We start from the raw sequence: 60,948 nt of genomic DNA, 5'->3' as shown, positions 1-60,948 counted from the left end.
TGATCTGATAATCCACATTTTTTCCGGCCTCGTTGTATTTACTGATACATTTCACCATGTTTTGGCCACTCAGGGGGGCGTACCCTCTAGACATCCCAATGTTTTCAATAGTTTTCACTAAGAAACATCAAATCATAGCTGTGGATGTGGTTCAATCCAGAAGTGAAGTAGTAAAAATGAAATATTAGAAAATGTCAAAGGATCACCACTTTGGGAATTGTAAAAAAAACTATTAAGAAGATCGAATTTCAAGCTGATCTATTTAAAAAGCTAAAGGTATTTCACTCTGAAACTCAAGTGCCAACCTCAAATGATCACCAAAATCGAGATTTAATCCTCTGAGATCCATGGATGTTCATAAGAAACTGTATAGCAATCCAGCTACAGGTGTCGCATAAGTAAATTAGTAGAAAAAAAAAGGAAAAAAAAAAAGAGCCATTGGTACCATGAATACCTGAATATAATTTCACACGAATTCACTGAGTTGATGAAGTTAAAGTCAGAGGATCGTTGAAGTCACATGAATTAATCCTCTGGGTACCCACTAATATCTAAATCAAATTTCACGTGAACCCATCTAAGAGATGCTGAGGTGTTTCAGCACTTTTTGAACCAAAGGTGGCAAACCCACCCACAGAAGACGCGTACGACGACAAAAATAAATAAATAAATAAGAAAACATTTCAGTTCGATAAACAAGATCCAGTAAAACTTTTTTTTTTTATTGTCAAAGAAAAGTGGAAAATAAAATGAAAACAGGGAAGTTAAAGTCTGCATAGTCCTACAGTGTCTCTCACGTCAGCATTTGCTTACAGAACCAATCATGAGGTAAAATGCCATTAACATGGTTTTAAATGTTATTATTATTATATAGAGAAGAGCTAATATACAACCGCGGTTGCTTTTTTCCCTCAAAATACACAAACTAAACTTTCTAAAGTAAACTGCATGAATGGACTCCTACAACTGAATGTACAATATAACAAGACGCACTGTACACTGATTGCACTTTCACACACTTCAGAGGAAAATTACTCAAGAGTAAAGGGTGTCTTCATACGGAGTGATTTGGTTTGATTAGTCCGTATCCAGCGAGATATTTCTTATTGTTCATGCACCAACAACTCCTTTCTCATGTGCCAATACAGAAAAAGATGTTTCCTCTTTGTAATATGTGTGTATACATACATATATATGTATAAACCCCACAACCTCTTAACACTGTCACCCTGTTGAGTCCCAAGTGTTGTTCTTGGCACATAGAAGGTCAGGTATTCATTTACAAGGCACCACGGCCTTTATAAAGTGAGCACTTTAAGCTCCTAATAGTTCTTTGTTGGAAGATTTTGCCCCCGAGCCGTTTCGTGTCCATTTTAACTTTCACTCCATGGAACTGAGATTTGTCCTCGTAAAAAGGAAAGAAAGAATGAAAGACAGAAAGAAAGGATGACAGCAATCTCTCAGTACTACAAGAAGTTTTTCAGTCTGATTTATCTTGACGGAGAACAGTTAGTACCAAAAATCCCACACAGCGAAAAAACTATTTCCGTAAATCACTCCTACACTAAACATAATTTGGCAAATATCTCAGTATTTATTATCATAGTGCTCCTGTCACAGTCTTTACACGTGTATTAAAACAACAAAGGAGTCCATTTCTACCGATCATAGGCCTTACACCTACTTATTTCACTTTAAAAAAACAAAAAGGATCAGTTTGTCCACTGGAAATCTCACTGAGAGCCATGTGTTTTTCAAATAAAATACACACAATGTAAACAGAGACCGTGTAGTGTGGTCTCAGCAGTATTTAAAACTGTGAAGTTTTACTGTGATTCTTCCCTATGGAACTTATGGTCTTGCGGTGGGGAATAAAAATGTATCCGACATGGCACTAGAAAGTGCCATAAGAGAGCACACATGGAAGTCTCAGGTGAGTTTAAGTTTGTAGTTAAAAGCAAAACACTGAATTTTAATATGATCAGCTTCTTCACAAACTACATTTGCTTCCTATATAGCTTAAGTAGTAGTTATAGTATTAATATTAGTATTTATTCATCTGGAATCCCTTCTAGAGATTGTTCAGCCTGAGTGTTCAGAAATTATTGAGTCATTGCCATCTTAACCTCCTGTCCCATGACATGAACTTAAAATAGCGAAGTAGATTTGTACAACTGAGTAGTAGAAACACATCTCAGCAGAGCTGACGTTTGTAAGAACGGAAAGCGGGAGAATCCAAAATGGAGAAAGCTACTGCCTATTTTTAGCTAAACATTCAGTTAAACATCTAGTTTAGCTGAATTGCCATATATGATACTTAGCTACCAGTTAACATGCTAGTTAGCTTAGCTTCCCCACCTCCTCATAGCCGTTTGCTAACTTAATATGATGCAAAATGGGTATGAGATTACGGTACAGTGCCATTCACTTGAACAAATGTTTATCATTATTTATTATTTGTTGTTAAAATTGCAAATGTGCATTAGCCCAAAAAAGTTTTGCAAATATTAGTTGTTATATAGAGTTATCATTCCCCTCGTTTAAGGTTGTTTTTTTATTTTCAATAGTGGTTCCTGTAGTACCACAAGTGGCCACTGGGAGAAATTGGCAGCGGGACTGAGTAGTGGCTGTGGATCCACGTAGCTAACTGACAGGAAGCTAACTTGTTGGATACGAGTTCATTTTTACTCTATTCAGTAGAATTCTTGGGTGGACAAAATACCAAAAGGAAGAGCAGAGAAAACGGAAGCTAATGTTACTAGCATTAGTAGCCTGTACCTGTTCTTGTTCATGTGTTAGCAGTAATCTCGCTAGCTGCTGTATTTCACCAACTAGCCCTGCATACGCCAACACTCGCCTCCAACAGGCTATTTTACGATGTGTGCTGAGGCCCTTGTTCTCAAAATTTGCTTTTATTTGTCAAGTCATTTCATGTTTTATGTAGATTTGACGTAGATTCTCGATGGGAACTGCTGCTGCTGCACGTTGTGGCATCTTTGTTCATCTTTGTTAAAAATACTTCGGACATTTTGGAAAAGGACAATAAATGTTTCATGCGTGTAAAAAAAAATAAAGTTATTCCCTAATAAGTTGAGAAAGCAATTATTCCTCAAAGAAGGGTGTCAATCCGGGTGCTGGGGTCTCCTCCTAATGAGTCTTCGAGGTTAAACAGCTGGTCGAGGTTGACGGTGGAGGTACAGAGGAAATCGCTGGGGCCTTGTTCCTCCTCTTCTGGCCAGGGGCTCTCCAGGAAGGCTGTGGCGAGGAAGGTTTCCTCATCAAAGTCAGACACGTCATTACTCCTCCGGTTAGCCCCTGTGGGGGCTTCAATGGGGGAGATGTGGGTCCCCCTCACCGTCAGGTCCTCCTCTTTCATGATGGGGCTCAGAGGCTCTCCCTCCTCCAAACTGAGCTCCCCGCTGAGGGCCGAGTCCAGCAAGGCATCCCAGTCAAAGTCCCCCTTCAGCGGTCCGATCTCCTTCTGTTCGTCCACGGGAAGCAGCGGGGAGCTGGAGCGTCGAGGGACTTTGGCGCCACCATTTCTGGAACCCAACTGTTTCCTCTTGTGCCCGCCTCTTCCCCTGACCACCGGCCAGGACCCCAGCATGGTCCCCTCAGCCAGATGGGGGTCCCACTTCTGGTCAGCACCGGTCGCCTCTTCAAACTCCCGGAGAAGCCGTTGGGACTCTGGGTTGATGCACAGGCCGATCTGACCTCCTGAAGGGCCGCAGGAGGCTCTGGACTGGGGCTGGACGTTGATCCTGAGCCGGTTCTGCAGGGCCGGGTTGATCTGGACGGGGGGCATCCGTCTCTTCTTGTAGGCACCACTCAGGAGGCGCTCGGCGTACTGAGGGTCGATCTTCCAGAAACCCCCTTTACCTGGCTCATCCTTCTGTCGCGGGACCTTGATGAAGCACTTGTTGAGCGACAGGTTGTGTCGGATAGAGTTCTAAAAAAAATAATACCGATGCAAATTTTAATATAAGATATTAGTTTACATTATTTGAACATTTGCTGATTTTAGATTTTAAATAACTGAGCTCATTCACTCTCTCGCAAAGAGTAGATTGATCCCATGCCTGTGCCATAAATCTGGAGCTACAGCCAGCAGCTTGTTAGCTTAGCTTATCTTAGCTTAGCATAAAGACAGGAGGCAAGGGGAATCATTGACATCGACTCTGCATAAAGATAGCTTAACCCCTAACCCCATCACCATTTATTCAAAATGTGAGGACGTATACACTTGATTAAGATCAATGTATTACCGTTTATACTATACAAATGATGTTCTTATCTTCTGTCTGTCTGAATGTTAAAAACTCATTGTCCAAATATCCATTGAGCAGCAACAATCCCCAAAACTGGAGAGATTAAATAGGGACCCCAACCCCCATATATCTACATTCAACTCGGCCTATAGTGCCATTTATAAATATATTATTATTATTATAATTTTGCATTCAATATTAAGCTAATCAAATAACACTCAGGTCCAAATATTCATGTTTTTATTTGTAACATGTGCAACAGCAGGGTGGGAGGAAAATGAAAAACAATGTACACAAAATGTCTAATCAACTAAAGATAAAGGCGACCAACCCTGCAGTACCTCCACGGACCCCCTAGGGGTCGCATAGCCCCAGTTGAAGACCTATGCTCTAACTCATTGTTACTGGACATGTCATAAGCTAAAATGTCCCTGGTCTAGTATATTATAAGAAATAGAAAAGATACTGGGTGAGAAACTAGAAATGGATTCTGTGTCTCCCAACCAATCATGTCATGTTAACAATATATATTTATATATATATAGATGTTGTGTTTTCTGTTGTTAGTTTTTTACTGTGGTCATTGCTGCTTATTTGCCTTCTTAAAAGGATGTCATGATGGATTCCTTGCGAACTTGTTGCAAAAGTAGGCAACTGAAACAATGTTTGTGCGTGAGGCCGTCAGTACAGGAAGTACACACGGCGGAGCACCATCCATCACATTAATGCGCCATGTACTCCTGCAGTCATCCAGCTCGCTCCCCCCTTCCTTCACTGAAGTCTAAATAGAGCAGTGACCCGGTGACCTTTGTTAAATATTATCTGCCCCATGCGCTGCTTTACAATAACAAAATGCTCTGAAATGTCTGAGCTAGGCGCTGATACGCGGGAGTACAGCTAACGACTCCATCAATCATTTATCCGGCAAAATTAAACTTTTCTGGAAAATTCCTGCAGCATTTTTGGTGGAATCAACTTCCCATCTGTTCACATGGTTGATTAATGCTTAAAAACAAAAGGAATAAAGTGTTTAATGTGTGTTTTCTGTAACTGGTCTGGGAAACATTAATAACTCACAAAGTCACCAGTGTTTCCTCGTTGTGTGGCAGCAGACTTCTCAGTGTATTCTAACTGTTTCTTCAAATAGAAACTAATCCAGCTGTGATCTGACCCCAGAGACCTGAGAGGAACTCATTTTCACACAATGGATGAGTGTTGGAAACAGCACATCCTCCCTAATGGGTGCACTGAATACAGTGTGTGTGTGATGCATTGTGTGCCTGTGTGTGTGTGTGTGTGTGTGTGTGTGGTCCCTCACCTGCCAGGTGGGGTCAGCGTGGCGGTAGTAGCAGAAGTTGTCAGTGATCCACTTGTAGATGCAGGACAGCGTGATCTTGCTCTTCTTGCTGGCCTGCATGGCCATGCAGATGAGAGTGGCGTACGAGTATGGCGGCTTGATGTTCGCGTTGGTCTTGTAGTCCACTTCGTCCGGACAGTGGCCGTGCGCGACGATACCGGGGAGGGACTGCATCCTGCTGTAGGCCGCGGCGGTGGGCTTCCCCGGGGTAAGGGGCATCCCGATGGAGGCGGGGTCCCCGGCCAGAGGGGAGGACGGCGCGTCGGATCCCAGCTGCTGTTGGCCGAGCAGGTGCGGCTGGTGGTGGGCCTGCTGCGGCACGTTGGCACCGAGGATGGAGAACTCCTGCAGCCACTGCAGGCTAGTCAGGCTGTCGTCCAGGTTGACGGAGCCGCAGCAGCTGATAACGCTGCTGTTGCCGCCGACGCCGTCCCGCTCCTCGGCCTGGGCAGCGGCGGTCACCACCTCCTCCTCCAGCCCCACGGAGCCTTCGGGCCAGGGGTCTGCGCAGCTCAGAGACAGCATGGCTCTCTCTCCCTCCAACACACCTCTCTGTCACCCTGCAGCTCCTTGTCCGTCTCCCCCTGCCACCGCCTGACAGGACCGAAAATATACATTTAACTTCAACAAAGGGACAGACAAGGATGGCCTAATTTGAAAACAGGGCCTCTGTGTGCGTAAAACGAACGGCGTTTCATTCCCGTTCTCATTTAAATAATTTAACACGTCTGTCACCTGATTAACGCGAAAGCCAAAGCTGTGACACGTTCCGAAAATCTGAAACCCTTCGTCTTGATGCGCTGAAGAACCTTTTGTGTTTTCAGAACTTTCCGGAATAACTCTGTGGCGCACTTGACGCTCAGCGCCGGGAAGAGCGCGCACCATCACCACCAACGGCGTCCAGCGCTTAAGCTCACCCACAGGTGGTAAAAAAGGTTAAAAACTAATCAAACTGTTGTATCACACAGGATCGTTGATAGAATTTACGCAATCGTGGCGTTTTCACGCATAACATTCGCATTTGTGCTTAAGCGCACCAAAAATATAATTTAAAAATATATAAAAGCAGTTATTTAGGGTCTTGAATATAGTATCTACTACCATTGCAAATATATGGAAATATATATAGTCTATATATTTTTTTCACGATGTTACATTATTTATTTGCGTACCCAGAGCAGGATATTTCAGGCCTCCTAAAGCTGTAGCGTTTTAATAATAAATCAGAGAATAAATAATGAGATCCTCTTCAGACAAACATCCAGACTCACCTTCTCTCGGCTGTTTTGTTGACTAGAGACTTTTAAATCCCAAACGGGCAGCTCTTCTTGAATGCTCAGTCTCAGCCCTTTTTTTTTTTTTTTTTTGTTCTTGCTGTGCACCTGTTGTCTTCTGGCGAGTGAGAGAAAGAAGGAAAAGGGGACAAAAATTCCTGTGGTCTGAGTTTGGCGCTCCGTCGGGCGCTTCTTCTCCTCTGCAGAGGTCTTTATAACGGTTGTCAGCGGGCAGGGAGTTTAATACCTGGTGCAGGAGGTTTGTCCAGCAACCATAGAAACGGTACACCCCCTTGTAAACAGCTTCCCGTTCCTCCATTGGCCTCTTGGTTTCTATAGCGCTTCATTTTTAATCACTCTCAAGTCAACTGAGGCTGCTGCCGTGCTGGTTCTCAAACTGAGGCCCGGGGCCCCTCCAGGGGACATGCTTTGGCACTTTACTGCTCCTTACCTTTTTTTTTATGAAATCTGAACGATTATAATATTTTGATCTTGTCACAAGTTGTGGTGTGCATTTTTTAAACTCAAGCTCTGACTAGACTTAGAACCTAGAACTATAAGCTACAACTGTAGAGTTTAAACATTTGAAAATCAATTTTAATTTTATTTAAAAACACTGTGAAGTCTTTGTAGTGTATAATACAGATTACAGTTTATTATAGCTTTTTTGTAGCATATTTTGTTTTATCTGTATTATATGTGAAAATGAATTAAATCTAAATTAAACAAGACTCAAATAAGGATTTTTTCCCCTCTATCAGTCATTCAAACGATCCAGTTTCTATTAAAAAATCAAATAAATTAAAACTTTTTTTAAAAAATCCAGTAACAGAAAATAGATTTTAATTCTCTCCTCTTCCACGAGTCACCTGCCTGCCTCTCAGACTCACCTGTGGTCCCGACTAAACATCAGGCTTAATGATGTGATCGTGTCAGACAGACGGGAGGCGTTTCAAAGCTTTCTGCAGTGTGGTCGCAACCGCATCATCTCAGATTATGTGTAATGCAAACCACACCAAAGGTTGGACCCGGCGTTTGGATTTACAGGGGGAGGCGCGTGTGAAGGAATTCACTTTTGTTCATAAGGCAGAAAGGGAGCGAAAGACAAAACAAAAAGGTTTGGCCCCTTGAGCGTTGTGTTAGTGTGGCTGACTGGTTTCCTGAGGCCCCTCACAAAGGCAACTGTAAAGCAATAAAAAGGCCTCCTCATCTCTGAGTCCTGACATCTCTTCAAAGAGGCTGTCGCGGTCTCATCTCCACCGCCGCACAGGCGAGAGCAGGGATCGAAAAGTTATTTGTCCTCTGGTGCGTCTGTGTGGGACGTGTCTTAAAAATAAAAACGGAAGAAGTCAATGAACATCTGTATGTGTAACTCAGGTAAACAATTAAAACTCGTTCTTTTCTCAGCCTGGAATTGAACCTGAGCATTTTTCCAAACCAAACAATCAAAGGAAATATTAAAAAGGGACTCATTGTGTTTGCACCCTCCAGGGTCAGCCCACCAGACGCGAACACCTCCTTCATGTCGGAGTCTTGAGACGGCGCTCGGTCCTCCATCGCATCTCCTCCAGCAGAGGTCAAAGGTCAGAGCCAGGAGCAGCCAAGCACGGTAACCTCACAGACGGTCGGGGAGGGCTGGCCTCCACGCAGGACTGCGACGGGGGATTACAAAGAGGGATGCAGCCGGAGGCAGGCTGCTAGTGGACTTGACAGACAGACAGAAACACAGAGGAGTGATTAGTGAAGGGGGCTACACGGCACAGGTCTTCACAAAGAGACACAAGACGATGAAAACAATACACAAACCAGCTACAGGGAGTCACAAAATGGTCACGACGTGAAGCAAAACAAGTCCAGCAAAGGTGCAAGACACCCACAAAGGCACAAAAGGACCACAAAGAGAGACGAAATGATTGCACCAAGCCTCGGTGTCTGCATTAGCACACGAAAGGACCACACAAACTCCACAAAGAGCTACAAGCAGCTACAGACCAGAAACACCTAGAAAGACATTGAACATGACCGCAGGTAGACACGAAACAGCTGTAAAACCAAGGTTACAAAACTGCAAGATGGTTGTTTAAAAAAACAAAAGAAAAAAACCCACAAAACTATCACAAAATGACTATAAGTGACCACAACAATTATCCAACCCCTACAAATACCCAAAGAACAATAGATACACCAAAACTGAGCGTGTCAAGCCCTTAAAGACGCTGAAAATGACCACATAAAGACACAAAGGCGGCTACAAAGACTCAAGATCACTATAAATACACAAATCTATTCTAAAATAGCGACTAAATGACCACAAAGAGACTAAATGAATGAAAATGGCGCACCAGTGTCCACCAACTGATTTAAAGGCTTTATTAAGGGATTTTATTTTCATTATTTCAGTTAATTTATTTGCTGGTTCAATAAAGCACCCGGTCTGGAGGTGGGTTAACTGTGACCGTGACCAGTTTAAAGAACGGTGAACAGAAATGAGAAAAATTGTTCTCAGTTTGATGTAACACCTGCTATTGGACAGAAGGTGGCGCCAAACTCCAATTGTTGAGATACATTTCACATCGAGAGGCAACATTTTGCTCAGTCTCTCAGAGAGAACCCCTCTCGCTATGGTCTTGGTAATGTGAGTTGTTCAACAGGTAAATTAACAGCAGGCTAGGTACAGATTGTCACATTAAACTTTTTTAATGCTTTTTTTTTTCTCTCTCTGCTCAACGCTTGCAGCAATACCACCAGTGACCACTAGATGTTGCCATTTATCATTTCAGCAGCTTTGAAGTGGATTTGTCACAATCATCTGTTTCAGTTTAAAAACAAAATCACATTGTAGGATATTATAAATTAATGTAAATTGTTGAAATCAGACGTGTTCCTGACTCTGGGACCCCCCCAGCACTCACTGGGATTGCATTGCTTTAAACTAATTTGAGGGTCTATGAGAACGATTTGTGTGAACTGCTGCAACATCTATAATAATAATAATAATAATAATAATAATAATAATGATAATAGGGTGGATTTATATAAGGTACCCAAGGTCGCTTCACACGAGGAGAGACTGCAGCGCGCCATAGAAAAGGGCTCGATGCTGATTGGACTATATTATTAGAGACATGAGGACATCATGTCTGGAGGAACCGGCTCAACATACAGAATATAAAACATTAAAAACATGTAGTACATGTTTCTTCAGTTGCTTTTAGTTCATCTCACTTGAAAGCCTGGAATCACAATATATGACATGACTTCTCTGTTTTTGTTCTAAACCAAACAGAGAAGTTGTTGATCTAATAACAGATGACTGCATTAAAACTTCGGGATCATTAGCTGAACTAAACAGAGGCCTTAACTTTAAATGAAAACAATTACCAGCCTCAGAAACATAAAAAGTATTTACATTTAGTTAGAAATGCTGCTTTTACTTCACAGTACTTGTAACTGAGTGTTTGATTAGATTAGACAGATACTTTATTTATCCTTAGGGATTTTTATGATGTCCACATGTTGTGTTTTGGTGCGGGGCACTCCTCATGACAAAGTCCAGTCGGTGAAGACAGACCGGCGTTAATGATTCACTGCAGAGCATCAACTCAAGCTCCGCCTCCTCACTGTATGTTCTTATTTTGGTGGTGGAGAAATGACCCCCACGTGAACCTTTAACAGACTGAACAACAGCTCCGGGAAACAGGAAGCCAACAGAATAACCTTTAAAGGCTTTTAGTCTGACACCTGTAGCTCCCACACAATGACTGAAGGATAGTTTCCATCCGTCTGCTCTCTGCTGGGCCTGTTCACTGTATGCGCTGTACGGTGGTTTGGTTTACTGCTGTTTATGATAATCGCCGTTCTCCTGGTGTCCATATAAACAGAATATCAGAAAACAGAATATAACATAAAAATCAGTGCGACTCCCTCGTTATAAACTGACGCTGCACAGCCAAACGTTGTCCAAAAAGTTTATCTTAGACTGTAGCAGAGCCTCAAAGGTAAATACATCAGGCTCAAGTTTGAATATACTTCTAAAGCTGGAAGAATATTTCCACTGGAACAAATGGTTCAGCTTAAAAGCATTGTGCTATTTGAATATTTAAGTGTAAACATCAGGCATCAGTTTTAGTGAAGCGCTAAATCAAGCTAACACACCGAGAGCTTTTGCATGTCTGTATATACAACATTTCCATGTAATTTGCACATAAATAGCGTAAACTAAAAGCTAAGCATTTGTCACGTTTTGATCCCAGATAAGGAACAAAAACATCTCCCCTGACAAACTTTTAGAAAACATTTAAATATGAGCTTTGAAGCATTTTATAATTCATGTTTAGCTAACCTGAAATAAGACATTAGCAACATTAAATGCGCTCACATGTCACAACACAAGTGTCGTATGAGGTTGAAGTCATGCTGTAATGTTCACATGAGAATTTATTCAGCGTTAAATGGATGAATGTATGGATTCACACCTGAAACTGTCAGGACGTCTTCAGGATCTGCGAGGCCTCCGCCCTCCAAACATACATAATATATGTCCTTGTGTGTCACATGTGCAGCACAGCTGAATTATTCAGCCCCGGTAGCAGAAAGCGAGCCGGACTGAGCTGCACTCTCATGGTAAGAAGATTAGTGGTCCGCTCAGACCTGCAGCAAGGCTCTCCGCAGAGGAGACGCCAGAGTTTCATGTTCTTCCTGCAAATGTGTAAATTGAGACACTCCTCAGACAACACACAAAACGTCATTCAGCTCGAATGGGAACAGAGAACTGAAAGGAATGGTCAGATTTGATTTTGACATGGTATTTATATAGCTTGTGCATTGACTGTAAGCTGCACAATTAGTGGTTGACAGTACACACTGCACATTTATCAATTATTACATGTTAAATACAACATTATTCTTTTATTGTGCAGATACTCAAGATATATGCCACATCTAGAACATGAACCAAGCAGTGGATTACTATGTATTTACTGAAATAAACCCATTAAAATAAATGAGGTATGGGTATAATTTTAATATTTATATCAATATCAAACAGCCGGATGCAGAATTCAAACTACTTTCAGCTAAAGCAGTATTTCAGTGTGCAATTGGTTGGATTTGTATTTGCATATTACATGAATACAATGACATAATGAAATATTTATTATCTACATTACAAGCATGTGAATCATGCACTTAATTCATATTTGTTTTAAATAAATTAGTTTATACCTGCTGTAAAAACAAAGAACTATTCATGTTCAAATATTTTGCAAATTAATAGATAATTGGAAGTCATAGTGTACATGCAGTTTAACGCTAAGTCCTGTTCGTTTCATTTGAAAATATGAAGTTTAATTTAATACGAGTTCATTTTGTGGCATGATTGGTCAATAAAAATAAATACAAGATCTGTGATCTGAGATTTGTGTGTGTGTTTATGTTTGTACTTGGATGATATGTCTGCCGGCGGAAGCAGCCAATCAGCTCTATGAAATCACTTATTACGTCAGTGTAACGGACACGGATGAGAGCGCGTGCGTAACTGCATCGGATAACCACGGTGGGCGGGGCGGGGCTCCTTGACTGCGGCTCCGCTCCACCCCGCTCACAGAGACTGCCCCAGGGCCTGAAAACAAACGCACCCGTGAATTTAAACGCTTCCCTGCGCCAGCCAATCAGCGCCTCTCTACTACAGCCTCGGACCAATCAGCTGCGCGCTGCTCTTTGTTGTTGGTGATGACACGAAAATATTGTTGTTGCTGTTGAGGCTGCGGAGACTCGGCAGCGGTGGGAGACGGACGGACGGGAAGGAAGGAAGGAAGAAAGAGAAAGAAAGAAAGAAAGGACGGAAGGAAGAAAGGAAGGAAAGAGGCTCGATTCAGTTGAAGGCTTTACTTTATTTTTTCATTTAGTTTTTTTTTCCCGCAGCGGGTCGATAGTGTCTCGGGGAGCAGCCATGTCTGTGAATATGGACGAACTCAGGCACCAAGTGATGATCAACCAGTTTGTTTTGACGGCTGGTTGCGCCGCGGATCAGGCGAAGCAGCTTCTACAAGCGGCCCACTGGCAGTTTGAGGTGGGTCGACGACGGACGCATTATTCACACCAATCTTAAACACGTCTCCCCTCTGTAATTAAAAACCCCGGTGTTGTGTGTGTGAGCTGGCTATCTTATCCGTTTAGTTTGTCTACTCTCTGAACCGACCATGCGCTCCCGGGGCTAAAGCTAAGCTCGGCTCCCCGGCCTGAGGACGTGGTGCTCGGCTCGATGGCCGTTTTTTTTGTTTACATTCTTCACATTGAAAGCTCCACCGCTACAAACCGGTTTGTTGTCAGCCCAACTGCTGCCAGGACTATACAACCTTTATGCTAACTGTGGCTAGGTCGGTGTGTGTGTTGTTTTTTTTTTTACGTTGCGATGTTTACGATACAGTCTGCTCTGATAACATGTTACTACGGGGTTGGGCTTGTTTGTTGTCGCAGCACACGGAGCAATAAATCAAACCCTTCCTGTTGAAAAGCGGCGATTAACATTTACTGAGGAGGGGAATAAATAAATAAAGGGTGGTTGCTAGTTGGGTTAATAGATTACTTGCGATTGTGGTCATTTGTACAGGAGCAGATAAAGAGGTCAGACTGTGCGCTGAGAGCTCAGCCCCTGACATTGATCCCGGTCTTGTCCAGTTATATATAGACTGATTAAGATGCATTATCCTTCCAGCTGTTCTCACGCACCCGTCTTCCCGTGCTGCTAATCAGAAAAAAAAATGGTTGTAGCTTCACGTCCCATTGTCTGTGCGTTTTTGGGTCGTCGATCGGGCGAGAGAAAACACTTTGAGCTCAAGGAAATGTGCGATCAGATCAGACATTGTTCTGCGAACTGACTAACGAATGAAAACAAACATTAGCTTCAGCCGCACAAGCTTTTGTTATCAGCTCCACGGTTAGCTTCAAGCTTCAAGTGTGTGTCTCATGTGTGCAGGACTGAACATTGGTTTCTCTCAGCATTTATTAACTTGCAAGTCATTTTGAAACCCTTCTACCTCTCCCCCTATAACCACAGGGCTGAACATATATCACAATCACCAAACGTCTTAAAGTTTTTTTTTAACCTGTTTTCTAAGTTATAGTTCTGTTTTAGAGTCAAAACATAAGAAAACCACATAGTCGGGGTAGTGTTTTACCCCTGTGAGAGTTTCAAACTCCTCCCATCCAGGGCAGAGGCCCGTGGCTCTTAGCCGTGTCCGTCTTGGACAGCTGACCGACACCTGAATGATCTTTGACACGAAGCCTAAAGCCTCCAGATGGTTCCTGTCAGGCTGCACCTCTCAGCGGGTCAGTGCCGGGCTACGGCCAGGTGGCGATCCGCGGCGGAGGGGTGGAGGGGGTTAGGGTTTCTCTCAGCCGCCTCCTAATGCCCAGAGAGTCTTGACTGAATCATCGTCTTAGAACGTCCAGTGAATGAGTCAGGGAAACGGGTTTAAGTTTTACCCAGTAACAACTGTATTTGCCAGAGAGACCGTGAGTGTTTGCTGTTTTTCTGCGTCACACCTGGTGTTATGGAACTGAGGGCGTTTGGATTCGGGTGTTTAGAGAAGTCAGAGGCTTCTGGTCCACAGCCAGACCCTCAGACAGGATGAGGAACTTCTGACTGGGGAAAGTTGGGTGTTTAATGCAGCAGGGTCAGGTGTTGATGTAGTTTATGTTTATTACAATCTGCTGGGTAATTGATCTGCAGTTGTAACTTCCAAAAGGAGAAAAAAAATCATCATATCTTCACATGTTCTTGGTAAATAAGCAGCTTAAATGACGGCCTTTTTAAATTTGTGTGTGATCTGCGAGCACAAGCCGCCAGTGTTGGGGTCTTCTGTCAGCGTCTGAACGCAGTGAACGGACTATTGTTTGTGTGAGCGTTTGACAGCAGTGGCCTGATTTTCCTCGGTGCTGTGACCCGAGTCTGGAGGCATCTCGCGTCCTAAGACTGAAGCCCGAGGCGGCGCGGGGCTATCACAACCGCAGTTACTGCATTCACCCCGTCAGGGGAAACACAGATTGAAGCAAGACTTGCAGCTTTGAAGAGGAAGGATTTAACCGGAGTCAACAGTATACACATTCATTTGATATCACATGACAGGGACGGGCTGTTTTTAGTGTTCGCTGAATAAAGGGGACAAACTGTACACAAACGCTGTTGTTACTGTAACTGCTGATGCATCAAGAGCAGCGTGGCCACGTCTCCCTGCGCATACGACAGATCTTTATGCGATTCTGCCTTTTCAGAATGGCACAATAAACACCTGCACGGTTAAAAATATCTTATTGATCAGTATGAGGATCATTTTCTGGATGAGATGCTTAAAACAGTCGTAACAAAGAAAAGCGTCTTCTTACGTGATCAATTTTCTACCTTTTTTTTATTATATGCTGGTGAGACAGGCTGTGGTTTCGTTTATATCTGTAGTGTTTTGTTCAGTACTGTAAGAGGAACTTCCTTTTCCTCAAAAACAGCCTAGTACAGTTTGTATTCAGTAATATTGCTTTAACTCTTGGGCAATGACGCACAGAGAGAAAGTAGAAATCATCACTGACTGAAGCATGACCCGGTGAGGCAACATATCTGGATCATCCGTTGTCGACTTTCAGGTTCTTCCATCCGAACGGTTTGTTTGCGGCAGCAGGAAGCGACGGCGCGACGTCACCGGCGAGTGACGCTCGGCCAAACCTGAAAAATAAACTGAGACGAGACAAAGAACAGCGTGGACTCGGTGGCTCTTTGCACAATAGCCGAGAAGCACTTTCACGCTTTTGAAATGTGAGTCACGTTGTACGGCAGGCATTCCTGCACTGCCGCTGCTGTTGTCAAACAACCACAGCGTGGGGGAGGGAGACGGGAGGAGGAGGGGAAGGCTGTGAGGAGAGGAGGGGGAGGGAGTTGGGAGGGGGGTGACATTACATTCACTGAAGTGTTGGCAGGAGAGAGGGCTCGAAATGGAGCGACGCCGAGCTGCAAAACAAGCTTACGCTCCCTGTCTTGAGTTTCTGTCTTGATCTAAACTAGACACTGGACGCAGCTATTGCTGACGCAATGCATTGTGGGTCACAAGCGCCATTTTTAGGGTCAAAGATTGTTTGTTTACATTGGTAGTCCATCCACAAATCGGCCACTTCAAGGTGCGACGTTAAATTTAACGCGGCAGCAGAAAGTCTCGGTACGTTCGTCTCACTGTATCACCAACAGCAGCGGGTTTTCGATGTCTTTTTACCGACCGGTCTCCTAAAGTCACCAGCGTAGCTGGGGTGCTGGAGTATAAAAGTGTCATTTGTATCGGTGTTGTTGAACGCAGCTGTTTGTTGCCTGAGCTGAAAGGAAGAGCAGCTCCTTCAGACTCAGCACTAGAAAAAATATCGATATGGCGATATATCGCGATACTTTCTCTTCCGATACAATATCGATTTTAAAAGAAAAAGTCTAGTTTTGGGTCAATTGTTCTTCCAAGCCTCTTCCAAGGAAATTAATCATTTGGATTAATATTGTTTTTAGACTCAATTTATCCGATGAATTATCACTGTCGTCTGATGAACGTATGTACAACGTGTATTTTAAGCTGCATTTAAAATGTCTCAGTGAACTATGTAGATAATTGCAATATATCGCAATATCATAAAATCACAATAATGTATTCTATCATGATCAAGTATCGTGATACATATCGTGAAGTCCCTGCCAATACCCAACCCTACATTGCACCATTTTATATTGCTAGCATTAATGCTAACACGCTAAAAGGACAACAACAAAACACAAGTGTGGCGTCGAGCACTGTAAACTGACCTTCCAGTTGCCCCCTAAGCCCACAATGCATTGCGGTTTTTGTCCTCTGCTATGTTAACTTTTCAAAGACCACAGACACTGGACTTTCCCACAGCAATCACAGACAGTGAAGTACCCTCTCACTGATGAGTTGGTACCTGCAGACGCGGGCCCCCACACTTTCCCATCACTGAAATGAATCAGGCTGCCGTCAGCTCCTCAGGAATGTTTTCTTGTGTGCGGAGGAAGCAGCGTCTCTCTGATACGTCAGCTCTGTTTATCAAACCCCAGTTTCTGTTTCTCAGGCCATTGACTGTGTTTTTGTTCACGCCGGCCTTGGCCTTGTTTACGGCAAAGAGGAACAATACGAAGCAGCCGACTCATTTCCTCGTTTGCGCAGCGAGGCGACGGAGGACAGATCTGATGTTTACATTTTAGAACGTCCCCGCGTTGACTCCCCGGTCGGCCCGGAGAACGCTGCAAAACAAGAGAACGTTTGAGACGAGCGCATGTTTTCTTCTCTGAAAGTCACACACGGCGTCAGTTCACGGCTGCTTAATACAAACAGTGTTTATCGTGTGGTGCTAAACAAACCTGAGATCTTAACAGTTTTGTGTCAAACAGGATAAAGAAAGCTCACATGTCTAAACACACTACGTATTTCCTTGGGGAATGATGGAGACTGTTTTTTTTGTCATGAGCTCATATTTGGGAACCAGTGAGACTCTAGTGTTCCCCAACAAATAATAAATTAAAGCTAAAAATGTGTCTTTTATTTAATGTTGGCTTTTTTAAAAAAAAAAAAAATTTGTAGTAAACAGAACGTCTGCGGTGAATATTTATTTAAATGTCTAGTAGTGTTCAGCTAGACGTATTTTTCCAGACAGTTTACGCAACAATGTATCAAGACTGATAAATTAATTACTGATTTATTACCTGATTGTTGCAAGTCTAAGTACAAAGTCTTAAGAGGATTATTTATTTAAAAAAAAAAATCCTAAATATTTCCCCACCCTGCTTTGTGACTTAATATCATCGTTCCAAAGAAGACATAAGTGTGAATGAACCTGCAAACGTGGTTAATAATTCCCTGCTGGGTTTCACTCTCATTCTGACAGCAGAAACACATATTTAATTTCATCGTGCGTGTCTTTAATAACGTTTACAGTCCACGAGTAGTTTCACTTCTTCAGAAACCCTGTTTTTTTTCTTCTCTCTTTTCTCGAGCCGAAGTCTCACTCAGTCGCCCTGTTTCACATCTCCGGGCCTGGAGATAATAGTTTTACCCCCTGAGATCATGTGACCCGTTGTGTTAACTGACCCGTGGGCTGATGGTGAAGGGGGGAGGGGGAGGGAGGAGGGGAGGGGGGGGCAGCTCCTCCACTCTGGGCTCGGAGGATAAGGAGACAAATGTTTGACTTCTCCCGGGCTGCGTGTTCTTGACTCGTATAAATCCAAAGCTGAAGTGCTGAAAACATAATTCCTCCTCTTCTCTCCCTCCCTCCCTCCCTCTCCCTCTGTCTCTTTCTGCAGACGGCCCTAAGCTCTTTTTTCCAGGAGGCTAACATCCCCGGTCACCCCCACCAGATGGTAAGTGCATTTAACTCCCCTAAAATGAGAAGGAAAAAAAAAAAAAAATGCATTAGACCGAATGTATGCGAGGTTGAGTGACGGCGGTGGGACGGATGCACCCACTGACCTGCAGAGTGGACTGGTCTCCAGCTGCATCTTCAGTCAGGAAGACCCACAAAGCAAAACAAGAAAAGAAAAAAAAAGTTGTGTTGTGTCTCTTTTTCGGCCTCATGAATGAGCTAAAATATCCCCTCCAAGGCCGTTCAGTTCCTGCGCAGGAAATAGCCTTCACACTTCACTCAACTGTTTTGAAACCACATCACATTAACAATCCCTCTGTTGTTAGGAGGAGGCTGTGTGAGGTCTTCGCTCAGCTGTTTAATCTGCGACTGCAGCCGTGTAATAAAATAATTACCGGCCTATCAAGAATAAAAGAAAACGTACGTCACGCACAAACTCATCAGGGGGAGCGTCATGCGCGGACGCCTGAATCCCACCACCGACAGGCCCGACCCGCGCTGCACCCCGGGATCCGTCTGATCCCGGGCGCGCAAGACATCTGCGGCGGGCGTGTCGTTTTTGTTTTGGCTCGTCGGTCTGGGAGGAGCGCGTCGTAGCTTGAGAAGAACGGGTTTGTTATTTTGGGTGACATCATCTCGCCCCGAGGCTCCGTGGAGGAGTGCGAGGCCGCAGCCGTCTCGCGGGCTGAGCATCAGCTGCGAGACAGCTGCTTCCATTTCCTCCTCCTCCTCCTCCAACATGGCCCCCAGGACCCTGGTGGAGCCACGTTTGAGCGAGAACGAGCCTTTAACTTAAGGTTGTCACAGGGTCCGCGTTAGCCTCCCGGCCTCATTGACATAAAGCCGCACCACTGTGAAGGATGGACGGGAGGTTATTAAAGTCATTCAGGCAGGAAGCAGATACTATGAAGCCGCCACAGAAGTTGCTTGAGAATTCGGTCATTTTGCGGTCGTAGTCGTTCGGAGTGAGTTTTTCTCTTTGTCAATGAGTTTATTATAAACGAGAGATGCTGCCAGATTGTTCGGCTATTTTTAACGTCACGGTTTAACAACATGTGAACAAATATAGGCTCGTTTACAACGACTGATCAGCCAAAACATTAAAACCGCTGACAGGAGAAGTAAACAACACTCACCATCTTGGGAAACGTTTGGAGCTGCATTCATGTGGATGTGACTTAGACATGTAGCACCAACCTAGACCAGAGCAGGCACCCCCCCCCCACCCCGTAGCCATGACACCCAGCAGTATGCAGCCTGACATCCTCAAGTTCTGGGAACAACTCAGAAAAACATGAAAAGCAGCACAAGGTGTTGACCAGACCTCCAAACTCACCAGATCCCAAAGTGTTTTGGAGACACAACACAGACCTGCACAGTATTAGGAAGGCGGTCATAATGTTAAGCCTGATCAGTACAGCGGCTGTCCTTTCTGTTAGTCGTGCTTAGACCCCAGGACTGTTTACTGTTGTGAACATCTTTGCGGTTACATCCGGAAGTCAACAGGTTGACTCAGGAGGAGCAGCCAGTCCATCAAGTTTGATTATGAGCAGGGTGGAGGTGACAACACTCAGTCATCAGTGACACTAGTCAAACATTTCATCCAGACCAGATGACATTTTTACAACCTTCCTGAGATATATAAATATATATATATATATGTAGTTCGACATAATGCGACAGATGGAAAAAAGAAATTTCACTCTGCTTGTTTTCACTGCTTGTTACGTGTCCGTTCTGGCCAGATCACAGCGTAATAATGATTTATCAATATTTTGAAAAGCTTGTGCAATTTCATGTTTACCTCCGAGTCTGTTATTCTAAATATACAGCCTCCCTCCCTCCCTCCCTCCCTCCCTCGTCCTCCTGCCGCACAGCTGAGGCATCTCCCCTTCTATTTGCGGCCGCTGCCGGATGCCTGTGTTTGTTTGCGTCTCCGCGCCAAAATTACACTTTAATTCATGTTCTGGAGACACTTGGCACCGAGCGGGTCGCCGGCCGTCACATGACGGTCGGAGGCGCTGGAAGCGTCCGGCTGAAGGATTGTTCTGCTTTTGGTTGGATTAATGATCCCCCCTCATAACTCGCCTCTGCCCCACGCGTGAACTCTCCGCCTCAAATCACTTTTACGAGCTTTACACGCGTCCGATACAGAGGCGGCTAAATTTATAAGCGTCACAATTTGGTAACTTATAAAAAAAAAAATGCTGATTTAATCAGTTAGTGCATGTGCAGGAAGAAAAAAAATAAAAACACGCACAAGGCTCTCAGATGTGAAGCTCGACATGAAAGAAGCTGGTTTTCGTCGCTCCTCTGATCTCAAATCTCCTCCTCTCGTCTTTCCCCCCCCCCCCCGCAGATGTGCACTCCCAGAAACACTCCGGCCACGCCCCCGAACTTCCCCGACGCCATCACCATGTTCTCCAAGCTGCGGGCGTCCGAGTGCAACCCGGGCGCGGGCCCCTCGCAGGTGTCCATGGCCTGCTCCCCGCCGGCCCCCTCCTCCGCGTCCGGCTTCGGCTCCTTCTGGGCGTCCTCGCCGCCCAGCCACCAGCCGGCGTGGCTGCCCCCGTCGTCGCCCACCGGCCACCACATCCACCACCACCACTACCACCACCACCACCACCACATGCAACAGACTCCCATGTGGCCCCCCGTCTCGCAGCCCAGCGGCTCCCAGCAGCCCCCTGTCGTGTCGGCGCTCCACGGCCAGAGATGAGACTGAGCTGGGTTTTTTGGGGGACGGGGAGGGATGGAGGGAGGATGGGTGGCTGTATCAAGTGTAGCCAAACAAATCTGTTTCAGGGGGAGGGAGGGGGGAGAGGATGGGGGGGGGGCTAGATTCTGCTGTTTTTCTTCTTCTTGTTTTTCTGAACTGAAGACGAGCGGTTTGGCTCGTCGGAGCCGAGGAGGAACCTGGAGGGGGCGGGGCGAGGAATGGGGCGGGGCCGGGCGGGGCGGGGTGGGGGGGTCACTGACGAACTGAACACAGCAGGACTCTCAGAGCCCCCCCCCCCCCCCTCCTAAAAAAACAAAAATAAATAAAAACACACACAATGCAGAAACTTTTTTCTTCATCACCGATGCAACCAAGTCCAGGACCCCACGGAGCACTTACTGAGGAGAGCAGCCATGTGATCTGTCGAAGTGCTCTGTGATCAGTTATCATTTTTCTTTCTTTTTCTTTTTTTTGTTTTTTTAAAGACGTAATCCGACAGGAAGTCAGCAATAACCAGCAGACAAACAAAGGAAGAGAGGAGCTCGGATCGACAAAAAAAAAAAAAAAAAACGTTGTGAATGGAAAGGCCTCGGAAAGTGATTGGAGAGTGTGTGTGTGTGTGTGTGTGTGTGTTTGTGTGTGTGCGTGTGCTTGTGTGTGTGCGTGTGCAGGATTGGATCGGATTACTAGAGGCACAGCCGTGGAAGTTCGGTTTCATTTACCGACTGCGAAAAGGCGACAAACGGGGTGAAACTGAACCGCGACTGGGCTTCTGTGTGGAAGAAGACCTCAGGTTGTGCTTTTCATTATGAATCAGAGGGACGATGCAAACAAAGATGGCGGCAGGAAGTGACAAACAGCTGGATTAGAAAACTACATAGATGAGTTCTCCAGTTCCAGACGCCGTTGATCCTAAACTGTGTGTTTCAGTAGATTAGATAAAAGAAGACATTTGGTCAGTCCGTCATTTTAACACGCAATCAACAAATTTCTACACACGTCAAGACGACGCAGTCAATCTTCCAGAATTTCTCAGGGTTTTATCGAATCATTTCACGTGAACGTTTGACTCAAAACACCAGACCGATCAGATTAAGTCCCGGTTTCCTGGATTCGAGGTTTCGGATTCGTTTTTTTTTTTCCTGCAGATAAACATCAGAGACTGTAACGTTCCAGCAACCGTCGATTCTTTTTTTTAACTGTGTGTCACGCTCGTGGCCGCCATCTTTGTTTGGCTCAGGGAACAACGTGGCGCGGCACATGTCATTTATTATTGTTTCACCCGGATGATTCGCTTTGAGGGAATACTTGTTAAAACATCAGCGGGTGTCGGTGAGCGGTGGGAGGTGAGGAGTCCGTGCCGGGGGAAGAAAGACGACGTGTAGAGTTTGCAATAATTTGAGCTGCCACATTTATAAGAGGAGGACGAGGACGTAAGGTTTTTTTTTTGTTTTTTCTGGCACAAATAATAAAGAAAAAAGAACTCCTGTAAATAAAAAGCCAAAAGATTTCTGCTGATGAACTTTAACAGTTTTTTCCTTTTTTTTCTCTTTTCCGTCTTTTTGACCTCCGCCATCTTTCTCTCCGCGAAAGAGGTTCGGAGTCCGACTCAGTGAATTTCCACACGACCTTTCAGACGCTCAACCACTCCTACCTCCGCCGGTCTGAATGGGAGAGGCCGCGTGTGCGTGTGTGTGCGCGCGCGCGCGCGTCTGTGTTTTTTGTTTGTGTTTCGTGTGCGCTCTGAATGTATTCTGCTGCAGACGCACACAGGATCAGCCAGTTTAAACAGCGATGAGGGGGAGTGCACCGCAGAGCTGGTTGGACGGGTGGGAAAGTGTTTCAACCCGACACATGAATTCAGTCCAGTTTTTCTTTTAGCTGTGACGTTTTTTAAAAAAAATAAATCCACGGTAGATTAGCGTCTACTTCTAATTGTCAAAAAGTCCCAGTTTGGGAGGAAGAGCGAGGAGCTCTTGTCTGAATCGGGGGAGTCGGGGGTTCGGAGGCCGAGGGCAGCGTCACTCAGACAATCAGCTGCTTCTCGGTGACTTTGCAGATTCGCTGTTAAATAATCTGTGATTTAAAGGAAAAATCTGCCCTGAAAAGCTTCAAAGCTGCTTTGTTTTTGTTTGATTTTTTTAAGCAGCAGAGCAGAGAACACAGACATGTTCGGCTTTGACTAAAAGAGGAAAAAAAGAGATGAATACTTGGCATGTTTGTGTTGCGGGAGATTTTTCAGATTAAATCCATCACGCTGCGACGTCTCCCCTCGGTTTGACGCGTTTTCACAGAAACACCTAAGCTCGGCCGGTCTGGCTCTTTCCAGACCTTTTCCTCAAAGACCTGAGCTCTGACACCGCTCTCTGACCCGAGGGCGGATTTTTCTCCCTTTTCTGGACGAGTTGAGGCAAATGCGGCGCGCCTGAAATCTCAACTCCTGCCTGGTTTGTTGTTGGTGACGGGGTGTGTGTGTTGATTACTGTAGCGCAGAGTGTGTGTGTGTGTGTGTGTTGGAAGTTGGGGTTGGGGTTGGGGTTGGGGGGGGTGGCTGTGCGTCCTGAATGAACCGCAGGGTTTGGAGTTTTCCTACGAGCTTCCTGCAGCGTGGATTACGAGCTTAGCGCCAAGCTGCTCCGGAGGCCGATCGCGTTCTTTTTCTTTTTAGCTCCACTTTTTTTTTTTTTTCCCTTTCTTTTGAAATTTCTAACCACGTTTTTAAAGTCCAGCCGATGCGTCCGACCACTTTGAGGAGTTTTCTAACTGGGCGAGGTTTTCTTAAAGACAAATTTACCTCCCTTTTTTTTTTTTTTTTAGCTCTTTCACTTGGATGACAGTGTACTTTCTCATGGACCCTCAGATATTCACTCTGTTCTAATCCATGGCTCTTTTGTAGAGATTTCTTTGTGTTCATTTCCTTTGTTGAAATTTGTATTTATATGTTTAATAAAACAAGTTATGATCTGCTTCTCGCTCCGGGGTCCATCTGTCACTGCGGCCGTGTGTGTGTGTGTCATCACTGTTTTGGTTTTTACTGTAAGAGTGAAAGAGAGACGGTTGAGGGGGGAGGACGAGCTGAACGGATCTTTGTGTCAGTGAGACTTCAGATTGAGGAAGGATGTGGTCGAGCAGAGTGTCAAACTGTGCCGGCGTTTGTTTCTCATCGGTGGAGGAACTGATGCGTAATAGACTGCAGAGTGTAAAGAGGAAGTGCAGAGTTATCTGCAGTGACGAGACTGAGTAAATACAGAAACGGGGCCGCTGTTTGAAAAGGATGAAAGAGGACGCGGCTGAGGACAAACGGTCGGAAAGTTTAAAAAGCGCGTCCCTTTCTTTCGTTTTGTTTCTGAGATTCCAGGTTTTCCAGGACGCCCTGCCTTTAAAAAAAGCCGCTCTGTGTACAATTCTTCAATGACAGGAAGCGACCGGGGCCGAGTTGTAACCACACCTTTCGTATTTAGTCATCAGTCTGCCCTTCCTGCTCTGGGCCTCGTGTTTCTGTGAACAGGAAGTGCACTTGTACTGGCAGTAGTGAAGCATTTCCCCCTCATGATGCAACGCCGTTGCTGGCCTCCAGCGCCGACAGCTGAGGGCAACAACAGGAGGAGTTTCACGACACGACTCTTACACACAGTTTGTGTCTCCTCTGCAGTTGTGGCTTCACCAAAGTTGCTTTTGTTTGGTTTTACACATTAAAGTAACAGCGAAGTTGCGTCTAATACGTCTGCGGCCGAAATGAAGAAACATGGAGGAGACAAAAACTTTAAAAACACTGAACATTAATATGGATTTATCCACCTTCTTTGTTAAAGCAGCTTTTTTTATGAAATTACTGACACTTGTAAAATACTTCTTTTAAAGGTTTAGGATGAGGGAGAATGAGATTTAACAAAACTATTAACTTTGATATAAAGCTTTTTATTAAGTTTGTTGTTTCACGTTTGCTCTGTAATCAGCAAAATCCTCTGGAGCAGATGGAAGTGAGAATTTCACCACTCAAGTTTATTAACTGTTATAATTAGAAATGACGACAACAACGTTTAAAAAGCCCCGTCACAGTGCGACAGTCGATTTACGGGACGTATGGTTCACGTAGAAGGTTTACCTCAGACAGGAAACCTTCTCTCTGCAGTTCATTACAAACCGAAACACAGAAGAGTTCGGCGTCGCCCCCTACAGGTTGAAGCGGTCGTCGCTCTGGTGCTCTGTGTTGCCATCTGCTGCTGCTGCTGCTGCTGCTGAACCCGGAGTTACGGAGCTCTGAGACGTGCAGCCCAGAGCCGACACAGGCCAGTCTCGACCGGAGCAGCTGGAGGCTGGACGCACAAAAAAAAAACCACGATGAATGTCTTTTCTTTGTCTTTAGTTTGGACCAAGAACTCTTGTGTCTGTGAGAGTCACTCACCTGAGCGGCTGCACTGGGCGCTCTTGGCACTGTGGGCGTAGGGAAGCGGCGAGTTGTGACCCATCTCCGGAGAAGCAGCCGGTCTGTACGACGACGGGCACTTTGCCTTGTCCTTAGTCTTACACATGCCTGCATTCACAACGCAACGGGAAAATGTGGAACACGTGGCAAAGGTCAACAACAACCACCACAAACCCCGACAGCTGCGTCTTACCTGGCAGTTCTAAGTGTCACCCGAAATACACTGAAGGACATTTCGCTCTGATAACAAACTGAGAAGTGAGACCACGGCTTCACACACAACACTCACTTTTGTTTCAGTCAAGCTACAGACACACTTAATAAATCTGCTGGTGTGTGATGGTGAAGAAACACCACAGGTCTGAGTCTTCCTCTAGATTCACCAGTTTGCAAAGAGACAAAATTTCCAAAAACGTCCGTAAATCCTCAACTTTTCTGCATCAGAGTGAGACCTGAAATACAAGCTTACTTCCACGTTAATGAAAAATGTATAAGGGCGTAAGCTGCCGCCCTCTAGGAATGACTCAAATCACCAAATTTGGTGACTCTATTTTAATCACAGCCTCCTCGGAGCATGAGCTGCACTCTGTGACCTAAAGATGGCGGCAGGTTTTTAATAATGGACGGAGCTGGTGCAGGGACCTCCACCGTGGTAAAGGTTAAAGGCGCAGGTCAAACAGATCTTCTGACACACATGAGAACGTCTGGTGGGAAATATTTAACCCCAGCTCATCTATTTCATCTAGTTATCTGAGCCACTGCAAAGCTGTGACGAATTATGCAGCATCACTGTGCAGTGAACTTGTCTTTTCTTATTATTTTTCTTCATAGTCATATATTAAAGCGGTTATTAGAGCTTCATTCATAATCCATAAGGCAACACATTTACCGTCTTTGGTAGAGATCGTAGGTAGTTTAGTTTCTGTGCTCTTGACCGTCGGGACGTTCAGGCGACCTTTGTAAATATGGCCGTCAAGTCCGACGATGTCAACCTCCTCAGACTGGACAACAAGCGAACGCACAAAAACACACAAACACAAAGAGAAACTGATGATGAAGAATTCAGACACTGTCCTTCAGTACAAACAGCAAGAAAAGGTCCAACACTTTTTACTTATTTAAAGAATCTAAATGCATCACACAGTTGTTTATAAAATACGATTCTATTTAAAGCTGTTAATAGAAAACACTGACAGTGAAGAACAACTTCTCATAATTAAATCTTTTTCTACATGCATACACCCTCTAATTTGTGATCACGAGGAAGCAAAGGACAATCCCAAACGTCCGACGGACTCCCAGGACACCGCCGATGTGCCATCATTAAAAACTCCCGAGTGACCACAACGTTTCCGTCTCAAACCCCTTTGTCAAACAGCTTTAACAGAAGAAGACGGTCACGTTTCCCGCACCTGAATCACTCCGTCCACCTCGGCGTGTTGCTTCGTGTGCTGCAGGCCGCTGCGCCGCTGGGTGACCGAGGTGTTGGTGTGACTCCCCCCGCAGCTCCGCGACAGGACCGGGTAGCCGTAGTCCGTCAGCTCAGACATTCGCTCGCTGCGTGGACGGAGACAAACACCGAGAGAACAGGTCAGACCCTTTCATGGCAGACGGAGAAGAAACGTTGTGGACGGATGTTCGTCTGAATGTTCAGCTGAAGTAACTGAGGCTTCGGTAGTTTGAGGTAAATAGAAGAAGGGATCACCTGTCAAACTACGAACCTCACTCAACCTCAAATGCTTAGAGAAGTAACGACTACAGCGACCTGACTTTGCTGGACCTGACTCACTGCTGGACGTCTGCTGGCGCCTGGTTCTGCTCACAGCGCTTCAGCCTCCTCTGCCTCTCTAAACTCTCTATCTTTCTGCACATCACAGCGTGGCTCCTCTGCAGCTGCTCCCTACTCCTGCCAGAGTTAGCTACCTCAAAGTTGTAGCGGCTGGTGCCTGGTTTCAGCCTGAGACATGATGCAGCACAGGTGTTTGAAGACGTTTCCACATGCATGCGTGACTGAATGTGGGAAAGGTAAAGTGCAGGTGAGCGCGCGGGTCTCACTTCCTGTAGTGCTGACGCAACTGCTCCAGAGCGTAAACCGTGAACGGCCTGATGGACTTGTGCGATGGAAACGCCGGCGTGGAGGGAAGAGTCACCAACTGCCTTTTATTCCAAAAAAAAGAGAAGAAGAGAAGAAGAGTTCAGAGATCAGACTCAGGAAATACATATTCTCAAATCTCCTGCTCATGTAACTAGCCTCTATTAGCGTAGACTTACGGTCCAGGGGTGTGCTTGACAACAGGCCGGTCACAGGAGAGGCAGTGAAATCTGTCCACCAGTTGTCTGGATAAAATCACAGAACAGATTTTCTGCTTAAATTCTGCTTAAAGGGATTCGCTCACTGTATTCCCCAGAGTTGCATAAGTGAGAAAAAGTGTTTTTAAATCGGTTCAGGCAGCACAGCTGTTAGCTTTAGCTTAGCAAAGGCGGCATATAAATAAATAAATAAATAAACTCAAGAATTTTCCTTACTAATCCTTGTGACCTGCACATTCACGTCGAGCACAAATGTCAATGCAATTATCAGGAACGGATTCCCCAGGGCAGAGAGACACCACGCAGCACCTTGAAAAACCCCCAACGTCCGTCAACACAACGGCAGCGTGACTGGTTTTCAGGTGCTGCGTGGCGTCTTTGCACCTGGCAGTGGTGCTTTACAGGAACACAGCCCCTAGTCTGTATCTGCCCTGGGGAATCACTTCGTGTTAATTGCACTGACATTTGACATGAATGTACAAGAAGTACTTAGGAAAATTCTTGAGTTTATTCAGCACTTTTGCGAACGACTGGCTAACCCTAACCCTAACTGGAAACACTGCATTACAACACCTATGCTAAGCTAAAGCTAACACGTTTTCTCACTTATCCAACTCTGATGAATATGCTGAGTGGCGGATCCCTTTATGGAAACTCTAGGGGCATTTAAAGGTCACAGGGAAAACTCCACACATATAATGATATCATAAACTTTACCATCTGTTTGTCTGTTTTAATAAAGGAGCACGTTTACTAAATTAATCATGAAAAAAAAAGAAAAGAGAATCTTTTAAATGGAAGTGTGCGGTATAACTGGGATGATATTATACTCAGAACTAGACAGGGTTCAGAGACGAATGAATCAGTCGCTGCTACAGATCTCTCCGGCTGACTGCTTTTCTTTTACCGAGTGCCGCGTTATCGCTCACTTTCTGATGCCAGCAGCGTCCTCGGGGTCTGGAGCTCCCTGAGCCTGAAGCTTCTTGTGGATGTTCTTCCAACGATCCTCCAGCTGCTTCTTCACAGAGTCCAACTCGATCCTGTTCAACTGAGGCAACATCACAGCATTATTGTGCTGTCTTTGTTTCCTTAGAGTGGCTTTAATTAATTACATATATTTTTCTGCAAATTCTTTCTCGGCAACTTTCCGTGTCATTTTCACAAAAGCAGCTCATGAAATTACGAGAAGATAGTTTCCAATCAGCTGATCTTGCTAGTAGCGTGAAACAGTGGCTCATTATGTCAGTTATGATACCTGTTACACATATTCTCGTCAGTAACAAATAACAGGAACTATTTGGCTAGATAAGATATTTTAGATAATGCCTCTATCAGAGTTTCCTAGAAAGACAAACACAAGGTAGGATAGAAATCAGCCACACTGGTTCTGTTTATCAGACCTAAAGACGTGTTCTTATCCAACACCTCGGAACGCCCTATATAGACTAGGGGAGCGTTTATCAGAAAAGCTTCCAGGAATTTACCTACAGTGTAGAAAAAACTGATTTATTTAAAGCTCTCTCTCCAGCTGTCTCTGTGTGGTTTTGTAGTTGCATGAAAAGACATCTACTGTACAATAAACGAACTAAACGTGGACTGTGAGTAAAACCACCACACCTTACACTCCATCTCGGTGGAGAGCCTGTCGATGACTTTGTGCCAGTCCTGCTCCTGACCCGTCACTTTGTTCAGCAGCTCGTGAAACATGGAGTTCAGCTGCTCGGTCGCTGAGTCAAACTGCATGCGGCTCACTTTGCTCTCCAGAGCAGATTTATCTGCTTTCTGCGGGTGTGAACAGAGACAACAGCTGGCTCTGAAGATACGGACCGAGATACAAAAAACCAGCACAGTCGGCTCAGAGCGCGTTCGCTGCAATTGTTCTGCTGCTCGTACATTATGATGTGTGTACGTTTATCATTTCAGATTGAGCCTGCGTGGCCACAACAATGGGAGCTCATGGGAGCTGCCCCAGCTCTTAGTGTTACTCTCAGTACAGTACTGAGAGTAACAGCACTGACACTCACAATTTCACTTTCAACCATGCGCTTGTCGGCCTTTTTAACCTCCAGCTCCTCGGTCGTCTTGTACAGCTCCTGTGGAAACAAGGACGTGAAAACATGCCACCATGTTATACATGGGCTGGCTCATTTTAACCCAGTAAAATTAGCCTGTATTTGTTAGTTACTGGACTATAAACAGGTATCAGTGTGATTAAAGAACTGGAAACATCATGTCTGCTTGTTTGTCTACCTCGATGTCACTCTGTTTCTGTTTGTTGTCTTCGTGCAGAAACCTGGTGGTCGCATGCAGCTTTTCGCAGTCGGCCTGAAGCTGCAGGATCGCTCTCTGCACATCGTTCACCAGCTCCACATTCTGACACACACACACACACACACACACACACACACACACACACACAAACAGGAATGTTTCAATCTCTTCAGAGGACTCGACACTGACATACGTACAGTTCCTGTGCACCTCTGCTTTCCTATCCTCTTAACCTCAACCTAAACGCTGGTAATCTGGTATTTTTAGCCCGGACACTTTAACCCGTCTCCTGATACTGATCTGCCGCTTGCCTCCTCACTGTCCTTCAGCGGCCCTGCTCTGCCTTCAGTCTGCTGCTGCTGCTGGATCAGGCTGTTCACGGTGTCCTGCAGCTGCTCGTAGTGCTGGAACAGGAGGCTGAGGTTCCTGCCGATGTTTACCGCCCTGACCGTGAAAGCTGATCTCTCTGCGCCCTGACTGAGGCCGAGGCCACCGCCATCGCTCTCTTCCTGCTCTCCATCCCCGTCCTCCTGGTGGCTGCTGGACAGCTGAGAGGTCAGGGACAGCATCATGTCCTCCAACATGCCCCGCAGGTCGTCCAGCTGAGGTCGGGGGGCAAAGAGCTCAGATCAGACTGATGAAGCTCTAAGTTAATTCTGGATGAGAAACACCTCATGTAACTGTACCACTGAGTCTGTGTTTGATTTCCTGCCCCACACACAAGAAACAATAGTAATAGAAACAGGAACCCCCCTGTTGTGTTTCTGTTTCTCTGTTGTTTTATTCTGTTGCGTTCTGGCCGTTACTGGTCTTGCCGGCAGGTGGTTTCAGATCGACTAGAGCTGCAGTTTCACATGCACAGGACGCAGGACATGTGACCCCGTCCGTCCTGCCACCTGCCTTCTCCCCTGACTGTCCCTGACTTACGTGTCCTCCTGTCTGACCTGATCTTGTAGGTGTTGGTCTGCTGTTCTCTCCTCACTCTGAGCCTGTTTAGTCCTCAGCTGCTTCACGTTCTCTTCCAGCTTTTGCACGGACTTCCTGGACGTTATAAAAAAAAATAATCGTATATCGTGTTTCTAAAGATTAGTACGTGTATAAGTTACGGTCTGTCAGCATTAACAGCCTCCACATTACTCTTCTAAACTCCCTGCCAGTGTCCACCTGCCTTTACCTGAGGTACGTCACTTGCTGTTTGAGCTCATGAAAGCCTTTGCTGTCTGAATTGACACTTTCGGAAGCTGCCTCCGAGGTTGTTTCCCTTTCTTGGACTGACAGGTTCATAACCATCTCCTCCAAGCCGTCCAGCTTTGGACAGACACACCATTAGAGCCAGAGGCAGAACAGACAGTAAGTGGTGCTGGTGCTGATGCTCAGCTTTGTTCCTCGTCCTCACCTTTTCCCGGTCGCTCATCAGACTGTCTATTAAAGCCCTCTGCTGGTTCAGCTGTTCCATCACTTTATTGGACGCGTCCCGTGAACCTACATGCACAGCGTCAGGAGATGTTTAGAGCAAGTTACTTCAATATGCAGCAATTATTTCACTTTGATCTCCTCTTTATTTAACAGCGGACTGATATCAAGTGCAGCAATAATGAGGTTAGAAATCAGAACATCTGGCCAGTTTAGCTTAGCATAAAAACTGGAAAATCCCACTACAAGAGCTCATTTATTACAATATTATTTCTTATTTGCTAAGCTGTACGAAAAATGAAAGAAAGAAAAACTAACTAAAGCTAAAGATTATAAAAAAATCTATAGTTTGTATTCAGCATTTCTTGGTGGGGAGCAATGACGTCCCAAAGTTTCTGCTTTCAGCTGTTATGCTAAGCTAAGCCAACCGTAGTTTCACATTTATTACACACAGTTGATGTAACGTTACCCTTGCTGGGGACTTGCTCTTTGAGGCGAGCCAGCTGACTTTGGTCCACCTTTTCTTTCTCCAACACCGCCACACGCGCCTCCATCTGGCTGAACCTGTCCTGCAGTTTGCTGATGTTCCTCAGCGCCTCCAGAGCCTCCGGGTACCGGTCCGAGCGGTGAGCCTTTCGAGGCTGGGACGTCGCGGCGTCGGCCGGGCCTCCGCTTTGTGTGGGCGGCAGTGGCGGGTGGGAAGGGGGGGTCTCTGAGGGGTCCGCCGCCTCGTCGAGTGTGGACACGTCTCCAGAAAACGTTGGGGAACTCGGCGCCGTTGATCTGACGGCGTAGTCGGCCGGAGGGGGGGAGGAGGAAGGCGTGCTTGTGGGTTTGATCTCCTTGGGCCAGTCGACAACACCTGAATTTACAAGCTCCTGTGAAAAAGGCCAGACATACTGAAAATGACACCAATAACTTGAGATGCAGTAAAAGCATGTGTGGTTTTATTTTGAAAAACAAAACAAAAAAACATCCGTTTATTTCCTCCAGCTGATGTTTTTTCATGTCTTTCAGGAGTTTCCTGTCTGCCACACCTGGATTAGAGCTGTTACTTATTTATGAGACTTCTAACACCATCTCACCTTTTGGATGTTCTCTCTCTCGCTCAGCAGAGCCGACTGCATGATGTCCCAGGTCACACACTGACTCAGTTCCTCTGGATCCGGATACTTCTGAAGCATGTCCGTCAGAGACCTCTGTCACAACAAGAGCACGCGGTATTTAACTTCTCATTATATTGGTTAGCATTAGAATAGCATTAGCAGGCACACACAAGTAAAGGGGTCTGACTGAAAAAGGGCCTTTGGTGTCTCCAGCTGTCACTCACCACGGTGTCCTCCAAGGCGTCCACACGGTGGCAGCACTTCTCCACTGCAGCAGTCTCCACCTGAGCACCGAGGACCTGGACACAGGAGAGAGAGAGAGAGGAAGTACTTTACTGTAACAGCATCCTGCACTTCATCCTCTCAGAATCCAGGTCAGAGAGAGGGGATCAAAACAACACGCTAAACGTTCAGGTGTAAACGGACACCCGGAGCAAAAGCATAACAGCAACTGCTGTAAGCAATAAGATTATTGGAGAAGAAACGTGAGAGGATGTTTGCAAGCACGACGCAAAACCGTCCTGACTGCAGCCGACTCAGGGAATTAGTTATTTTATTCAGTGTCTCTATTTTCCTGATATATTCATTAAATGTTAAATGAAGAAAACAAGCCTTTTTTTTTCCCCGCGAGGTCTGAATTAGAGCTCTCAAATGTAACTTTTGGTTGGTGTTTGACCGATTAAAGACTCATTTGAAAATGACTGAATTCATATTCATATACTCCTAAAGAGGTTCCACAAGTATATATTTTTGTTATGTATGAATGTTCAAAAAGGATCCATCAGCAGTAGAGTCAGATCACACAGAAGTTCTGTATTCTGTAAAGTATTTCTTTAACTGACTGATTTTTGATAAAATATCGCATGTTTCCTGGTGAAATCTAGCAAACCCTCACATTTGAAGAGCCCTCACATTTTGAGATTTCTGATTAATTCTATGACTATTCAGAACCATTTCACAACTCAAAGTAGATGCGGAGATTCGTGTTTTCCTTCTCTTCCAGGAACGTTGTACTCAGTAGCTGAAAATTAAGGCTGGTTTACATTTACATGAGTATTTCCTCGGTGCCTCTGTGACGTCTCACCTGCTGTTGAGGTCCGAGCTCGATCCCATCCTTCAGATTGTCTTTCCCGCCGTGCAGCTGCTGTATGAGCTCCATGGCCTACGACAAGAACATCCTTGCAATAAATGTTTACATTATCTATACCACTACTTATTCTGCATACAATAATTTTTTTATATTTGGAAATTTGAAACTAAAACGAAAACTTGGCCCTGAGTGAGAGCGGACAGGACAAAGACGACGAGTTAAAGGCGAGACAGATCAAGCTGTTGCGCTGTTTTCACATGTGGGGCTAATAATCAGCTCTTTGGGCTGTTTCAATTTCCTGCGAGGCCTTCGGGGTTTGTTGGCCGAGCAAACGGCTCCATCTAATCTATTCCGAAACAAAGAAAATTCCTGAGCGGCGTGCGTTTAACCCGTGTCGAATGTGCCCGGACATGAAATGACGCATAGCGACCCCACACAGCGGCCACAATGACTAACAGCTTGTTAATAAGTGCAGTGAAATGCCATGTCAGGGGTCAGCAGATAAGATCAATCCATAGTTGATGTTTTTTTTTTTAATGCGCGTGTTTATATTTGCTCACTTTACAACCCAGCGCCTATTTGCAATGAAAACTAAACACTTTTAACTCAGGTGTAACCAGCTGATGCTATGTCCTGCCGGCTCACAAATTAACTGAAAATATGACTTCCCGGACGGAGGTAATAATTCAGCAGCAGCCTTCGTTCGCCTCCGTCCAGGCCTTCTCTCGTTAAAGAAGTCAGCCATTAACCGGGAACGACTCTTGTTGCACTGTGGACAAAAAGCGTCGCCACAGAGGGGGGTTTCCACAGCCCCGACATGTCAATCGATGGTGGGCCGCATGACATACGGCGCACGCTGTGGATGTGCAGCGGGCCGGGGGCACGCCGGGTCACCTTGTCACGGCTCTGACCCGGGCTGTGCCCACGGAGGACATGAATGATTCACGGCATCACCCGCACCTGCCCGACGTCCTGCTTTTCACCTGAGAGCTATTCATCCCCTGACAACCAGAGTCATCTCTGCGGGGGACTAATTATCCCCTATCAAACAGAGAGAGAGGGGAGAGACGGGAGGGAGGAAGAGATGATTGCAAGTTTGGACGGCGTCGCGACAAACAACACCCCCCCCCGAGCTCCTCTCTCTCTCTGAAATTCTTTCTTCTGTCTTTTTAAAACAGAAAGGTTTGCTGAAGACCCTGAGCTCTTTCCACTCAGTCAAGCTCCCTGACAGAAACCTGAACAGAGGCACGCAGGGGTCATTTGAGATGTCAGGGTGGCGCCCATCTCCTATTGTGCTCTGCTCTGTCACCAGCGGCTTAGTGCTCTGCTGAAATGTTTGCTGCAGACCGCCGAAGATGGAAGAGAAGAAGATGATGACGAAGGGGAAAAAAAAAAAAAAAACGCCTTTTCAGTCGTATTCTTTCTAGAAAACAACAACATTTGGATGATCTGATGCTAAACGGCTCTTTGACTCTTGGCCTCTACGGCATGTCTCCTGCTCCCTTTCTATTTCCTGTCAGTCTACACCTTGTAAATAAAGGCAAAAAAAAAATAAATAAATAAAAATAAGTGTGGCCATAGGAAAGATTTTAATTCAAGTCAAGTGAGCAAGATGAGCTACAAATCAATCAATTAATCAGAAAAAAAAACAGTTGTTTAGCCCTGATCAAAACACCTGGTGTGACATCACAATCAGGGGGCGTGGCCACACCAGACTGAACAGTAAACTAGATTATTTTATATTATATATACAAATCAAAAAGTTTGTAGATGTTGATGCTCAGGAAAACGTGATTTACTGATTTCTGATGGTTTACAGATTAAAAATTCTCTGATTAATAGACTAAATTAAGGCTAGTTTCATTCATGTTTTATTCACAAACCTATTGGAGGAACAAATTTTAAACTTATTAAAATTGTGTCGTTTCTGCAGATTCTCACTTCTCTGCACGCTCTGTGCACATCTTTAAATCTATTCATTTTATTAAAACCTGGTTTGAAAATTAAATTAAATAAACATTGTCTTCCTGCTTTTATACCATGTAATAGACTTTTATTACGGTCACGCGTCTTCTCTTTTTTTGCCCCAATAATCATAAAAAATGACTGACATAGCCTCACTTCTGTTTTATTTATGTCCATGTACAATGTTATTATTTTCTACAGCTGTCACATGAATGTTAAGGAATATAAAGTGTAAATATTTATTTCTAAAATAAAAGATGAACACTTTACTCAAGTGTAATCAAAGAACTGCATTTAGTTAATTTTTTTGCACTTGATTTTTGGAGAGAAAGGGGTGGAACTTAAAGTCTCTCACCTTGGACAAGTTGTCCTCGCAGGTCTGGATCCGGGACCGGAGCTTGGACTGGTCATCCGCCGCGGGGCCGGTGTCCGGGGTCGGGGTCGCGGACGTGGGAGAGGCCGCCCGCAGCTCATCCTGCAGCTCAGTTCCGGGCTGAACCACCACCAAGGCGGAGACGTCCCGCTGTTCCTCCTCCGTGAGCCGGTCTTCCTCCGTGTCGGCGGGGCCGCCCTCCAGAGCCCTGGTGGGTCTGTCATCCAGAGGGGAGTCTCTCCACGGGGTCCTCACCTCCCGGATGTTCAGCTGCTTCAGCACGGCGAGGAGCAACGCGTGAAGGGCGCTGAAGTTGACGGACCCCCTCTGGGGCGACCCGATGGACAAATTCAACAAGTCGCACAAGCTGATGTTTCCCTCCGACATGTTTGTTTGTGTGCGACACGACAGCCGTTAAATAAAAGTTAGCTACGTTTTTAAAAACTCTCCCAGTTACTTCGAGGTTTTATTTACTGGTGACTCGTGTTTTGATAACAAGCTAAAGAAAAAAATACTTCGTGAAGTACAAGAATACATTTTAAATTATTTTTTTCTAGCGGTGGTTACGCAGTGACCGGGTGCATCGTCCCACCGGCGGGCAGCGGTAATCTCGGAGGTTGTTCGAAGAATGTGGTCAATGTTCAAGAGAAAATAGCAACCTCCAGACGTCAAGCTACACGCATTCACCGGAAATACAAACCTGATCTTCACAGTAAACGTTAAAACCAAAGCCAACCGCAACATTTTAAAGGACAGTTGCGTTTAATAGGAATGCAAACAATTTAGCTGGTTCTATTCCCGAGAGCTTAATGTGCGTACACACCGCACGATGTCACAATACAGCTGTTTGGATTAATGTCCGGCAGGCGTGCTTTTATTTTGTAGACAGCAAACGGATGTGGTATTTATCAGTCCCTCTACCTTGACGGTGCTTCGCCCCACGCTGGACCACTGGCGGCGTTACAAGTTGCTAGGCAACAGGAGGTAATCAGGCTGTGTTCAAGGAAATGGGGAAAAAAAAAATGTTTAAAATATATTCACTATTAAATATAATTAAACAATCCTTCTATTTCACGTATATAAATAGTTAGTCCATGGATGACAGTAACTCTATGTCACTGAAAAAGCCACGCACCCTTATGGGTGAAAACAAAAGAAGAAGTTGTGTTCTTCTTTGATCCTCAAATAATTTAAAAGACAAAAACCGAGATTTTGTCTGCTCCCGTCAAGAGAGAGGAATAAAAACCTAAGAAATTTATGGCTTGAGGCCATAAAACGAGTGGAGAAAGATGAAAAGCTGTGGGACCCTGATAGTCGCGATCCAATACCTCAGACTGGATCTTAATGCAAGTGTAAACAGGCCCCATGTGGTCATGACATTATGGAGGTCATGACCGAGTGGGGCTGAAAACCCAGACAGGCACAGAAAGAACGTGCCTGTTATTATAGTATAAAAATACTATACGGGCCGCTAATGGCCTTCCACTGGATTAGCTGAGGGCTACAACCGTTAGCATGAGCTTGGTGTCCTGAGGAGGCTGAGACCTCCACCTGCAGCCACAGTGGGCTGATCATCTGGCTGTTGGGTTGAACAGACCAGAGTCAGCGGAGGAGGTTGGACCTTTCAGCCCAACCTCTAAACTGTTAGTGACAATGACAAACGGGTCCTATATAAAAGCTCTCACTGGTAACTTGATGATGTCCAAATGACATCATAATGGCACGTTGATGATGTCATGACGACAACAACAACGGCCACACCCCTTACGGGACTGTCTGTGTTTTGATTTTTGATTTATTTGAAACCAGCAAATGTCGTGTTATTTCCCACCCATGGGTCACTAGGTCTAACAAATACACATCAGTCAGCCACAACATTATGACCACTAACACATGAATCTTGTGACAATTCAGTGTACTACTGGGAAAATTGCGGACCTGGCATTCATGTGGATGTTGCTAGACCAGACCAGGCAACCCCACCCCGTATTAATGACACTCCTTGATGGCAGCAGGATGCAGCCTAACAAAGGCAGACACACAAAAATGGAAGGAACAACTGTCAAAATAAAAAAAAAAACATGAAAAACAGCACAAAATGTTGGCCTGGCCTCCAAATTCACTAGATCCTAAAACTGATCAAGTGAAGTGAAAGCAGATAAAACACTCAACTAATGTTCAAAATAACATTTTATTGATAATAAAAACAAGCAAGCCAGTGTTTGGGTGCCACTCTTAATCACTACGTTCAAGTATAAAATCACCCTCACAGTACACATGCATTTCCCTTAATATCCTCGATTGCATACACTGAATCAAAACTTAAGCAAACCCATCCATAAATTAACGAGTACAATGCACTGTCATCCGTAAACTGAAAGAAGAAGAAAAAGAAACTACAGCATCTCCGATGAGGTTTGTTTTTGCCTTTAACTACGACAACATGACGTGATTCTGGAGTCTGGAGCAGACAACATGTCTCAAGGCCCGTGTAGGTTTGGCATCAGATCCACTTAAAACGAGACACAACTGATTAGGGAACAAGGCTGGTAATGAAAAAGAAGAAATATATTGATAACCAATATTTTCTTTATCAACTATATTTGTTTGTTTTAATCAGAATTATTGCCAAGGAACTTAGTTTATCCGATTATAAAAGAAAACATTTGACTTATAGGGGGTTTGTTTGTTTGACTTCGTATAATCTGCACTGAAGTTGTTACATTTTTAATATTAAGTAATTAGTACCCAAATGTCTTTCCACACATAACAATTGCAAAGCTAACTTTATAATCTTACATCCATGCTGGCGGTTCTCGATCCCACTGGTTTTGCTGGAGGCAGCATGCTCACACAAACGAAGAACGTGACAATCAAGAGCGGTTCATTATAGACGATATGATAAACTGCTCCTAGAGGTGAAACACGATGGGAACTGTGAGAACAAGCATTTTAACATGAAGACCTACCTGCTGCTTTGTTAATGTCTATAGTGAATCCACAAACCTTAGCTGTACTAAATGACTAGAGCACTCTCTGCTAACGTAGCACACAACTCTACCTATTGGCACCAGTGGGATATATATAAAGAATAAAATCCCCCTCATCTACCATGTTGTTGCTGCAGTTTCTCTGTAAAACCTTTAGCATTAGGCATTAGAAAAGGGGGGAAAAAGAGAGCAAAGACAAGAAAGGGGCCTTTTCTTTCTTTCTTTCTTTCCGTTCAGGCACAAAACAAACAGCCTCTTTTACTTCGGAGCTAAACGCAGTCACCCACATGTAATTATGAGATGTTTGCTAGGGTGCAGGGTCACGGGATCGCACCACAACTAAACCAATTGGGAAGGAATTGCTCGGCGACTTCAAACTTCTTTCGCTCCCGGTTAATGAGAAAGGTCGGGCGCCATCCGGGACAGGAAAGCCGGACCGGTAAATGACTCACAAAGGAAAAACTGCGACGCAGAGAAGCGACTGTCTTGTCAGTATTTCATTGTAATCAAAGTTGAAAGGATGCACGGTGTGCGTTCATGGCTGCGGGTCAAGTTTGTTTTCTTGTTAACACATCCAGAAAAAGATCTCACGAAAAGATGCAAGGAAAACAGAATTGCTGTAGTGGATATTTATGGCAACGCTGATGGTGTGTGGGAAAACTAGGAGTGTGTGGTTGTAAGGAGCATGCGTCCCTGTGGAGTCCACTAATGTGATTTTTAATTGAAGTGGAAGATTAATAGTTGGGTCTTTTCGTGGGATGAGAGGGAAACTGACCGAAATGACTTAAAGCCGACACATGCAGCCATTAAATCCTGCAGCTGATTCAGAATAACGTCAGTTTTATTCCTCCGTCCATACTGGCACTATATTATCCTTTAAAGGGCCTGAATCAAAAGTGCTCTATACTTCATAGACAAGATTACAATTATGTGGAAATGAAAAAAGGGGCGAGGAATGAAACGAGATGAGGTATATGTGTGGTGTGAAAACAAAGCCTCTGTGCGCTTTCTGATTTAGTCACATAAACGTTTAGATCAGGATGAGTATTTGGCTCCGTACGAACTGGGTGGCTCTGCACAAACCAAACATACCGCAGCCTCAGTAGCTCGGATACGCTTGTCGCCCCTGGGTCCTTTTTTTTTTTCTTTTTTTTCCCCAGCTGTGTAGTGAAACGTCGTCTCCTTTTTCGTCCGACGCGGATCAGATGCTGTCGTAGTCCGAGTCCCGCCGGGTGGCCTCGGCCTTCCGCTCCACGGCGAAGAAGGTGACGGAGCCCAGGAATCCCGCCACGACCAGGATGAGCAGCTGCCAGTGCAGCAGCAGGTAGTTGCTGTAGAAGAAGGCCAGCGCGGCCATGATGGACTGGACAGGGAAATGACGGCACGTTAGCGTGAAAGGCAAACTCGCTCGTGTCTGGTGACGGGGTGTTTGTGAGTGTGGGGGTCACCTGGATGAATTTGAAGACGGCGAAGGCCGGGGCGCTGTTGTCGTGGTACATGTAGCCGATGATGCTGAGGAGCTGCGTGTTGAAGCAGCTGTCGCCCAGGCCGAGCAAGAAGCTGCAGAGCAACGCCACCACGATGCTGAGCCACAAAAACAAACAAAAACATTAAAACAGAACCTGGACACTATTTAGTTTATTGTTTTGTCTTGTATAGCTGCTATTTATTTTACTTGTATTTACGCCTTGTGCGAGCTGTTATGTCTTTTATGCATCATCTTTTACTTCTTTTGAACAGCACTTTGGTTCTCTGTGGTTGTTCTAAAGCATGGGTCTTCAACAGGGGGTTGGCGACCCCTAGGTGGTCCGTGGAGGTACTACGGGGGGGGGTTGCAAAATCTTTGGTTGATTAGACATTTTTTTATATATATACTTTTTTTTAATTTTTATCCAACAAATTTCTTTTCCTTCTCCTGTGATACAGGAGCCATCTCAACACCGTTTCACACAGAGCGCCACACTACCCTAGACCTCTCAATCTACCTCTACACAGTAGGCCTCGCCCGCTGCTGAGCCCATCACGAGGCCCCATATTACACGTTGACTCCGTCAGGATCCCCACAATTGCCCGAGAGCCTATTCAGTCCCCAGGTGAAATCCCAGAAGCACACTGCAATATTAGCAGAAGGGAAGCTAACAGTGGTATATATATAGGTATGTTATCTGAATAGCTTAATATTGACTGCAAAATGATAATAATGATAATAATATTAGAAGCACTAGGCTAAGTCCCTACTTAATCTCTCATTAGTTTGTGGGTCCTTGGCCTGAAAAACATTGAAGACCCCTGCTCTAACGGGCTTTATAAATAAAGTTGGATTACATTAGACCCAGTGAACCCACAACTGAGGCTGAGGAACATAAAGCAAACATTTCCTTCCTTAACATTACAAATAAGAGGAAAAATAGTAGTAACTAATTAGTAGTATTAGTATCAGAGTCGTTCAGTCCAAAATTTTTCCCGGTGTAGTCATCAAATAGATTTGACCGGAATAAGCGAATACTGTCAGTCAGGTTTTCCTTACCTTCTATTTATTTAAAATAGATACATTTTTATATTTAAAAATATATAAATGTTGTTTTTTAGGGGGCTAAATAAAAAAAATATTTGACCTAAAACTATCTAATTTTTTTGTTGTTAAATTGTTACATATGTTAAATTCTCACTTACTGTTTCCTACCTCCGATAGCGTGAATAAGACTGATAGAGATTTACGACGTCAGGGGCTTAAATTTACACACAATGTGAGATTGAAAATGTACTATGTATAGTACAAAAAATACTGGGCACACATAAAAACACACAGCAGCACGTGAGTCTTCTTCACACTTCGACTGAACTGTAACGCTCACAAACCGTTTCATCCTCCGCTTTACCTGGGAGTCATGAAGGCCTGCATGTCCGTTCCCGACTCAGGGGCCAGAGGAGCGTCGCTGGCAATGTTGAGGAAAATCAAGAAAAAGGCGACGTAGTGCGTGATGAGCCCCAGCAGCACCACCGGGTTCCTCCCGAAGCCAATCCTCTTGTTCAGCATCCCAAACACGCCCCCTCCTGGACAGACGGAGAAAGAGAGACGGGGCTCTGATGTCTGCCTTGTGACATTACTCGGGTGGTTTCCTCGTTCCTCCCGGCAGAGCCGTGACACGGAAACGAACCGCACCCCAAATGAAGAGATACGGGACAGAGCACTCACCTAAGATCTCGCCTACGCCGATGCAAATGCCCGAGATCCCTATCAAGCTCTTTGCGTCGCTGCCGAAGCTGGTCATGGCCCCGATGCACGTCCCGTACACCCCGCTGTAAAAGGTGAGCTCCAACCCTGATGGAGAAACGTGTGTGAATAGGTTCAATACACACATTAAGTTTAGATTCAGAGCTCTGCAAAGATTCAGGTTTAGATTTTTAACATTTGGGACTGGTTTTGTTTATTATTTTCTTAATTAAAATGAGAGAAGTGAAACAGAATGACGCCCTCTCCTCCTAAAAGACCTCCTGACATGACTGAGGAGGACCTGGCTTTCTCCACAGCCTCGTTAACATTTAGGACCCAACCCCACCGTTTAACGAGCTCCGGTTTCACAGGGCGGAGCTGCCCGACACCCACCTGAGTATCCTATGGAGATGCTCAGCAGCAGCATTTCTTTGGTGACGAAGATTTTGCACGCTTTCACTGCGAACAAGAAGAACGGCGGACGTTAGCGCACACGTGACACGTTTCAGGTAACTCTCAGGTTATTGAACTCACCAAAAGCGTCCAGCGCCTGCGAGCAGAGGCCCGAGCGGGGGGGAGAGCTGGAGACAAAAAAAAAAAAAAAAAAAACATTCATTCATTCCACTGGATGAGTTTGGAGATGCCATAATTGTGACCTTCTACGGGCTCGTACGTCTCCCTGGACGTTTTCACCTTCTGCCTCATCCCTAAGTTGGTCCCGGTTGCCGTGACAACAGTATTACGGCAGTTTCAAAGACGGATGTCGAAAAGACCACAAAGGATAGCATTTACAGTTAAAGGTCGCCTGTCTCGTCCGTCGCCGTCCCACTAAAAAGCGTTTTATCCTGCTCCGTGTGGGACGACCACGACTCCCATCCGTCTTTAAAAAAAATATATATATATATTTTGCAGGACATTTCCACAGCGCTTTCCACAATATATGGACGTATACGTTATTTGGGAAATGTCACGAGGCGCAAGAAGAAGCGCAGAGTAAGCGGATATCGGTGATCAGAGGTCAGGGTTTCCTACTGAATCACTGAGAAATCCTTCCCAGATTTTAAAAGGAATCCAAAACGTCCACTCTAGGCGAATCTCTGTTTTATTGAAAAGCTGCAACAAGATTTTTGTCCTGATATAATCAAGTTAACATGAACTTTTTAACGTGTAAACAGCAGGTTGAAATACACCAGAATGATTTTTTTTGACTTCATGTCTCAGTGCTGCACCTAATGATTAATCTGTTACTAATTTATCAGTCGTTTCTTGGTTTCTTAATCAAGCAGCATTTAAATGTTTTAAGAGTTTATTAAAAATCTCTTTGCTGGACTTCAGAAAGTGTTTGGATACAGATGTGAATCTTTTCTTATCACATCGTAAGTCTAGGAGTGACTGGATATCAGCGCAGAAGACTTTCCTAATTCATTTCCCATCTCGTTTTTCAGGTTTTGCTCGTTCTGAAACCAAAATTAATGTTTTAAATTGTAATTAAAATAGTATAGATGCACATCTAGACATTTAGACTAGGAGAAGGGATGAGAGTTCATAAGTTATACTTCTTCCCACTCCTTTTCGAACAAGAATTCTATTTTTTGTAGGTCTTCCACAGGGTGTCCTCACCCCCTAGGGGTCTGAGGAGGTACTGCATGGGGGGAGGCGCAAAATCTTTGGTTGATTAGACATTTTTATATATATTTTTTCATTTTCCCCCACAAATTGAAATGTCTTTAAATCCACATTAATATGAATCCAACACGTTTTAGTAAAGGGATAAGGGATAGCTTAATACTGAATACAAAAACGATAATAATAATGTATATTTATAAATAGGTCTAGTTCTAGGTCTAATCTTAATCTGTTCATCAGTTTGAGGTCCTCAGTCTGAAAAGACCCCTGTTATATGTTATGTATAAATGTTTTGTCTTATCTTTTTATTTTTATTATTTGTCTTCATATTCGTAATAAACACTACAATAAAAAATGTGGCGACACTGTTTTTTTTTTTTTTTAATAATTGTATTGACTTTAAAGCTTTTAATTTTTGGCCATGTTGGAGTAATTAATGCTGCACTTAACAGTGAAATCAAAAATAAACGTCTCTGCTGCTTCCTTTTTTCTGTTGCTCTGGATGTGTCAACTCTTGGAAGCAAGGCAGCTCCTTACTTCCCGGCCAAGTTTATGTAAATAAAGATCTCGTATAAATGAAATAAAATTGAATGCTGCCCTTTTCTAGACCCTCTATCTGGCCCAGAAGAGCTAACGCTCACCTGGCCGTGGAGCTGTTAATGGAGTCGGCCTGCAGCAGCGACTCCGTCACTTCAGAAGGAGGAGGGGACTCGGGCTCGGGCTTTCGGATCAGGAAGAAGAGGAAGCAACCGACCAGGCTGATCACCGTCAGGGAGATGAACACCGTCCGCCGGTCTTTGTCTGAGACGAGCGACATGAGTCAGGTGCTTAAAATTGTTACGAGAAGTTGCAAACAGGAAGTCTTATTCTATGAATAGCAATAAATGCACACACACGCACCATGATATTATAGATTAATACCTGTTATATGAACGTGTCCATGCCAGGCAAAGTAAATGTAGATGTTTCCAAAGAATAAGCTGCGGGGAAAGTCAGGAAATTTATTTAAATATGCAAAGTAGAGTTTGTATGTCTCTAAGGGGACCAATATGTGTCCTTTTTATCTGAAAGCTAAAAAGTTAATATAAAGCATGATGGCAGCTGTATCTATGCTGGATAAGAAGCTTCACCTGAACTGCAGCAGCGCCCAGAAAATGCCACTGTTTCTTCCGATGGTGTTTTCAGTGGAGTTGATGGCCAGAACGTTTCCCTGCGCCGTCCAGAGCACTAGAGCGCAACAATCAAAATCAAATCGATAAGTGCAAATTACATTTTTTTTAAAAAAGGAAATGTTACTATCGACATGCTTGTTGGGAGGCGGACCTGCTGCTCCTATCCCGACCAACACGGACGCTGTGTAGAAGCTCCAGGTGTACGGGTAAATAAACATGGCGATGTATCCGCTGCAACAAAACAAATACACGTTAAGGGGCGTGGTTCGGCGTGAACAGGTTGGGAAGTGCCACGCGAGCGCGGACTCACCTGTACAAGAGGCCGCTGAAGAACATGGAGAGCTGCGGCCCAATGATCGCCACCACCGAAGGAGCGATCAGGTTGGAAGCGGAGAAAACTCCGTAGATGATGGCCATGCTGCGAGAGACGGAGTGACAGATTACAGACAGTGAACTCTATGTGAACTTTGTTCCCTGAAAGGGAAAATTCAATATCCGTCAGCAGCTGATTTGATTATGGGAGATATCACCAGGTCTGCGTCGGTTTACCTTGTGTACCCGCTTCCTTGGAAGTCGGTGCTGTTGAAGCTCTTGATGACTGTTTGCTGTGAAGATCCAAAAGAAAAGTGGGAGTCGTGTTAAGGGGCGCGTGATCAGCCTTAAAGTGCGCCCACAGTAAATTCAACCTACCTCTATGTTGCCACATGTCTGAAAAGCCGTGAACATGAACATGAAGCCGAAGCCGAGGATGACGATGTTCAGCAGCCTCTTCCCCTCTGGACTCATTTTGGCGTATACTTAAATTCCTTGAGGAAGTGAACAAACAAGGAAAAAAGAAAAAAAAAAGAAGATATCTACTGGAGTGGAGAGCACATCTGTGAATACAAAGAGAGGAAGTACAAATCAGGAGATGCCCCTGAAACTTTTTTTCCATTCAGGCTGACGCAAACACACGGGGACGACGTTTATTAATGATCACATTCATTCATTAAATTCATTCATCTTTAGCTTGATGAATTGTCATTTCAGTAGAGCACAACCAACCAACTCAATGAGCTGTGATGTAGAAAGTGTCAAGCACTGAAGGTCTGCCTTTAAAGTAGTACTTGACTGGAGTGTCCTGTTGTAAACATGGTCGACGGGATTCCTTTTTATGAGCCTCATAAGAGTTATGTCATAAGCCGTGACCCATCTTTCTCTTGAAACGCAGAGCAAGATGAGAGGATCAAGAGAATCACAAGTCCGATCACAAGAAACAGAAGAGCAGCTTCGCATATGAAGCTGTAACAAAACAAACAACTCACCAACAAATGCCGGAGTCGCTTAGCTAACCCTTTGTCTGCTCCTCTTCGTGCAGACTCAGTGTGTTTCCAGGAACATATTTAGCTCTTTGTGACCGGCCGCTGTCCCTTCATCCGCTGCGTAAGGTCCCTAAACTACCTCTACCATATTGGTTTCCGTCGTCTTAAAACGATTCTCCGTGTTACTCTCTGGGCGCCAGTAAACATGACTTGCCCGAAACTGGAAAGGGAGGAAGGTCATGTGAGTGAATCAGCTGATCGGCGGCGCAGGAGGAAATTCACTAGCCACGAGTTAGCTTAGCCCCAATCCAGATGTGCCTGTTCACGGGAATGGGTTCGTCCTTGAGTCCAGTGGTTGGGATGTTTATTGAAGCCCGGGTGTAATGTGCGCTCGCTCCAAACCACGTCGGCTAAAACTGACTGATTAAAATACACCAAAGACATTCATCTTTTGCGGCTAGCTACCCCGAGCACTTCCTGTAAATAAAACTCATTACGTCACGCGACTTCCGGTACATGCAAACATTTGTCTGCGGTCCATAGATTGTAGAGTTGTTTTACATATTTTATAGTCTACGCCGTGGGTATGCGAGACGTAGTTTGCAGATTCCCAGTCAACACAGCCCTGGTTGGGGTTTTCTTGCGTGTCTACTCGTGCGCTTACGGTACAGGTGCTGTGAGCCCCCAAAATGTTTGAATCACAAAATAATAATAATAATTTATTTGGTGAACTCTGGTTCAGATTTGAAAACTATGAAATAAAAGTTTTTCATCATAGGTTTGCCAAATCAAAGACTCACTGCCTCTCATGACATTTCACGTTATATATATTATAAAACTAATGACAAAATCAACCAAACGTCCTGACACTTGGACAATTTCTTCATTTTCATATTGACATAAAACCCTTTCCTTCATGTGTTTGCCAATCCCTTTACTTGTTTCTTGTTTACAGTGGCCTGTACTATAAGTGTTTAATATTTCAAGTCATTTTACCGCATAGTTTGGAAGACGCATCCTTCTGACCGAGTACTTTATGACTAAAGTGACTTGGGTGCATAGTGGTTGCAGTGCACATGGTTGGATGACCAAAAGAGAAGTCATGATACAGTTCACCAAGTGCAATGTCAGATTCAAGGCTTGGAGGGGTTCTCTCAACACAGAGGTCATGAGGGCAAAGGATCTCCAACCGCTGGAAAACTTAACGTGACAGGAGAGAAAAAAACAGGAATAAACTCTGGCCCCTGCTAACACAGCCACATGTGACTGGAAAGAAAATCAAATTGGCAGGTTTCTGTTCTCTTGATGGTGTATAAGTCACACTGCATGATGTGTAAGAATCACTAAATTGGTAAGTTTTTCATCTTTAATTCATGTTAATAAATCATTACATGGGTTGAAATTAAGAATTTAGGATATGTTTCAGGTATTTATGTTCAGAGTTTCCTTCTTGGTGGTTAGCTAATGTATAAAATTCTCTATTTAAGAGTTTTTGCTTTGCTAGTTTTTATTTTTGGTTAACAGACTATTCTTAAAATGTAAAAAGAGAATCCATATTTATGCTATGTAGAAGACAAAATGCTTGACTTGATTTTGTCAAGGAACTATGATCATGCCTCTCCTCAGTCAGCAGGGGTCGCCATTCTACTCAAAAGTAAAGTTAATATAGTTGAATTATTGACCTCATGCGGGTGCAGGTGGATTATTGTAGTTTTCAATTTAGATAACTCCTATTTATAGCTTGTGACATGTATCAGTGTAACAAGCAAAAGTCATGTTGACACAGCTATGTATGAGATTAGAAACACTCAAACACAACAATGCTCATGCGGTCATGGGAGGAGAGTATAATGATGCTCCTGATGATGCCTTATTCCCAAACCTAATGAGGCACATTGGTATTAGAAAATTGGAGAAGTGCTACACTCCTGAACACTCATTATAAAATCAGATCTCAAATTTGTGGTCTTTACAAGACCACAAATGAAGCAAAAACAAAAAAAAAGGGGGGGGGTTATAACCAAATAAGACTTATTATAAGACTTATTCTTGATCTCCTAGACTATTCTGCCAACATTAATAGTAATGCTCCCGTACAGTTCAGTTGGGGTTTAAGTTGAGTTTAGTTACATTAAGTTACTTAGATAAAGTGTTTACATACAAGGCCCTGAAAGGCCTAGCTCCATCATATATGAAAGACCTCATAGTACCATACTGTCCCAACAGATCACTACGATCTCTAAGTGCAGGTCTACTTGTGGTTCCTAGAGTTTCTAAAAGTAGAATGGGAGGTAGAGCCTTCAGCTATCAGGCTCCTCTCCTGTGGAACCAGCTCCCAGTTTGGGTTCGGGAGGTGGACACCGTCTCTACGTTTAAGGTCAGGCTTAAGACTTTCCTTTTTGAAAAAGCTTATAGTTGGGGCTGGACTTAACCATCCCTTAGTTATGCTGCTATAGGCCTAGGCTGCAGGGGGACGATGCACTGAGGACATGTCCTCTCCTCTTTGTTCTCTGGCTCCTGTCTTCTAATATCTTATCATTTTATTTCTTATCTTTTATAATTTACTTACCACTGTGTGTCACTCTCTCCCCTCCCCTCCGTGCCATGGCCTCATCAACCAGCCCAGTCTTCATGGTCTGGAGTGCTGTCATCATGTCCTCCTCCAGTCGTCCACTCCTACCTGGATGAACAATTCACCAACCTGCCCAAGATTCCTGTCATACTCACAAACTGTCTCATAGATCATCAGCTATGTGCTATATTGCTAGATCCTACACGTTTCCTTCAGCTTGATGTATGTATCTAGGACAGAAGTTTGTTTATCTTGTTTCTCCTGTTCTTCTTCTCTCTCTACTCTGTTTCTACCTAGATTGGTCCCTCCATATGAGCTGGGTTCTGCTCAAGGTTTCTTCCTGTTAAAAGGGAGTTTTTCCTTGCCACCGTCACCCTCAGGCTGATCTGGAGGTTGCAGGCTGGTTTTTGTGAAGCGTCTTGAGACGATTTGTATTGTCATTGGCGCTATATAAATAAAACTGACTTATTCTATGTACCACTCTGCTGGGTTGTAAACACAACATTGTCCAGCAGAGGCCGCTAAAGTCAGTCTACTGTGAGTCATGCAGCATCTCTACAGATCCAGGTCCAGATCCAGCCACAGTGACAGAACTCACTAGACTGATGTGACACAAATGATATCTGTGTTAGTCATTTATTGTTGAATGTGTGAACGCACCTGTAGACCGTCTACGTAAATTAGGCCGTTTTTCATTTGAGTACTTGTGTGTGTTTATGTGCGTAGGAGGGTCACACAATATTTAGTCTGTGCGTTGTTTCCTCTGTATTTGTGCCGCTAGGAATCTGGAGCAAAGACTCAAACTGACAATGAACCACAATGAGATCTCCTCCGCACAGCTGTTGTGCGTGTGTGCGTGTGTTTTGTGAGTGTGAAATGTGTGTTGTGTTGTGTGGAGCATGGGGTTTCAACGAGCAAAGAAAGACAGAGAGTGTTGTGGAAGTTGCAGCGGGTGGTGGCAAACGGTATGTGCAAGTGAGACTGATGCACGAGACAAATCTCAAGATAAAGTGTGTAACTGTGAGGGACAATGGGAATTATTTTTTATAACACGTTTTCACCATCTAGTGGCACACACACAGTTATTTAACGTGTCATTTCAGTCTAAACATGGCACCAGAGAACACCAGCTGTAAATAAATGCAGACTTCAAAATCAAATAAACATTATAAAGAATCAGACCTGTTGAAAGTTTTTATCTGGACAGGTGTGTATAATTTGCGTAAAATCTGTAAAAGTAAGTTAAGACTAGTGCAGTCTGTTAAACATACTGCAAATGACTAGAACACAGTTAATCTTTACAACATTTATATAGGTATCACCACAAAACAGGAAAAATAGAAATTAAAATAAAAAAAAAATAAAAGGACGAAAACAAGAAGCATTGCTCTCTAAAGCACTTTATGGGGCAAGGGACCATATTTAGTAACTTCATTGACTCTGACCATGAAAATTAAAAATTCTGAAAAATTTCACAAGGGTTGAAATTTTGAATTTCCAAGTATTTCAATGTGTGCCCTCTGAAGTGCAAGGTTAATACAGACCAGACATAACACTATGACAATCTTTCTAACATTTCTCAGAAACAGTTGTGATTCATCAGAGAATGGACATGGGCCTTTTGAAGGTGTCCTGTCAGGTCTGGTAACAGGCTGTTGTTAGTGGGGGGCCTTTGGGTCCTATGGGCAGAGGGGACAGGGTCTCTGTCATCCCACAGATACTTGGTTAGTTTGGGATCTAGTGACTTTGGAGGCCAGGTCAACACCTAAACTGTTTTTGTGTGTGAGTCAGGCTGCATCCTGCCGTGTCACTGCTATAGGGTGGGGGTGTCTGGTCTGGTCTAGGTGGGTGTAAGTAACATCCACATGTGAACGCAAGACACAAAAGTTTCCCAGAAAGGCCTTGTATTGTCATAATGAGCTACATGCTAGCATGCTAACACGGTTAGCAGCATGCTAGTAAGATACCCTGTGAAGTCATGGTCACGACAAGCTGTTGGAAATAAAAGTTCCTGAACGAAATTATCTGAAAGAATGTCAGAAAGGTCAACTGCGTGGTCATTTGAGGATATGGTTCATGGTGTTGAATTAAAAGTATGTCTGTTCAGTACAACACACTACAGTCCAATAGTAGTACAAACCACTGCCTCCAAATACACAGCATCAAACAGCTCTCTGCTATTTTGTTCATGAAGCTAAGATGTTATTTAGCGTTCATTCGTTTTCACTGGCGGTTAAAAAACATTTGACCAGAGCATTAACATAGAACTATAGAACTAATGAGACACGTTAACACGTGTCTCATCTCTTCATAGAAATTCAGTAAAGGTGTTTGAAGATTTCGTCACTATTGTTTTTTTTTGAGGACATTAGGTCCCATGAGCTCACTGCTGATAGTCATCCTTCATCTCTTTCAGGGAAACACAGCTTTAAAATTAGATAGCAGGGCTGTGGTGTGGCAAGATCAACATTACAAGGGGCCAATATCCTACGAACACCCTCGGTTTCAAAGTTCTGCTGTGAAAAGGCCTGCGGCTTCACACCTTTTCATCTGCCATATACACTCACACTGATGCACTCTCACACACCCGTGCCCATAGGCAGGGATGTTTTGGGTGGGGTTGTGTTATGTGACAGGAGTCACACGTCCATGTCATACAAAAAATAAAATACAAAAAGAAAAAAAAGAAAAAACATCGCAAGCTTGCTGTAGACCTAGCGTTTCTCCTCAGATGGCCAGTATTTTTAATCAGTGGGTTTTCTCGGCTTTATACTAAACAGTCTAAACAAGATCGACTAAAGTGAGTAGCAACGTTTAAGTAGTTGCAGCTGGTCGTTGCTAGAAGTTGCCACTTGCCTCTTCATTAGGAACACTAGTGAAAATGAAGGCATTCTAAGATAACAGTCCTGCACTAAATCTTATATTCATGAAGATTTATTTTAACCAAGAGAGGTGCTGATTTAACTGTTTGGTTTTTGGTTTGAAGGCTGTGGTCAAGGCTGATGGAACAAGCTGTAATGTCTCTGTTACAGACAGAAAACACTTAATATTTATTGGCTGATCTCAGCTCAGACCTCAGGCACTTTAAAGATGTGTACAAAGCTCAGATTATAGCTTGAACCCTCAAAACTTCCACACTGATGCTGCTGTGGAGTCAAGTGTGTTTCCACTTTGGTGTGGCAGTTTGTACTACTATTGTACTCTGTTGTGCTGTCAGTGGGCTAGATGTTATGGCTAGCCTAATGCTAAACTGCATTAGCCTAGCCATAACATCCACTGGAATGACCCTACTACAGCATAAGTCTTCAACAGGGGGTCCGTGAGCCGGTACTACAGGGGGGGGTCGCAATTTCTATGGTTGATAAGATATTTTTATATATATTTTTAATTTTTCCCCAGCAATTTAAATTTCTTTAAATCTACACTAACACAAATCCAACATATTTTCGTAAAGGGATAAGGCACAGGTCTACACGGGGGGTTTTACTCCATGGGGGTTGCAATTTCTTTAGTTGATTATATATTTTTTTATACTAAAAAAAAAGAAGAAGAAAAAAAAAAAGAAAATTCCCCCACAAATTTAAATTTCTTTAAATCTACCTTAACATGAATCCAACATATTTTAGTAAAGGGATGAGTTATGGCTTAATATTGAATGTAAAATTATATATTTATAAATAGGGCGAAACTAGGACGAGTTTAATATAGAACTCATATAGTAGGTAGGGGGTCCCTACTTAATCTCTCCATCAGTTTGGGGGTCCTGAAAAACATTGAAGACCCCTGAACTACAGAATACATCCTCAAATTGATGACACAGTTGAATTAACCACCTTCCTGATACTCTTTCAACAAAAACTGAACATTAAAACAGTCATAAATTTTCAAAAGGTCTCTGCCTAGCGTGCTACTAACAAGGCTAGCACGCTAGCATTTAGCTCAACTGTGCAGGACTGTTATATTAGAAAGCATCCACCTTTCATTGCGTACCTATTGTTTTACATATCCACAGATGTGGGCTGCAGCTGCCTTGGGTACCGTGCCATGAAAGCGTTCTCACACCCTCTTACCTTTCTGTAACCCTGTTTTGTCACTGTGAGACAAATCTCAGTTACTTGCATGTGTGGGAGTGGGGATGCCCATTTGTTGGCTGTGGATGAGAAGCTGTTACCCATAATCAATATCACCCTCACCACCATAATTCCACTGTCCTTTGTTTCACCGGAGCCGAAAGTAACATGCCACAGCGAAGGGGGTTTCATCAAACCAGTTGAGTAACTAAAAAAAATAAAAATAAAAAAGAGTGGTTACAATCTGAATCTGTGAGATTTGAAAGCAATTGATTGAATAGTGTAGGAGGATGCGATAAGCCGTAACATAGAAAGAAAAATGCCTCAGCAAAATTCTTATTTCCTGTTCAGTGGGTGGCAGAGGCCTAGCTGAGAGTGTTGCGGCTTTACTTGTGTACACAAACCTGCAATATAATATGGTATCCAGAGACGATACCGTCCACAGTTCCCATGGCTTAAGTAAATATAGATTTAGCTTTCACATAGCACAAAGCAGCATGTGTCTTCCTGCCACCACTGCTACTTCCATTTTATGTTATTTACTCTGTGAAATGCTTATTCAACTTGTCAAACACATCTAGAAATTACCAGCGACACCAGAAACTCATTTCCCTCGCCTAACAAGGAAAAGAAAGTCCTGCACTGGTTTTAAGCTTCACCCGTAGTCAGCCGAAGTGAGAGAAAGTTAAAAAGTTGTGAGAAAATGAGTGTAAAATGGGTGGGTGGGGGTAGACTAGAGGATGCAAGAGAAGCGGCTGGCCGTGAGAAAATGGCACAGCACTTCATTTCGTCCCCTGAACGAAACCACCGTGAGCCACCAGCCACAGCAGCTACATAGATAAACACCAAAGAGCTGAGACTGCGGCCTGAACCCGAGGTCGCCTGTAATTGGAGTAATGATGTCATTAAATGTGCACAACAAAGGCATATGCTGAAGGTACAGATGCCTGTAAACATGATCTTAGATTGTGTCTGATGTTTGACACTGTTAAGCTGTGGGTTCACTGTACCACTGCTTCTTTTTGATCTGGTCCAAGATTAGGTTTTTTTTTTTTCCTTTTTTTCTTGGTCTGTCTTGTGCTTTTCATTAATGTTAGGGACTATTTATTATACTGTAAACCCATCTGTATTCATATTAGGAGACAACGAAGCACTCAAGTACCGCAACAACATCATATGAGGTGGTATAAAGATTGGTGAACGCTCGTCCATACGTTTCCTGAAGAGTGGTTTTGAAACTCAGTGTGGGTGGCCCCCATCTGTCAGAGTGGCCACACCCTAGATGATTTATAACTTTAAGCCTTAATATACTTTACCACAATTATCATGAGGGGGGAAAGTTTCTTAATAAAGACCAAGACCAAAAGCTGTAAACATATTTATTTGTGCTGTAACGTGTGACATTTTAACACGGGGGTCAACGGGGGTTGACTCACTATTCAAGCATCTAGTGGCCACTTGAGGAACTGCAGTTTTTGATCATTACTAGGCCTTGGACCTATATCTTCAAATACAAAGACATTTAGGGCAATAGGCAAAGTAACATGGGACAAAACATGCCCGTCAGTATGGGAAATAAACTAGTGGAATGAACAGGACAAAACATGGCCCCATTAATCATACAGACTTCAATCATACAACATACATCTGCATCCTCTTACTTGCTGCTGGTCGTCTTCACCTCATAGGATTTGAAAAGGCAGGAGCTCAACAGCGCCACCCTACCATCAAAGTAATGGAAGTGCACCAATAAATAGCGAAGGCCAAACTGGGCAGGCAAGGTTTACTAATACTACGCTCTGTTCTACCTGCACCAGTTACAAGGAAATGTTGGATTATACACTGTACTTCATTTTTTATATATATATTTTTACTACAACTCTCACAGCCCTACATGGCTGCTTTATGGAGTGGTTGGCATGGCAACTGTTAGTCACCATTATATTGCATCCCGTTTCTACTTGTACTTGTACTTTCAGGTTTCAGGTTGGCCGAGGTCCCATCCACTAACATTGTGGAGGTGGAGCTTATGACCTATACTGCAGCCAGTCACCAGGGGGAGCTCTGCTTGCTTTGCTGCTTGGTGCAGCATTTACATTACTTTATTCACGTTACTTATTGACATCGTCTACGCTATATTTTGACATGTTTTACATTATTAATTAACATGGTTGCATGTTTGCTTTTAATATTTGAAACATCTGGAACTTGTTTCAGTAGTGGCACTTTTAATCTTGTTGTATCTTGTTTGTATCTATCCAACATGTTCTGAGAAACCAAAACAAGGAACCGAAAGACACCAACATTTTGTGCATAACTTTTACTGTTCTCTTTTGCTAAGTGACACCTTTTTTTCTTCTGCTTGCTTTGAAATTGCTTGCATTACAAATTATCGCCACATGGAGGGCAAAAAAACGTATTCCAGCAATTTATTATTTCACTTTCATTAAGTTGGAGATTTTAAAGATGACAGTGGCATTGGTAATGGTTGAGATAATGTTACCTTATTATAACTTATAGTCTGTGGTAAGAGTCAGGTCCAAAGAGATCCTTATATACATTTTAAAATGATACATCAGCATTACCGCATTAGAACTTAACACCTTCCCACGGTCAGAAACACAGACTAAAACTATACATACTTGTGATATCATCAGAGTTACTTGTAATTTTGGTAAAGGTTTTGGAAAGGACCTGCACAGCTACGAATAAAACGATTCTGGTATGAGCAAACTTTCCTTTGTGATCTTTTAAATAGACATAGTGTGATGTGTGTGAAAAGAATTACAGAAAACCTACGGTGGGATTTGAACTGTTAGTTTTGAGAAGAAGACATAAAAATGTATGAATATTTTCCTCGCGTAATCTAACTGGTGTCCTGCTTTGTACCCATATCCCACCCACATATTTACCATACTGTAGACAGAATTGAACTCTGAAACAAAGCAAAAGGAAAAAGAGCTTTTGAGCATACATCTCTTTCCTCCCTCCTCCCCGGGTTTCAGGTTCCTAGAAAGGTAGTTTTGTTGCCACCATCGGGGGAACAAGAAGCCCCTGTACCCCTCAAAAACAAATGACACAGAAACCCACCAAACCCACCAGCCCGCCTTGGCTCCCTGCGCTCCTCGCGTCTGCTCTCCCTGACAGCCCCTGGGAGAAGGTTGCGAGCCCCCCACCACAAGAACCACAGTGCGCTGACATGCCTGTCTTCGTGCACATCAAGAGGAGCTCGACTCCATTTTATGCTGCTCACGCCAGGAGTCAAATGAGATGCCTGCCAAATACAGCCACAGTGAGAAGAGCGTTGGTTTCAGTTCATATGTGGCCCTTGATGATTTGATTTCAATCTGAGGTCAGATTCAAGCTTTGCAACTTGAAAACCTTTACTTTCAATCTGTGAAAACATTAAGCTTTTTCTTGGGAATTCTGAAGCAAGAGTTTGTTGTTATTGTCTAGAAATTGCAGATAGTTAGAAAACTTCGGAAGGATTGTGCAGCTCACTTTTAGTGTGCACACTGGCATGATTAGTTAATGATACTTTTCATGCTAGGCATTTATTTTCCATGCCAGTCATGAAAAGTGCACTGTTATCTTTTATAGAATCTATAACTAAGAGTTTGCAGTTGAAGAAGAGGTCATTTGGAGTTTATGAGATGTGGAATCTTTGGTACTTTCTCTGAGTGAACTTGAAAGGCACTTTATCATTGCACACACATGGCCAAATAACATTGTGTATTACATCGTGTCTAGGCACACAGACTTGACTTAGATAAAAATGCATGTCATCTGCATAGAGCCTGATTTTAAACAGGTCACATTGTGCATATGGGTTTTCCCTTTTACTTTTGTGTTATATGTTTTTTTTTTTTGTGCAACTAAGAAATCTGCAAAGTTACAAAACACCCAGTCCACGCCTCTCGTATTGACACCGCTCTCAAACAGGCCTTTTAGCAGTTTGTTACTTATCTACATCACCATCTAACACATTTGCATGTGTTTGATGGTGCCTGCTTAGTTTGGCACAACCCATGTTCAAAGCATTTGACCGAGCCCCTCTCCAACAATGAAGAGGGCCAGCAGCCAATCAGAGTAAACTTTTTTTTTCTTTTTTTGGTTTTGTGTTTCTTTAAACAGGCATGAAAACAGAGCATTCTAAATTGAAGATGAACAGATGGGCTTCACCTTAAAAGGGTGATCCCATAAATAAGCATAATATAGCCCCTTTAGATCACAGGTCTTCAACGTTTTTCAGACCAAGGACCCCAGACTGATGGAGAGATTAAGCAGGGACCCTTACGATATATGTTCTATATTAAACTTGGCCTAGTGCTATTTAGAAATATACAGTATTATCATTATTTTGCATTCAATAAACTATCCTTTATCTCTTTACTAAAATATGTTGGATTCATGTTTATGTGGAGTTAAAGAAATTTAAATTTGTGGAATTAAAAAAAAAATAAAAAATTAAATTATATATAAATCTCTAATAACCAAAGATTTTGCGACCCCCCTGCAGTGCCTCCACAGACTCTCTAGTGGTTGCGGACCCCCTGTTGAAGTTTAGATGATTTCCATGATTACAGGAGAAATGTGCCTGCACTATGATACAAAGCAGTCATTATTACACAGGATGAGATGTTACAGTCCCTTGTGCCAAGATCCGAGGCAAAACAGGCCAACTGAAAACCCACCAGCAGGCTAGCCCTCAGCTACCAACTAGCAACCAACAAGACGACACCAGCTAACTAGTCTAGCCAACAGCAGAAGGTAAGAAGTGATGGGATATGCGACTACATGTCAGCCAACACTTCTCCCCTCCCCTAAAACACATTTAGAAACCCAGTCCAACTAAATGGAAAAAAAAAAACACCAGCGGGGTTAGCTGTCAGCTACCACATGCAACCAGCAAGGAGACACCAGCTAACTAGCCTAGCCAACAGCAGTAGGCAGCATGCAACACATCACTGGGGTTTCCAAGTTGGCACCTCCCACCTCCCAAAAAACAAGGTATATACAAGGCAAAGACTGTATAAATATATAATATATAAATTCTGGTGCTAAACTGGTTCTGAATTTAACAGATTTATATGGAGAGCAGAGGTTTTCTTAGTTCTTTAATAGTTCTGTTCTGTTATTGGTCCACAGCTAGCTGTTAAGAAGAAAGCCATGAGTAGACCTGAGCTCCTGAGGAAGTTCAGGTCTCGTTCTAGTGATGTAGTGGTGGTGGTTTGTTGGGGGAGTATGTCTTCTGAAAAAAAAGACATAAGTACGATTGATGCGAAATGTTGGGCAAGGAGTTTGTGACAATCCATCGCATGCACTTCACCGGACTATAGAGGGGCACAGGAGCTCATTTTCCAACAGACTGATCCAGATCCACTCCCACAGGTAGCCACAGCACGTCACTCATAACAACTCACCTTTCTGTAACAGATAACTCCATGTTATTAATGTTAATGCACATTGTTGCACCAGATTAATCCTTCCTATATAGAAAATATATTTATTTCTGTCTGTTTCTTGTACATTTGTTCACATGCACATTTTGTAAATTTTTTGCCTATACTATTTTATTTAAATTTATACTAGATTTTTACATTTATTTATTTAATATTTTTTTTATTTTTCACCAGTTTTTCCTTTTTACTTGTGGTTCTCAAACCATTTTTTATGTGCAACTGAGCTACTGTGACCAAACACTTTCCCTTGTGAATGAATAAAATCTGTCTAAGAATCAACACATTTAAATTTTGCACGGCTTTCAGTTAAATATGCTGATTTCTTATCTGTCTTGAACTATCAGTACAGCCTCAGTTTCAAATTCAAATTTTTTGCTTACGTAGTGGTATGATCATTTTAACGGACTAAAGTTTAGGGAAGTGGTGTAAAAAAAAAAAAATCTTGTTCTCTCTTAACACTGACAAACGTTAACGCGACAACGAATGTGCGGATTTCTTTACATCACGCTTTTGTCTTGTAGTTTATTGTGCTGCTTAAACAACTGTCTGAAACAGGGACGTCTGCACTTGTGCGTGACCCCTAGGGCGTCCCCGGAGGTAGTCCAAGGGGGTCGCAAAATCTTTTTTTTTATATATTTTTTTTAAATTTCCCCCCACAAAATTAAATTAATTTAAATACAAATTAACATGAAAACAAACATATTAAGGATAGCTTAATATTAAATGCAAAATAATAATAATGTATATTTAGAAAAAGCACTAGGTTGAACACCTATAGTAGATAACAGGCCCCTTCTTAGCCTCTCCATCAGTTTGGGCGTTGTAGAGATCGGTGATCGTTGATGATAGCACACATTGGGTTAAAAATAGTGTTCTCAAACTACAGGTATGTATCAGGATTGTAGCCACAAATGTTCCCATTTAACCCCCCCACCAATTTTTAAGAACTGAAGAATTGCCGGAAAACGTCCAGTTGTCCTCACCTCAGCAGGTTTTAGGATGATTATGAGCTCTTAAGACATCTGGACACCTGTCCTATTACGAAAATGTGCAATAGGACAGAACAGTCGGGGCTGTCTTCTGTTGGACAGACTCTGGTTAATGCAGTGTTCTTGTGACTGTTCAAGGGGCGGATGCATCACATCTTCTTTGCAAGGAGAAGGAGGAAGGAGGAACTCTGCAAGTTGTGCTGCGAAGACGCTCGCAGCACAGTGACTCAGTTTGTCTTGTCTCCACGTCTGTCTGTCAAAGCAGGTTCATGTGCGCCCAATGTATGTAACTTAAATTCCTTAAATGATTTTATAATTAATCGTTGAGTCAAAAAAAATTGCTATGTTGCTTCTGACGAATTACAAAAATGTAAAAAGTTACCACAAATTTACATAAACGATTCGACGGTCAGTTTATCTTCTGTAAACGAAAATAATCACGAAGAATTTTTAGTTATTGTCAGTATGTTATTTATTATGACGTATTCTTTGAAGCAAACTTGACAGTGGTTAAAATAAAGAGAGAGAGAGAGAGAGAGAAAGCAGAAGTGAAAAATCTCCCTCTTCTCGCGGATGGAAAGATGTGGGATGTCCCACATGAAACACACTCTCTCGCACACACTAAAAGGCGCAGGTAGACATGTCATGAAGTGAGCTTGGCGCGTAAAGGTCCACATGTTCACATGAGAACGATGAGATATTCAAACTTTCCCAAGGGCGCTTGAAGTGTTTGTGAGTACACCCACGTGAGTCACTGTGGTGTGAATCCAGCGGTGACACAAACATTTTGGTCACGCACAGTAAATAGGGTTTCATCTTGACTTTAATATCACAATAGCTTTCTTCACCACACCGACTCTTCAGCCCGAGTGGGGATGTTGTCATGTTAGAGGTAAAATAGTCAAAATGGATCTGCCAAAAAACTGCACTACTGTAACTGTTCGTCCTCCTGAGACTGTACGAACCCTCAGCAGCCTTTCAAAATCAAATCAAATCTCTTTGTGTCATGTCATCAGCCGATGGGTGTTGAGAAACAGAGAAGAGGACGTTGCCAGCAGTGAGCACGCAACAAACACTCACAACGTTCAGCTGCACGACACTGAGGTAAGATCAGCTATTTCAGTCTGGACTCCACTCGCTGCTGTTGTTGTTTGTCGTAATTAGATTTAATTCAGACACTTTATTTTTTTTTTAACGTTCGCACACCTAGAATGTGACAAGATAAATCTTCTGCTGCGACGTTGGTGCAATGTCAAGCTAAACTGTGAGGGACATTGTTTCACAGATTAAGGGGCTTGTATTAACAAAGTTATTATAGTGACTCATTTAAAATATTCTCTGGGGGAGGAAAAAAGCGCTTTAGTTATTTTCTTATTTAGTTGACTGATTAACTGATTTAATGTTAAACTCACCACATTTCCAGTAATAAATTAACATATGCGCATCCACTTATTTGATTTTGAAATAATATTTTTAGATTCCCTCTGCTGTTTTTAACGTGTAATTATATGCACTTGCTATAGATTAAAGTGTAAAAAAGTAGTAGCAGCAGTTTGGAAGACGTCTGACGCCACAGCAGCAGG

At 43.7% G+C, this 60,948-nt stretch overlaps 5 protein-coding genes and 1 long non-coding RNA gene across 10 annotated transcripts in view; 3 read left to right on the top strand and 3 right to left on the bottom strand.

Moving 5' to 3' along the window:
* Positions 1-701: 701 nt before the first annotated feature.
* On the bottom strand, positions 702-7,253 carry foxj1a (forkhead box J1a). Its single transcript, XM_047571017.1, has 3 exons — positions 6,897-7,253; positions 5,587-6,219; positions 702-3,949 (listed from the first exon to the last, which is right to left on the bottom strand). Exons 2-3 carry the CDS (start codon positions 6,148-6,150, stop codon positions 3,110-3,112), a joined length of 1,404 nt encoding a protein of 467 aa, XP_047426973.1. The 5' UTR covers positions 6,151-6,219; positions 6,897-7,253; the 3' UTR covers positions 702-3,109.
* Positions 7,254-12,641: 5,388 nt separating this feature from the next.
* Positions 12,642-23,982, top strand: ubald2 (UBA-like domain containing 2). Its single transcript, XM_047571740.1, has 3 exons — positions 12,642-12,969; positions 18,238-18,294; positions 20,656-23,982. Exons 1-3 carry the CDS (start codon positions 12,850-12,852, stop codon positions 21,013-21,015), a joined length of 537 nt encoding a protein of 178 aa, XP_047427696.1. The 5' UTR covers positions 12,642-12,849; the 3' UTR covers positions 21,016-23,982.
* Positions 23,983-24,912: 930 nt separating this feature from the next.
* LOC124997763 (glutamine-rich protein 2) lies at positions 24,913-36,899 on the bottom strand. 3 transcript variants are annotated; one of them, XM_047571736.1, is made up of 20 exons: positions 35,952-36,897; positions 33,626-33,703; positions 32,766-32,840; positions 32,521-32,634; positions 31,905-32,313; positions 31,419-31,504; positions 31,197-31,330; positions 30,967-31,063; positions 30,334-30,624; positions 30,002-30,124; positions 29,776-29,844; positions 29,369-29,533; positions 28,681-28,799; positions 27,713-27,778; positions 27,497-27,598; positions 27,231-27,398; positions 26,854-26,998; positions 26,331-26,442; positions 25,421-25,549; positions 24,913-25,331 (listed from the first exon to the last, which is right to left on the bottom strand). In XM_047571736.1, exons 1-20 carry the CDS (start codon positions 36,354-36,356, stop codon positions 25,189-25,191), a joined length of 3,030 nt encoding a protein of 1,009 aa, XP_047427692.1. In that variant the 5' UTR covers positions 36,357-36,897; the 3' UTR covers positions 24,913-25,188. The 3 variants fall into 3 exon arrangements, with proteins under 3 accessions (XP_047427692.1, XP_047427693.1, XP_047427694.1); XM_047571737.1 differs by lacking the exon at positions 27,231-27,398 and having other exon boundaries at positions 35,952-36,899; XM_047571738.1 differs by lacking the exons at positions 30,334-30,624; positions 30,967-31,063; positions 31,197-31,330 and having other exon boundaries at positions 35,952-36,896.
* Positions 32,516-33,253, top strand: LOC124997765. The gene is made up of 2 exons (XR_007110997.1): positions 32,516-32,655; positions 32,755-33,253. It is a non-coding gene; the product is annotated as an uncharacterized LOC124997765 (long non-coding RNA).
* A 1,242-nt stretch (positions 36,900-38,141) lies between the features above and the next one.
* mfsd11 (major facilitator superfamily domain containing 11) lies at positions 38,142-46,767 on the bottom strand. The gene is made up of 14 exons (XM_047572444.1): positions 46,276-46,767; positions 45,662-45,846; positions 45,521-45,576; positions 45,282-45,389; positions 45,123-45,202; positions 44,930-45,026; positions 44,721-44,779; positions 44,441-44,600; positions 42,708-42,754; positions 42,567-42,632; positions 42,156-42,281; positions 41,839-42,013; positions 40,408-40,543; positions 38,142-40,322 (listed from the first exon to the last, which is right to left on the bottom strand). Exons 2-14 carry the CDS (start codon positions 45,755-45,757, stop codon positions 40,161-40,163), a joined length of 1,368 nt encoding a protein of 455 aa, XP_047428400.1. The 5' UTR covers positions 45,758-45,846; positions 46,276-46,767; the 3' UTR covers positions 38,142-40,160.
* A 12,775-nt stretch (positions 46,768-59,542) lies between these two features.
* Positions 59,543-60,948, top strand: part of LOC124997262 (zinc finger protein Gfi-1b-like) — a 4,540-nt gene continuing 3,134 nt past the window's right edge. Inside the window, exons 1-2 of one of the 3 annotated variants that reach the window (XM_047570843.1) lie at positions 59,543-59,647; positions 60,382-60,469. The gene's annotated coding sequence lies outside the window, so the exon portion shown is untranslated. Of the gene's footprint in view, positions 59,648-59,972; positions 60,470-60,948 lie in introns of those variants that run through there. The other 2 variants (XM_047570842.1, XM_047570841.1) reach the window with 2 other exon arrangements.

The sequence above is a fragment of the Mugil cephalus genome, chromosome 20, assembly GCF_022458985.1.
Source record: "Mugil cephalus isolate CIBA_MC_2020 chromosome 20, CIBA_Mcephalus_1.1, whole genome shotgun sequence".
Lineage (NCBI taxonomy): Eukaryota > Metazoa > Chordata > Actinopteri > Mugiliformes > Mugilidae > Mugil > Mugil cephalus.
Note: the sequence above shows the minus strand (reverse complement) of the source record. Positions and strands in the feature narration are given on the sequence as shown.

Excerpts from the sequence above, each read along its gene's own strand:
- ubald2 (XM_047571740.1), top strand. The coding sequence starts at position 12,850 with ATGTCTGTGAATATGGACGAACTCAGGCACCAAGTGATGATCAACCAG. Across the intron at positions 12,970-18,237 it reads CGGCCCACTGGCAGTTTGAG|ACGGCCCTAAGCTCTTTTTT; the intron begins GTGGGTCGACGA and ends CTCTTTCTGCAG. Across the intron at positions 18,295-20,655 it reads CCGGTCACCCCCACCAGATG|ATGTGCACTCCCAGAAACAC; the intron begins GTAAGTGCATTT and ends CCCCCCCCGCAG.
- LOC124997763 (XM_047571736.1), bottom strand. The coding sequence starts at position 36,356 with ATGTCGGAGGGAAACATCAGCTTGTGCGACTTGTTGAATTTGTCCATC. Across the intron at positions 31,064-31,196 it reads CAGCAAGTGACGTACCTCAG|GAAGTCCGTGCAAAAGCTGG; the intron begins GTAAAGGCAGGT and ends TATAACGTCCAG. Across the intron at positions 25,332-25,420 it reads CGCCCAGTGCAGCCGCTCAG|CCTCCAGCTGCTCCGGTCGA; the intron begins GTGAGTGACTCT and ends TTGTGCGTCCAG.
- foxj1a (XM_047571017.1), bottom strand. The coding sequence starts at position 6,150 with ATGCTGTCTCTGAGCTGCGCAGACCCCTGGCCCGAAGGCTCCGTGGGG. Across the intron at positions 3,950-5,586 it reads ACGCTGACCCCACCTGGCAG|AACTCTATCCGACACAACCT; the intron begins GTGAGGGACCAC and ends TATTTTTTTTAG.
- mfsd11 (XM_047572444.1), bottom strand. The coding sequence starts at position 45,757 with ATGAGTCCAGAGGGGAAGAGGCTGCTGAACATCGTCATCCTCGGCTTC. Across the intron at positions 45,390-45,520 it reads CAAGGAAGCGGGTACACAAG|CATGGCCATCATCTACGGAG; the intron begins GTAAACCGACGC and ends CGTCTCTCGCAG. Across the intron at positions 42,014-42,155 it reads CGGCGTAGGCGAGATCTTAG|GAGGGGGCGTGTTTGGGATG; the intron begins GTGAGTGCTCTG and ends CCGTCTGTCCAG.